Source organism: Coregonus clupeaformis, unplaced genomic scaffold (genome assembly GCF_020615455.1).
Source record: "Coregonus clupeaformis isolate EN_2021a unplaced genomic scaffold, ASM2061545v1 scaf0038, whole genome shotgun sequence".
Lineage (NCBI taxonomy): Eukaryota > Metazoa > Chordata > Actinopteri > Salmoniformes > Salmonidae > Coregonus > Coregonus clupeaformis.
The window spans coordinates 425,918-498,006 of record NW_025533493.1 but is presented as its reverse complement, the minus strand read 5'-3'; the positions used below and the strand labels follow the sequence as shown (position 1 = coordinate 498,006).

The 72,089-nt window shown below is 46.0% G+C and overlaps 1 protein-coding gene across 1 annotated transcript; it reads right to left on the bottom strand.

Moving 5' to 3' along the window:
* Positions 1-13,714: 13,714 nt before the first annotated feature.
* Positions 13,715-39,606, bottom strand: LOC121576890 (protein fantom-like). Its single transcript, XM_041890439.2, has 26 exons — positions 39,492-39,606; positions 38,958-39,053; positions 38,705-38,849; positions 38,322-38,448; positions 37,896-38,082; positions 37,608-37,713; positions 28,190-28,333; positions 27,839-27,944; positions 27,395-27,541; positions 27,057-27,130; positions 26,808-26,947; positions 26,616-26,722; positions 26,459-26,509; positions 23,932-24,111; positions 23,618-23,735; positions 23,025-23,477; positions 22,761-22,903; positions 21,235-21,598; positions 20,677-20,984; positions 20,341-20,517; positions 19,937-20,102; positions 17,165-17,268; positions 15,981-16,167; positions 15,391-15,475; positions 14,864-15,000; positions 13,715-14,680 (listed from the first exon to the last, which is right to left on the bottom strand). Exons 2-26 carry the CDS (start codon positions 39,043-39,045, stop codon positions 14,538-14,540), a joined length of 3,987 nt encoding a protein of 1,328 aa, XP_041746373.1. The 5' UTR covers positions 39,046-39,053; positions 39,492-39,606; the 3' UTR covers positions 13,715-14,537.
* Between the last annotated feature and the right edge of the window lie 32,483 nt (positions 39,607-72,089).

Here is a 72,089-nt window from a genome sequence, read left to right as displayed (position 1 = left end):
GAACCACAGAGGACATTGCGCGTTCACGCGTGACGCGAATAGGTCCACCTCGGCTCTCCCGAATTGTTCCCAAATCTGGAGAACAATGTCTGGATGCAGACACCACTCGTCGTCTCGAGGACCCCCTCTTGACATGAGGTCTGCTCCTACGTTCAAGTAGCCCGGAATGTGTGCTGCTCTCAATGAGCGAAGGTGCTCGTGAGCCCACAGCCACAATTCCTCTGCCGCCCGATGGAGAGCAGGAGACCTGACTCCTCCCTGGCGATTTATGTGGGCTACTGTGGTCCGTTGTCTGACCAGACCAGCACATCGCGACCCCGAAGGGTAGACGCAAAGTGGGTCAGAACCAGTCGAACCGTTTCCAACTCCAGGAGGTTGATGTGACGACCTGATTGAGGCCACACACCTCCTATCGCTTGTGTCTGACATGTCCCTCCCCATCCCGTCAGGGACGCATCCGTGAATACTGGGATGTGAGAGGACACCTTTCCTATCGGGACTCCGTGCGTGAGAACGCGCGAGTTTCTCCAATAGTTTAGGTCTGCACTGAGCGAGAGGGGAACCACCACCAACCGATGACGTTGACGCAATGGGTCTAGTCTTAGTTGGCCGAACCATCGCTGCATCCTGCGCATATGCAGGAGTCCCAGCGGAACCACAGAGTGGGCTGACGACATGAGACCCAAAAGTGACATGATCGACAGCGCCGTCACCGTGTGATTCGGACGACACTTCCTTAGGGCTAGCAACAAGGCTACCCCTTCGGGGTCCGAAATTCGAGCCCTCATCCTCACAGTGTCTAGCTGTATCCCCAGGTAGACAATCTGATGAGTGGGCCAGGGCGCGCTCTTTTTCCAATTCACAGCAAACCCCAGACTTGTGAGATGCATCACTGTCTGTGTTGTGTGAGTGATCGCCAGCTCTGCTGACAGGGCGAGAACCAGTAGGTCGTCCAGGTAGGCTAGTAGCCGTATTCCCTGACGACGCAACGGTTCCAATGCCGCCTCCACACACTTGGAAAATGTGCGAGGTGCCAGGGCGTACCCAAATGGCATCCTTGTGTATTCGTGCGCCACCCCTTGAAAGGCGAACCGCAGAAACTTCCTGTGACGCGGCTGAACCGGCACATGAAAGTACGCGTCCTTTAGGTCTATGCTCGTACAAAATCCCCTCTCTGGACACATTCCAGCAGACGTTTTGTCGTTAGCATTCGGAAGGGCCGTTTGGTTATGCTCTCGTTGAGAATGCGTAAATCCAAAATCGGCCTCACTCCCCCCGTCTTTTTGGGCACTAGGAAATAAGGCGAATATAGCCCTTTGTTCCTTTGCTCCCGGGGAACTACTGTCACCGCCTCCTTCGCCAAAAGTTCCGTAATCTCTGTCATCAGAGCGGCCACTTTGTCTGCCGTTTTCATCACCGTCCCCACCACTCCCCTGAACGGGGGTGGGGTCCGGTGGAATTGGAGAGCATAACCCTTCTGCAACGTCTGTTCTAGCCAGCGTGAGAGGGTGCAGCTTCTTCGCCACTGCCAGCAATGCAGAGAAAGCGGCTGGGCCCGAAGCTGTGGTGCATCCAGTAGGAAGGACCTGTATTCCTCTATGGCCCTTACCACCACTGTTCCCCAACATCGAAGTGGTGGAACAGTCCAAGGTGGGCCTCCCGTGAAAGGGAGAGGAACCATCAATGCGTTCTGAGATAGAAAGAGGAGCAGGGACGTCGGTTAAACTCGTAACCGTCGTATTCCTGCCCTCCTTGAACGCATCGCGGGTCTGAATTGCGCTGACCGAGGTCACAGCCTGCGGCAGGGCACCATCCCCAGCAAGCGATTGCGTCATCTTAGGTGACTGCAATTCACTATCAGAGCCCTTCACTACAGTACTCCTAGAAGTCTGTAGTATGAGGTCTCTATGAGGTAAAACAAGGCAGCGCCTTGATACCTTCTTAACTTTCACCTTCTGTGTGTGTTCAACTCTGCACCCCTGGTGGGTTGATTCACACTCAGTGTGGTGAGTACTAGCTCGTTCTGTCAGGGGAGCCGATACGTTGGTTATACCCATAACCTTAGTAATACGCCCCTCCGTGAACGTAGCATGGGTCTGAATCGCATTAACCGAGGCCTTGGTCTGCGATAATGCGCCGTCCCCAGATAGCTGCTGTGTTACAATGCCTGGGGGCGCCGATACTCTGGACACCTTCGTGACCGCGGTAATCGGGCCCTCCGTGAACGCAGCATGGGTCTGGCTCGTACTAGCGGAGACCTTAGTCTGTGCTAGTGCGCCATCCCCAACAAGCGGCTGCGTCCTCATGTCAGAATCTGACCGGGACTGCTGCCTGCTATGTAAAACACTTCTTATACGTGAAGTGTGATGTGACGACCTGATTGAGGTCTTATGGATACCTACTCTATGTGCCTGTTCAGCAACGCACCCTCGGTGGGCTGAACGGCTCTTAGAGTGGTAAGGAAGAGAGGGTGAGATTTGAACGCTCTCGGACATATTATGGAAAAGGAGCTCTTTTTTGACAAAGTCAGGTGGAGCCAACTCTTTATTAAATACATCAACAAAGGCATTTACATCAACACCCATCACTTCAACCGAAGGGTGGGGGGGAACAGTGGGCGCTTTCGACACCATCGATGCGTCCTCCATCCACTCCCCCGCGTCCAGTCACGTACGCCTCCTCTTGCCTCCCTTGGAGGGCCAGGTCGACGTCCTCGTCACCTCCCTCGCCGGCTGTAGTGGGGCTACCGTAGCTGCTGGAAGGGCGGGGCCCGTTCCCTTGCTGCTCGTGACCGCCGGATGACGCCGATTACGCCGCCTCGCCGTAGACCCCGGTCTACTTGGAGGGGCGGAGGTAGATGGCCTTTGGGATGGAGCGGGGCCGAGTCGTCCTGCCAACGGCAGGTGCTTGGCCAGCTGTTTCTTCTCCTCCTCCAGCTTAGAAAAACGCTCCGTCGCCTCTTTGACTGCGACCCCAGGGGGGCGTTCAAAAGAGACGTCCTGTCTGCCTCTTTCATGGATGTCAAGGACAACCAGAGGTGTCGTTCCCCGACCACCGAAGTGGCCATGGACCTCCCCACGTAGACTGCGGACGCCTGTGTCAGGTGGAGTATGGCGCCAGAAATTCTGGACGCCTCCTCCACCTCCTCCGGTGCCAGCTCTGTCTTGCCCGTGGTTAAACGGGACAGAGAGGCCGCCAAGAGGGCAATGTTGTTAGCTGCTGCTACAGCTTGGGCTCCCAACCCAAAGGACTTCTCTAACAGCGACGCTGTGAGTCGGTCCTTGTGGGATGGCAACGTGGCCTTCTTGGAAGAGGGCCAAGGGCTCGAACCCGGTACGAGATACGCCGCCATGGCGCTCTCTAACCTGGGGATTCCCTGACCCTGGAACCTTCCTTCCACTCTCGTGAATGGGAGATACGCTTTTACAGGCGAACGCGCCGCTAAAGGTGCCTCCCACGAGCCCTCAACGTATCTAGCCAGAGAAGGCATGGCAGGAGCCACTGGCTCTGCCGCCTTCCTTGGCCTGGAATAAGGACCGCCCTCCATCATATCAACCTCCGGTGCGGCGGGAAGAGGGGGCAGCCTTATCACCAGCCGTTGAGCAGCTCTCTCAATGAGACCCGGAAAATCCGATCTCAGAGAGGCTGCGGCGAAAGAGAGAGCTTCTGATCTCTCAGAGCTCGTATCCCCTTCGCTATAAGGACTACAAGCCCTCTCGCTCTCCAAAGGAAAGGGGGGCTTGAAAATATGAGGGATGGGGTCCGACTGTTCCATTGGAATGCCAGACTCCTCCTCAAAGTCCTTATCCTCCCCCGAGTCTGTGCCGTCGGACGACGCCTCTGAAGCAGAGGCTAGTATCGACAGCACGTCCTCAAGGGGGATGTCCTCCCTGAAAAACGCCCAACGCTGCTTCCTCTCCTTTAAAGAAAGGAGGGCGCAGGAGGCGCAATTCGGGGGACTGCAGACGCCTTCCTTGGCATGCTGGGATCCCAAACACACGAAACACAGGTCGTGGTGGTCACCGGCCGCCATGGAAGTGCATCTGCACTGAGCTCTGAAAAGAGCTTTTTGGGGTGGAAAAACTCCCGGTGTGCTCATTTAGACGACGTTGATGACTGGAATATCAACAGCGTTTTTCTCGTCCTGAGTCTTGTGCTTCGTCTCTTCTTGACTCTTCAGTCTAGTCATCCAGTCGCTGAAGAAAAAGGGAGGCTGATTGAGGGGAGGCATCCCCTCTTATAGGGACACCTGTACTCCTATTGGCTGTAGGTGTGTGCATAATTTTGTCTCAGGCTGATGCTGCCTTAGGGCAGAGGGTAAACCAATAGGAGCAGAGCTCACCTATGGGGCGGAGCTCCACGATATAGAACTGGAAGGAATGGCGGCCAAAGGAGGTGTTGGCTTTGGGGATGACCAGTGTGATGGAGCGCAGACTACGGGTGGGTGTTGCTATGGTGACCAATGATCTAAGATAAGACGGGGATTTGCCTAGCAGTGATTTATAGATGACCTGGAGCCAGTGGGTTTTGGCGACGAATAAGTAGTGAGGACCAGCCAACAAGAGCGTACAGGTCACAGTGGTGGGTAGTATATGGGGCTTTGGTGACAAAACGGATGGCACTGTGATAGACTACATCCAATTTGCTGAGTAGAGTGTTGGAGGCTATTTTGTAAATGACATCACCGAAGTCAAGAATCGGTAGGATAGTCAGTTTTACGAGGGTATGTTTGGCAGCATGAGTGAAGGCGGCTTTGTTGCGAAATAGGAAGCCGATTCTAGATCTAACTTTTGATTGGAGATGCTTAATGTGAGTCTGGAAGGAGAGTTTACAGTCTAACCAGACACCTAGGTATTTGTAGTTGTCCACATACTCTAGGTCAGACCCGCCGAGAGTAGTGATTCTAGTCGGGTGGGCGGGTGCAAGCAGCGTTCGGTTGAAGAGCATGCATTTAGTTTTACTAGTGTTTAAGAGCAGTTGGAGGCTACGGAAGGAGTGTTGTATGGCGTTGAAGCTCGTTTGGAGATTTTTCAGCTCTTTCAGAACATCAGCTGTCTGAATTTGTGTGAAGGAGAAGCAGGGGGGGCATGAGCAAGTTGCAGCGGAGGGTGCAGAGCTTGTGGCCGGGGTAGTGGTAGCCAGGTGTAAAGCATGGCCAGCCGTAGCAAAATGCTTGTTGAAATTCTCGATTATTGTAGATTTATCGGTGGTGACAGTGTTTCTTAGCCTCAGTGCAGTGGGCAGTTGGGAGGAGGTGCTCTTATTTTCCATGGACTTTACAGTGTCCCAAAACTTTTTGGAGTTAGTGCTACAGGATGCAAATTTCTGTTTGAAAAAGCTAGCCTTTGCTTTCCTAACTGATTGTGTATATTGGTTCCTGACTTCCCTGAAAAGTTGCATATCGCGGGGGCTGTTCGATGCTAATGCAGTACGCCACAGGATGTTTTTGTGCTGGTCAAGGGCAGTCAAGTCTGAGGAGAACCAGGGGCTATATCTGTTCTTAGTTCTGAATTTTTTGAATGGGGCATGCTTATTTAAGATTGAGAGGAAAGCACTTTTAAAGAACAACCAGGCATCCTCTACTCATGGAATGATGTCAATATCCATCCAGGATACCCGGACCAGGTCAATTAGAAAGGCCTGCTCGCTAAAGTGTTTTAGGGAGCGTTTGACAGTGATGAGGGGTGGTTGTTTGACCTCAGACCCATTATGGACGCAGGCAATAAGGCAGTGATCGCTGAGATCCTGGTTGAAGACAGCGGAGGTGTATTTAGAGGGTAAATTTGTCAGGATGATATCTATGAGGGTGCCCATGTTTACAGATTTAGGGTTGTACCTGGTAGGTTCGTTGATCATTTGTGTGAGATTGAGGGCATCTAGTTTAGATTGTAGGTTGGCCGGAGTGTTAAGCATATCCCAGTTTAGGTCACCAAGCAGTACGAACTCTGAGGATAGATGGGGGGCAATCAGTTCACATATGGTGTCCAGGGCACAGCTCGGGGCTGAGGGGGGTCTGTAGCAAGCGGCAACAGTGAGAGACTTATTTCTGGAAAGGTGGATTTTTAGAAGTAGAAGCTTAAACCCAGACTTGGGACCACACAGCCACTCCACTGAATAGCAAGCTAGTGATTAGCCACTGATTCCTTCCAAACCACTCATTGTTGAATTAGACATTTCCAACTTGTTGTGTAATGTTTATGTCCAATGGCCGATGAGCACCGATACATTGTATCTATAATTTCTCTTCATTATTTATCTTTATATGACAAGGATTAAAAAGGATTTGCCAGTAGATTGTCGATTTGATTCATGATGATGACTTCTTGTCTAGCTTGCTAGCTAAGATTTTGAAAGTATGATGTTGACATGATCAGTCCAATCAAACCTACTGTCGATATAACGTGATTTGACATCATTTTATCTGTGGTCAATGACCATGAGCCTTCCTGGATGGGCACTTCGAATGTAACTCAATGGCAGCACCTAAGGGGCTTGAATCTTCGAGCTCTACCCTTAGATTTGGCAGTGATGTAGTGTCCCCATGAGTGACAGAACACTGAGCCAATCACGGCGCAACTAGAGAACATTACCAACCCCTACCCTCCATATTTTCCGCTGGCTGCCCCACCACCACAGAAAGCACTGAGCTAGGCTGAAACACCTGCATTTTAGAACTGCCTTACTCAAAAAAGCAAAAAAGACACCTTGTTTGTATGCGGCTTTATTAACTCTATGATTTTTTATTCAATTTTTTTTACATTGTTTTCCCCACCTGCCCTGAATGACGGGTTGCCACTGCGTAAAATATACATCCGATAACTTTGGTACTTTCTGGTCTAGCTAGATCATGTTTTGCATGCAAACCTCCCAATTCTTCTTCCCAATAAAGCTGATTGGGTGTTACTTTGTAGCAACTACCACCACGTGCCAGTCAACACATTGTAACAGCATGCAGCTAGGCAGATTGAAATGGTACGTTGTAAAAAGAGACAATGAATCCTCTTGTAGAGATACGTGTTTCTTTTGTTGCTCAGCATTGCCTCAAATTTAACCTACATTGTTTAAATGGCAGCTTATTTATTTGGCAACTCCTTGTTGAAAAACATGCCACTGCACACAGGACTGCCCCCTAGATTAGATACCTACAGTGCCTTGCAAAAGTATTCATCCCCCTTGGCGTTTTTCCTATTTTGTTGCATTACAACCTGTTATTTAAATTGATTTTTATTTGGATTTCATGTAATGGACATACACAAAATAGTCCAAATTGGTGAAGTGAAATGAAAAAAAATTACTTGTTTCAAAAAATTCTTCAAAAATAGATAACGGAAAAGTGGTGCGTGCATATGTATTCACCCCCTTTGCTATGAAGCCCCTAAATAAAGATCTGATGCAACCAATTACCTTCAGAAGTCACACAATTAGTTAAATAAAGTCCACCTGTGTGCAATCTAAGTGTCACATGATCTGTCACATGATCTCAGTATATATACACACCAGTTCTGCAAGGCCCCAGAGTCTGCAACACCACTAAGCATGGGGCACCACCAAGCAAGAGCCACCATGAAGACCAAGGAGCTCTCCAAACAGGTCAGGGACAAAGTTGTGGAGAAGTACAGATCAGGGTTGGGTTATAAAAAAGATCCTAAACTTTGAACATCCCACGGAGCACCATTAAATCCGTTATTTAAAAAATGGAAAGAATATGGCACCACAATAAACCTGGCCATCCACCAAAACTCACAGACCAGGCAAGGAGGGCATTAATCAGAGAGGCAACAAAGAGACCAAAGGTAACCCTGAAGGAGCTGCAAAGCTCCACAGCGGATATTGGAGAATCTGTCCATAGGGCCACTTTAAGCCGTACACTCCACAGAGCTGGGTTTACGGAAGAGTGGCCAGAAAAAAGCCATTGCTTAAAGAAAACAATAAGCAAACACGTTTGGTGTTTGCCAAAAGGCATGTGGGAGACTCCCCAAACATATGGAAGAAGGTACTCTGGTCAGATGAGACTAAAATTGAGCTTTTTGGCCATCAAGGAAAACGCTATGTCTGGCACAAACCCAACACCTCTCATTAACCCGAGAACACCATCCCCACAGTGAAGCATGGTAGTGGCAGCATCATGCTGTGGGGATGTTTTTCATCGGCAGGGACTGGGAAGCTGGTCAGAATTGAAGGAATGATGGATGGCGCTAAATACAGGGACATTCTTGAGGGAAACCTGATTCAGTCTTCCAGAGATTTGAGACTGGGACGGAGGTTCACCATCCAGCAGGACAAGGACCCTAAGCATACTGCAATACTTGAGTAGTTTAAGGGAAAACAATTAAATGTCTTGGAATGGCCTAGTCAAAGCACAGACCTCAATCCAATTGAGAATCTGTGGTATGACCTTAAAGATTGCTGTACACCAGCAGAACCCATCCAACTTGAAGGAGCTGGAGCAGTTTTGCCTTGAAGAATGGACAGAAATCCCAGTGGCTAGATGTGCCAAGCTTATTGAGACATACCCCAAGAGACTTGCAGCTGTAATTGCTGCAAAAGGTGGCTCTACAAAGTATTGACTACGTCTACCTTTGACTCATTTCTCTCTGCCTCCTTCTTTCCACTCCTCTCCTCTTTTGACCTCACCCTCTCACCGTCTCCCCCTGCTCACAAGGCAGGCAATACGCTTGACCATCATTACTCAATGCTGTTCTTCTACTAATCTCATTGCAACTCCCCTCCAAGTCTCCAACCACTACTTTGTATCCTTTTCTCTCTCGCTCTCCTCCAACACTACTCACTCTGCCCCTACTCAGATGGTAATGCGCCGTCGCGACCTTCGCTCTCTCTCTCCCGCTACTCTCTCCTCTTCCATCCTATCATCTCTTCCCTCTGCTCAATCCCTCTCCCTCCAATCTCCTGATTCTGCCTCCTCAACCCTCCTCTCCTCCCTTTCTGCATCTTTTGACTCTCTATGTCCCCTATCCTTCCGGCCGGCTCGGTCCTCCACTCCTGCTCCGTGGCTTGACGACTCATTGCGAGCTCACAGAACAGGGCTCCGGGCAGCCGAGCGGAAATGGAGGAAAACTAGACTCCCTGCGGACCTGTCATCTTTTCACTCCCTCCTCTCTACATTTTCTTCTTCTGTTTCTGCTGCTAAAGCCACTTTCTACCACTCTAAATTTCAAGCCTCTGCCTCTAACCCTAGGAAGCTCTTTGCCACCTCCTCCTCCCCCTCCCTCTCTGTGGATGACTTCGTCAACCATTTTGAAAAGAAGATTGACGACATCCGATCCTCATTTATTAAGTCAAATGACACCGCTGGTCCTGCTCACACTGCCCAACCCTATGCTTTGACTTCTTTCTCCCCTCTCTCTCCAGATGAAATCTTGCGACTTGTGATGGCCGGCCACCCAACAACCTGCCCGCTTGACCCTATCCCCTCCTCTCTTCTCCAGACCATTTCCGGAGATCTTCTCCTTTACTTCACCTCGCTCATCAACTCATCCTTGACCACTGGCTATGTCCCTTCCGTCTTCAAGAGAGCGAGAGTTGCAACCCTCCTCAAAAAACCTACACTCGATCCCTCCGATGTCAACAACTACAGACCGGTATCCCTTTTTTATTTTCTCTCCAAAACTCTTGAGCGTGCCGTCTTTAGCCAACTCTCTTGCTATCTCTCTCAGAATGACCTTCTTGATCCAAACCAGTCAGGTTTCAAGACTGGCCATTCAACTGAGACTGCTCTTCTCTGTGTCACGGAGGCTCTCCGCACTGCTAAATCTAACTCTCTCTCCTCTGCTCTCATCCTTCTAGACCTATCTGCTGCCTTTGATACTGTGAACCATCAGATCCTCCTCTCCACCCTCTCCGAGTTGGGCATCTCCGGCGCGGCTCACTCTTGGATTGCGTCCTACCTCACAGGTCGCTCCTACCAGGTGGCGTGGCGAGAATCTGTCTCCGCACCACGTGCTCTCACCACTGGTGTCCCCCAGGGCTCAGTTCTAGGCCCTCTCCTATTCTCTCTATACACCAAATAACTTGGCTCTGTCATATCCTCACATGGTCTCTCCTATCATTGCTACGCAGACGACACACAATTAATCTTCTCCTTTCCCCCTTCTGATAACCAGGTGGCGAATCGCATCTCTGCATGTCTGGCAGACATATCAGTGTGGATGACGGATCACCACCTCAAGCTGAACCTCGGCAAGACAGAGCTGCTCTTCCTCCCGGGGAAGGACTGCCCGCTCCATGATCTCGCCTTCACGGTTGACAACTCCGTTGTGTCCTCCTCCCAGAGTGCAAAGAGCCTTGGCGTGATCCTGGACAACACCCTGTCGTTCTCCGCTAACATCAAAGCGGTGACCCGATCCTGTAGGTTCATGCTCTACAACATTCGCAGAGTACGACCCTACCTTACACAGGAAGCGGCACAGGTCCTAATCCAGGCACTTGTCATCTCCCGTCTGGATTACTGCAACTCGCTGTTGGCTGGGCTCCCTGCCTGTGCCATTAAACCCCTACAACTCATCCAGAATGCTGCAGCCCGTCTGGTGTTCAACCTTCCCAAGTTCTCTCACGTCACCCCGCTCCTCCGCACACTCCACTGGCTTCCAGTTGAAGCCCGCATCTGCTACAAGACCATGGTGCTTGCCTACAGAGCTGTGAGGGGATTGGCACCTCCGTACCTTCAGGCTCTGATCAGTCCCTACACCCAAACGAGGGCATTGTGTTCATCCACCTCTGGCCTGCTGGCCCCTCTACCTCTGCGGAAGCACAGTTCCCGCTCAGCCCAGTCAAAACTGTTCGCTGCTCTAGCACCCCAATGGTGGAACAAGCTCCCTCACGACGCCAGGACAGCGGAGTCACTCACCACCTTCCGGAGACACTTGAAACCCCACCTCTTTAAGGAATACCTGGGATAGGATAAAAGTAATCCTTCTACCCTCCCCCTACCCCCACCAAAAAAAATAAAAAAATATATATATATACATACATATATATATACATACATACATACATACATACATACATACATACATACATACATACATACATACATACATACATACATACAGTGGGGAGAACAAGTATTTGATTTTGCAGGTTTTCCTACTTACAAAGCATGTAGAGGTCTGTATTTGTTTTATCATAGGTACACTTCAACTGTGAGAGACGGAATCTATAACAAAAATCCAGAAAATCACATTGTATAATTTTTAAGTAATTAATTTGCATTTTATTGCATGACATAAGTATTTGATACATCAGAAAAGCAGAACTTAATATTTGGTACAGAAACCTTTGTTTGCAATTACAGAGATCATACGTTTCCTGTAGGTCTTGACTAGGTTTGCACACACTGCAGCAGGGATTTTGGCCCACTCCATACAGACCTTCTCCAGATCCTTCAGGTTTCGGGGCTGTCGCTGGGCAATACAGACTTTCAGCTCCCTACAAATATTTTCTATTGGGTTCAGGTCTGGAGACTGGCTAGGCCACTCCAGGACCTTGAGATGCTTCTTACGGAGCCACTCCTTAGTTGCCCTGGCTGTGTGTTTCGGGTCGTTGTCATGCTGGAAGACCCAGCCACGACCCATCTTCAATGCTCTTACTGAGGGAAGGAGGTTGTTGGCCAAGATCTCGCGATACATGGCCCCATCCATCCTCCCCTCAATACGGTGCAGTTGTCCTGTCCCCTTTGCAGAAAAGCATCCCCAAAGAATGATGTTTCCACCTCCATGCTTCACGGTTGGGATGGTGTTCTTGGGGTTGTACTCATCCTTCTTCTTCCTCCAAACACGGCGAGTGGAGTTTAGACCAAAAAGCTCTATTTTTGTCTCATCAGACCACATGACCTTCTCCCATTCCTCCTCTGGATCATCCAGATGGTCATTGGCAAACTTCAGACGGGCCTGGACATGCGCTGGCTTGAGCATGGGGACCTTGCATGCGCTGTAGGATTTTAATCCATGACAGCGAAGTGTGTTACTAATGGTTTTCTTTAAGACTGTGGTCCCAGCTCTCTTCAGGTCATTGACCAGGTCCTGCCGTGTAGTTCTGGGCTGATCCCTCACCTTCCTCATGATCATTGATGCCCCACGAGGTGAGATCTTGCATGGAGCCCCAGACCGAGGGTGATTGACCGTCATCTTGAACTTCTTCCATTTTCTAATACTTGCGCCAACAGTTGTTGCTTTCTCACCAAGCTGCTTGCCTATTGTCCTGTAGCCCATCCCAGCCTTGTGCAGGTCTACAATTGTATCCCTGATGTCCTTACACAGCTCTCTGGTCTTGGCCATTGTGGAGAGGTTGGAGTCTGTTTGATTGAGTGTGTGGACAGGTGTCTTTTATACAGGTAACGAGTTCAAACAGGTGCAATTAATACAGGTAATGAGTGGAGAACAGGAGGGCTTCTTAAAGAAAAACTAACAGGTCTGTGAGAGCCGGAATTCTTACTGGTTGGTAGGTGATCAAATACTTATGTCATGCAATAAAATGCAAATTAATTACTTAAAAATCATACAATGTGATTTTCTGGATTTTTATTTTAGATTCCGTCTCTCACAGTTGAAGTGTACCTATGATAAAAATGACAGATCTCTACATGCTTTGTAAGTAGGAAAACCTGCAAAATCGGCAGTGTATCAAATACTTGTTCTCCCCACTGTATATTGTAAAGTGGTTGTCCCACTGGCTATCATAAGGTGAATGCACCAATTTGTAAGTCGCTCTGGATAAGAGCGTCTGCTAAATGACAAATGTAAATAGTTATGTACGCTCAAGGTCTTTTTTTTTTTGGTCTTATTTCTTGTTTGTTTCACATTTTTTTTTGCATCTTCAAAGTGGTAGGCATGTTGTGTAAATCAAATGATACAAACCCCCCAAAAAATCAATTTTAATTCCAGGTTGTAAGGCAACAAAATAGGAAAAATGCCAAGGGGGGTGAATACTTTTGCAAGCCACTGTATGGAATCAGTGGCATTTTCTACACAGTAGATGCATATTTTTACTTTTTAAAATATTGTCTCAGATGAGATGCATCAAATCAACACTAGATGGTACTGTAGTGTAAGTCAACATCCCTTTCATGACCACAACATACTTCTATGGTGTAATCAACACTTAATTCCCTTATAACCACAAGCCTTGAGAAGAATGTGAGGATTTCGCTTATAGGACTATGATCCTCTTTTCAAAGGGCTTTATAACACACAAATGAGTGGACACCCAATTGCCTTGACCTCTGGGGCAGATATTTAATATGTCACAAGAAGCGGCGCAGTGGTCTAAGGCACTGCATCGCAGTGCTAACTGTGCCACTAGAGATCCTGGTTCGAATCCAGGCTCTGTCGCAGCCGGCCGCGACCGGGAGACTCATGGGCGGCGCACAATCGGCCCAGCGTCGTCCAGGGTAGGGGAGGGAATGGCCGGCAGGGATGTAGCTCAGTTGATAGAGCATGGCGTTTGCAACGCCAGGGTTGTGGGTTCGATTCCCACGGGGGGCCAGTATAAAAATATATGTATTCACTAACTGTAAGTCGCTCTGGATAAGAGCGTCTGCTAAATGACTAAAATGTAATGTAAATGTAAAATGTAAGAAATTGAGCACGTTTCAGAGCCAGTGAACCCTGCAATATTAAATCCTGCCAAGGAGGTTGTTCTGGCAATCATTAAAACGAAACAAATAAAGGATAGGAATCAATACAAAAAAATAAGGAAATGTAGAAACTAAACTCTTTATTACTCTCTTAAAAATAAGATATTCGTCAATGCTTTGGACATTCTATAACTCTACTGAACAGCCTCATTTCAGATATAAACATAATCTAAAATATGGTTGAGGTACACATTTTCACAGTCCGTACATTACTCCTGGTTTGTGCTAATGTGCTAATTATCCAATTATAACCAGAGCCAATGTTACAAGGCCCTATAAAATATACTGTTTTTTACTAACACAATTTCACACATCACGCCATTGACATGGAGTGCCATACTGCCTCATAATATAATCCCTTTCAACTATAAAAATATATAAATAAAATATATAATCTAAATACAGTATAATTTTCTAATTACTAATTTGCATACGCAACAGTATCAGAACATAGAAAAATGTGTCCATAGACCATTTTTTCCATTACACATTCCATGTTTTACTTCTTGTAGCTCCCAGAATAAATAAGTGAAGTGATGAATACTTGTGTAAACAGCAGTAAAATGTATTTCAAGCAGTCGGCTAGTGGGAGGAGCTATAGGAGGACAGGCTAATTGTAGATGCTGGAATGGAATGAATGGAACGGTATCAAATATATGGAAACCACAAGTTTGACTCCGTCCATCCCATCCATTACAATGAGCCCGTCCTCCTATAGCGCCTCCCACCAGCCTCCACTGATTTCTAGTGTTACAGCGGTGATTTGGTGAACCATATTTATGTGATAGGTAACCTTGTCTGAGACCAGAAGACTTGTGTCTTGTGGCGTGCAGGAGCCCCGGCTCCACACCCCAGTCATTCACACTAGTAACATGTTTGTTGTGAGTTAACCCTCTGCCTTTTGTTCCAGTGAGGAGAGGGGCGTGTAGTCATGGTCTGGGTCCTCCATGATAGACTGTAGTGCCTCCAGTCCCTCTACAGACACACACAGACTGCCCACCACCACACTGCTGTCCTGCACATCCACAACTACACACTCAGAAAGAGAGACAAAGAGTGGGAGAGGGAGAAGAAAGAGAGAGAGCGATAGAGAGAGACGCACAAAGAAAAACAGAGGGATGGGGTGAGAGAAAACAAAAAGGTTTTACTTCCTGTTGCACAAGTTGACATAAAGACCCAGTTTTCTACACAATATACATACACAATACTCACTGTTCAGGCTGGTCTCAATCAGGTCCTGCTGTTGCTCCAGGATGTCAGGGATCCTGAAGAAGGCCACGCCCACGTCTTCACACTCTTTTTCCTGCTCCTCCTCCTCCGGTGGCTCGCTCACCACCGTGAACCTGATACTGGCCAATCACAACACACCAGAGGTTAGACAGGACCAATCACAGCAGGTCAGTGGTCAGGCAAGGTTAATACGTAATCTCTAGAACGGTCTGTAAATTTCTAGATCTACAGTCTGTCATTTCTAGAACAGTTCAGTCTAGAACAGTGCTGTCCTCGGTCTCGCCTTCTTGTCTTCCATGACCAGCAATGCCATAGAGAAGCACATAACTCATCACTATCTGGTCTATTCATTTAGGCTATTTTCTACCTGACAGTAATGTTGCGTAATGTTACTTTCAGTTTTGCAAGGGAAATCTCAGCTATGCCTCCTTTTTTACTACCAGAATGCATGCGCATGCACGCACACGCAATGTACAAACAAACACACACACTCTTAACCTTTTTCTTACTTTTCCATTTGTGGGTTGCGTCCTTCTAGTACCCCTCTTAGAATCTCCCGTCTGGTCTTGTTATTCTCTATGTCCACATGAATCACTGTCAGGAGAAACAAGGCATGGCTTACTGAATCATATCTGACACTCCAAGTACACACACATACAGAGTCAATGGAGGAAACATTTCAGAGTTGCTCCATCAAGCCTGTCAGTTGCTCTTTAGCTACTTTATCTGTAGCTGAAATTCTACACTGGCAAGGGCTCAGTAAGAATGACAGAGTGTACATTGTATGAGTATTTGTTTGTTTGTGTGTGTGTGTGTGTGTGTGTGTGTGTGTGTGTGTGTGTGTGTGCTTGAGAGAGTATATGTGTGTGTCAGTGGAGGCTGCTGAGGGGAGGACGGCTCATAAAAATGGCTGGAATGGCATCAAACACATAGAAACCATGTGTTTGATATATTTAATACCGTTCCACCTATTCCGCTCCAGCCATTACCACGAGCCCACCCTCCCCAATTAAGGTGCCACCAACCTCCTGTGGTGTGTGTGTGTTCAGCATATATGTGAGTGTATTAGTGTATGTAGGCTCTCTCTGGTATCCCTTACCATTGCTGTAGTTGTAGTGGCTGGTCTTGCCCGGTGAGGGTTTGGACAGGGACAGTGGCGTCTCTTCAGAGGGCATGTCCAACAGGGAATACTCTACAAACAGCCTGACCACACTACTGTCTGCTGCTGCCCGCGACTCAGGCCTCAGGCTCAGAGACACTATCTCCACACGCACACGCGCAGAAGGCTGCAGAGACAAACAGGACGCTGTAATGTAATAAGACTCGGTAATAGAACTCCACTGGAATAAACAAGGGTTGATCATCATTTAGGCTTTACCTGTGGTGGGATTTTGGAAAGTCTATTGGTTAATATTGATGCTGCGGATCCCATTTACTAGGCTGATGTGTCTATAAGAACACTCTGTAGAATCTTAACCTATCAGGGCAGTAATGACTGAAGAATTCCAGATAGTCATATACTGGAGATGATTCCTTATTTCTTATACCTCCTAATATGTTTGGAAGGATCAGACATAATTGTACTGAAATATAAACTACTAAAATAATGAGAGTAATCTAAAATAGCAAAATAAATTGTAAATATACTGTAAAATAACATTCTAAGCAGATGTGAAAGGAATATACAAGTAACTCACTTGCAGAACAATCGCTCCACCTCCTTCCAGATAGATGATCAGTGAGAAATCTTTTTTCTATCCATCTTTCTAAGCTTTTCTATCCATCAACAATAATACTGCAGCTAATATTGAACTGGATATATCTGTACAGTTCAAATCCACACCATTAATGATGAATGAATACTTGTGTTTTGTTTTGTGCTTTGAATAAAGAATCAATAATCCCATTTGACAAACTGGTTAAAGGTGATCAGTAGAAAACCTTGGCACAGTAAATATACCTACAGCACTAGAGGTTTGTCCAAACATTGGGGGTTGGTAACATAAACAAAAATAACTTAAAGCAAACTAGACTTGTTGAGTAAAACTTTTTTCCCCAAAGCTGATCATCAGCTTTCACCTGGATGCTGGTGTTATATTCCCGTGATACATGGCCCTTACACTGTGTACATTGAAGAACCAACGGCCTTGATATAAACACAACAAGCCCAACAACCTTGATACAGTACTTCCTATCCAACTGTACTTTACTCCTATCCTCAATGGACTCTGAGAGTACAAGGTAAACAGGCTGGGTTCTATCCTCTATCCTTGGTCCACCCACCTTCTGTCCCATGGAGGACTGGCCAGGAACAATGCAGTCATCACTGTCTGAGAGGATAGATTCACTCTGTTCCTCGTACTCCACCACTGGGGCCTCCTCCACATCTGGGGGAGGGGGGAGAGAGGGAAAAATAGGGGGGGGGGGGAATAGAGATTCAGTCATAACCAACGAGAGCATTTCAGGCTTGATGTGTTGCAGAAGGAAGCAAGTGAGGGGGGGTAATACTGAGTGATTAAGTAGGACAAGATTCATAAGTGTTGCTGTGAGCGTGTGTGTGTGTACACTGCATGCGTGTTTCGAAAGGAACTGGGGAGAATGAGAACAGTTGACATGACATGACCTATTCTTATTGGCATTGACAGTGAGTTTCATTGATGCAGGCTGAGTGATACAGTTGAAGTCAGAAGTTTACATACACCTAGGTTGGAGTCATTAAAACTTGTTTTTCAACCACTCCCAAATTTCTTGTTAAACTATAGTTTTGGCAAGTCGGTTTGGACATCTACTTTGTGCATGACACAAGTAATTTTTCCAACAATTGTTTACAGACAGATTATTTCACTTACAATTCACTGTATCACAATTCCAGTGGGTCAGAAGTTTACATACACTAAGTTGACTGTGCCTTTAAACAGCTTGGAAAATTCCAGAAAATGATGTCATGGCTTTAGAAGCTTCTGATAGGCTAATTGACATCATTTGTACCTGTGGATGTATTTCAAGGCCTACCTTCAAACTCAGTGCCTCTTTGCTTGACATCATAAGAAAATCAAAATAAATCAGCCAAGACCTCAGGAATTTTTTTTTAGACCTCCACAAGTCTGGTTCATCCTTTGGAGCAATTTCCAAACGCCTGAAGGTACCACATTCATCTGTACAAACAATAGTACGCAAGTATAAACACCATGGGACCATGCAGCCGTCATACCGCTCAGGAAGGAGACGCGTTCTGTCTCCTAGAGATGAACGTACTTTGCTGCGAAAAGTGCAAATCAATCCCAGAACAACAGCAAAGGACCTTGTGAAGATGCTGGAGGAAACAGGTACAAAAGTATCTATATCCACAGTAAAACGAGTCCTATATCGACATAACCTGAAAGGCCACTCAGCAAGGAAGAAGCCACTGCTCTAAAACCACCATAAAAAAGCCAGACTACGGTTTGCAACTGCACATGGGGACAAATATCGTACTTTTGAGAGAAATGTCCTCTGGTCTGATGAAACAAAAATAGAAATGTTTGTCCATAATGACCATCGTTATGTTTGGAGGAAAAAGGGGAAGGCTTGCAAGCCGAAGAACACCATCCCAACCGTGAAGCACGGGGGTGGCAGCATCATGCTGTGGGGGTGCTTTGCTGCAGGAGGGACTGGTGCACTTCACAAAATAGATGGCATCATGAGGAAGGAAGATTATGTGGATATATTGAAGCAACATCTCAAGACATCAGTCAGGAAGTTAAAGCTTGGTCGCACATGGGTCTTCCAAATGGACAATGACCCCAAGCATACTTCCAAAGTTGTGTCAAAATGGCTTAAGGACAACAAAGTCAAGGTATTGGAGTGGCCATCACAAAGCCCTGACCTCAATCCTATAGAAAATTTGTGGGCAGAACTGAAAAAGCGTGTGCGAGCAAGGAGGCCTACAAACCTGACTCAGTTACACTAGCTCTGTCAGGAGGAATGGGCCAAAATTCACCCAACTTATTGTGGGAAGCTTGTGGAAGGCTACCCGAAAAGTTTGACCCAAGTTAAACAATTTAAAGGCAATGCAACCAAATACTAATTGAGTGTATGTAAACTTCTGACCCACTGGGAATGTGATGAAATAAATAAAAGCTGAAATAAATCATTCTCTCTACTATTATTCTGACATTTCACATTCTTAAAATAAAGTGGTGATCCTAACTGACCTAAGACAGTGCATTTCTAATAGGATAAAATGTCAGGAATTGTGAAAAACTGAGTTTAAATGTATTTGGCTAAGGTGTACGTAAACATCCGACTTCAACTCTATGTACCACTGCTGAACTTTGAAGGGGGTGTCTGTCCTGTACTACTCAAGGTCAGCATTAACATTGATGGGCTCAGCTATCCCCAGCCTGAAGACTATTGGCAGCAGAATTAAATATTTATGGACTTTCTGGTGAAGAAACATGCCAGCAAACAATAACATGGACAGTTTGCACTTAAAAGAGAATACAATAGTGAGTATTTGTTTCCTAAGGATCCATAGGGGATTTGGTCCCGTGGAGCTCAGTTGGTAGAGCATGGCGCTTGCAATGCCAGGGGTTGTGGGTTCGATCCCCATGGGGGACCAGTTCAAAAATGCATGCACTTACTACTGTAAATCGCTCTGGATTAGAGCGTCTGCTAAATGACTAAAATGTAAATGTAAATGTGGGTGTAAGGCTGAAGAGCCAGAGCTGACCTGCAGCCCTAACCCTATCCTAACTCAGTGTTAGACTAAAAAGCAGGTACTGTACACTAAAGTCATACTTAAGAGAGTTACAGTACAGGTTTGGGTTTTGTTTGTAAATCAGGCCTTGCTGGAAAATGATTAAGATTGATGCAAGAAGTAGAAAAATTGCAGCTGCACTCCAAAACACAAGACAGGGAGAGCAGGGAAAACAAACATATCCTTGCCAATTCCGATAGGACCTTGATACAAATTATTAGCGTTATCGTTGGACAAAGGAAAAAAGAAAACTGGTTGTTATTATTGTTACATGTTTCTGTTAGGGTTGTTGTTGTTGATATCAGTGAGATGCTTACCTTCCATCTGTTCGAGAATCTCCTCGGAAATGTCTGATTCGTCTGAGGTTGACTGAGAGCTGGCTGCGATCACCTGTCCCTCAGAGAAGTAAGACTCTTCCTCATCATCCTCTTCCTCTGTGGTGCTTTGAGGAGGAACTGGTGCTACCTCTGACCCTGTGACCACCTGTGGAGCACATCACCGTTCTATGCATGTAACCCTTGCATAATCTCACAGTAGACAGTAACTCTAAATAAAGCTTAATCATCACATTGAATTGCCTCATTACAGTTCCAGTGTATATACACACACAAGCTAACATTACAACTATAACATGAAGTAAAATAATCCCATCTTCACCAAACCTCAGGAAAGGTATGTGTTTAATATAACGTATAACTCCGAGACGAGAGACATAATGTACCTTTGTTATGGGTGGTAGCTTTGAGACTTCCCTTTTCTCTGTTCCAGGCAAAATAGAGGGATATGAAACATTTTCAGTTTCTTGATTTTCAGGGGCTGTGACATCCATGAATGAGACCTTTTTGCTTGCCGTTTTGTCTTTCACCAAGGTCCGTAGTCTAGGTTTTGGTAACGGTATCTTGGGAGACAAGAATCAAACACAATTTCATGACAAATCAAAAACCAAAAGGTAACTGAAATCAATCTTTTCCCATCAAATGGCATTTCAAAAGGTACATCGTAGTAAATACTATTTCTGTACTGGAAGCCACCTCAAAATCCATCAAACCATCCTTACCTCAGATACAGTGGAAGTAGTAGGAAGAGGAAGAAGAGCTTTGGCCCTTTTCTCTTCCTTCACCACCATCCTCAACTCCTCTTTCTTTCCCTCCCTCTTTTCCTCCTCTTCCCTCTTCTCCTCCACTTCCACCTTCTTCTCCTCTACCTTTCGTGTTGTTAGCTTCACTGGTCTCTCTTTGGGTACAAACTTGGCCTGTTCAACTGTCATGGTAGAGCCAGGAGGAGGGAGGTAGGTGAACTTCCACTTTAGCATCACATCAATATGGCCACTGGGGAGGCCGGACGGGTCAGTCAGCTCAAATGTACCTGAAATTAGGACACACAGAGGGGATGTCAATGGTTGGAGTGGCCCAACTGGTCCCACTCAAACAAAAACGAGTCGTTTGTGTGACTAAGATTCAATAAAATAGGCAAAACATGGAAGTAACGTATGCAGTTTGAAGACACGGACAGATAAAAGTACTAACCAAACCTCCACACATACAAACACACTCAAAGTCAATAATTACCAGTGTAGTTGCTCTAACTAACCACCCTGATTAACTACCAAACTAACCAGTGATGGCCTTGTCGTGGGCCAGAGACAGGAGGGGCACCCTGGCCTTGCCCAGGTACATCTCACTCTGGGTATCGTGGTCATCGAACACGTAGAGCAGCAGAGCCCCTGCTTTCAGGTAGCTGTCCAGCTCTGCCTCCATGGCCACTGGGAAGGACATGTGGTCCTCAAACTGAGGCTCGCTGCAGTCGCCCATGATGCAGGTGTCGTGGTCAGGGAAGTCATAGAACTGGTAGACCACGTAGGGGCTGGGTGGGTGGGCCTGGCGGGATGTCAGGTTGCTGCAGCATCGGACGGTGACGTTGAGCTCATTCAGGTTCAGGCCTTCGTTGGCTGATACTGACTGGAGGGTTGAGGTTGACGGCTTAGGGATTATAGAAAAACAGAGTGGGGTTAGTAAGGATTTATGGGCCAAGTAGGAAATAAGTATTTTAACTAAAGTTTTGTGCAATTGAACCAGCAACATTGAACCACCAAAATAGGGTGGACATTACATTTGGCTAGTTCTGTGTTGTGGCCTGGTTATAAATCTTGTTTAACCCAGAACTAAAATCTCACAGAATTTGGTCAGATTAAGTTCTGGGTTCAAGCACCAGAACTACTGCTGCTTGTTATGTGGACACCTACTTGTCGAACATCTCATTCCAAAATCATGGGCATTAATATGAAGTTGGTCCCCCCTTTCCTGCTATAACAGCCTCCACTCTTCTGGGAAGATTTTCCACTAGATATTGGAACATTGCTGCGGGGACTTCCTTCCATTAATTCACAAGAGCATTAGTGAGGTCGGGCACTGATGTTGGGCGATTAGGCCTGGCTCGCAGTCGGCGTTCCAATTCATCCCAAAGGTGTTCGATGGGGTTGAGTTAAGGGCTCTGTGCAGGCCAGTCAAGTTCTTCCACACCGATCTCGACAAACTATTTCTGTATGGACCTCGCTTTGTGCACGGGGGCATTGTCATGCTGAAACAGGAAAGGGCCTTCCCCAAACTGTTGCCATAAAGTTGGAAGCACAGAATCGTCTAGAATGTCATCGTATGTTGTAGCGTTAAAGATTTCCCTTCACTGGAATTAAGGGGCTTAGCCCTGAACCATGAAAAACAGCCCCAGACCATTATTTCTCCTCCTCCAAACTTTACAGTTGGCACTATGCATTGGGGCAGGTAGCGTTCTCCTGGCATTCGCTAAACCCAGATTTGTCCATCAGACTGCCAGATGGTGAAGCGTGATTCATCACTCCAGAGAACGCATTTCCACTGCTCCAGAGTCCAATGGCAGCGAGGTTTACACCACTCCAGAATCCTATGACGGTGCCACATTGATAGTCACGGAGCTCTTCAGTAAGGCCATTCTACTGCCAATGTTTGTCTATGGAGATTGCATGGCTGTGTGCTCGATTTTATACACCTGTCAGCAACAGGTGTGGCTGAAATAGCCAAATCCACTAATTTGAAGGGGTGTCCACATACTATTTTTTACGTAGTCTGTCCAAGAGAGATTAGTTTGGTTACAATTTCCACTAGCTACCTGCTGTTCCTCATTAAAAGCAGAGCTGAGGTAGCCCAGGGCTTTCATTCTCTCCTTATACAGCCGGATGGCCTGCTCCATGGGCACCCGCAGCCTCACCCAGTACTCCACAGAGCCAAACGACTGCACCTCGCCAGCCACACCTGAGGAGCAGAGAATTGAGAGCAGAGTTACTGTAGGTACTGGATATACAGTAGATAGCTGAGAATCTGAGTTACATACCCTGATAGAAAGAAGACCATATTAAAATCCCTTTTCCCTCACCAACCAGCTGTACGGTCCCATGGGCTTTGCTGTCGTTCTCCAGGAGCTGCGTTAGCCTGAGCTGCCCCACAGCCACTGTCGTAAAGTCCATGCCCCGGGCCAGCTGGAGCTCCAGTGTCACCGAACCCGTGTGAAGGTACTGCAGCAATAGGTCGTCCACCCTCACCACATACTGCGACGTGAAGCCGTACGCTGGCCGGGCGCCCCTGACTACAGGTGTAGCCTGCAGCTCAAAATCGTAGAAGGCGTAGGTGCAGAAGGTGGAGGGCTCACGGTCGCTCAGTGTCTCCAAGGCGACTGAGGAGAGGGTCGCCGTGCCGATGTGGATTTCCAGAAGGTTCTCTCCACGCTCCAGGTGTACGGTCTCGTCGAACTCGTCGGCCACGTCGTCGTCTGTAACCTCGGGTTTGAAAACGTGTGTTTTGGTGCCGTAGGCAATGTCTTTCAGTTGGGCTGTGGGGTGAATGGAGAGAGTACAGTACAACAAGGAAATCAGTTTATATTACAATAAAGACAAAACCAAACAACACAAAACTAGACAAAACAATAAAATCACCACAACCCACAACAATCATGTCAGAATAAATACACACCCTCTAGTTTCTTGATCTTGGCAGCCCTCGTGTCCAGCAGCTGGGCAAGATGTTCCAACTTCAGCTCGTACTCCAGTTTGGAATTATCCATCTTACGTGTCACCGCTTCAACTTCCGCCTGAGACACAAGAATACGGTTAAACTTTTTTTTTAAGTATGTCACCTTATCAAGAGAAATACTACAAATAAAGATAATTTATAAAGTATGTGTAATGTAAGACACCATTAAATTGTCCTTGTTGCAAATGTTATGGAATATCTAGCTACTTTCCTAAGTGTAGAGTAAGTGATTCATGCTGTGCATAACCATGTACCTGGTAGTCCTTGTTGATCTTGTGCTGGACGATGAGCATGTTCCTGGTCTTCTCCAGCTCCTGGATGGTCTCAGTGTGCATGGCCTGCAGCTCCCTCGTGGAGTTCTCCGTGTCGCTACGCACCTCCTCCTCCACCTGCTCCAGGAAGCCTAGCTCACCACTCCTGTGGGACTTACGCACCTGAGGGAGAGAAGAATGGTCGTCAGTAGTTACCATAGCAACAAAGTCAGAATTCTGGCTAAACCCCACCTATTTTTACAATTTATCTTCTTAAAATCTGATTCTAAACCTAACCATAACCTGCTCCCTAACCTTAACCACACTGCTAACCTTAAATGAAAACCAAAAAGCAATTTTTTGTTTTCATATATTTTTACAATATAGCCAATTTTGACTTTGTTGCTGTGGTAAACTAGTGATAACCGGGAAGGGGGTTCGTTTCAGTGCAAACTGTAATACTAATGCCCACTTGTGGATGGGAGTGGTAGCATATGGTGATGCTGTATACATTTACATTTGAGTCATTTAGCAGATGCTCTTATCCAGATCGACTTACAGTTAGTGAGTGCATACATGTTTGTTTTTTCTTTTCTTTTTTCTTCATACAGTTGGGGAAAAAAAGTATTTAGTCAGCCACCAATTGTGCAAGTTCTCCCACTTAAAAAGATGAGAGAGGCCTGTAATTTTCATCATAGGTACACGTCAACTATGACAGACAAAATGAGAAAGAAAAATCCAGAAAATCACATTGTAGGATTTTTAATGAATTTATTTGCAAATTATGGTGGAAAATAAGTATTTGGTCAATAACAAAAGTTTCTCAATACTTTGTTATATACCCTTTGTTGGCAATGACACAGGTCAAACGTTTTCTGTAAGTCTTCACAAGGTTTTCACACACTGTTGCTGGTATTTTGGCCCATTCCTCCATGCAGATCTCCTCTAGAGCAGTGATGTTTTGGGGCTGTCGCTGGGCAACACGGACTTTCAACTCCCTCCAAAGATTTTCTATGGGGTTGAGATCTGGAGACTGGCTATGCCACTCCAGGACCTTGAAATGCTTCTTACGAAGCCACTCCTTCGTTGCCCGGGCGGTGTGTTTGGGATCATTGTCATGCTGAAAGACCCAGCCACGTTTCATCTTCAATGCCCTTGCTGATGGAAGGAGGTTTTCACTCAAAATCTCACGATACATGGCCCCATTCATTCTTTCCTTTACACGGATCAGTCGTCCTGGTCCCTTTGCAGAAAAACAGCCCCAAAGCATGATGTTTCCACCACCATGCGTCACAGTAGGTATGGTGTTCTTTGGATGCAACTCAGCATTCTTTGTCCTCCAAACACGACGAGTTGAGTTTTTACCAAAAAGTTATATTTTGGTTTCATCTGACCATATGACATTCTCCCAATCCTCTTCTGGATCATCCAAATGCACTCTAGCAAACTTCAGACGGGCCTGGACATGTACTGGCTTAAGCATGGGGACACGTCTGGCACTGCAGGATTTGAGTCCCTGGCGGCGTAGTGTGTTACTGATGGTAGGCTTTGTTACTTTGGTCCCAGCTCTCTGCAGGTCATTCACTAGGTCCCCCCGTGTGGTTCTGGGATTTTTGCTCACCGTTCTCTTGTGATCATTTTGACCCCACGGGGTGAGATCTTGCGTGGAGCCCCAGATCGAGGGAGATTATCAGTGGTCTTGTATGTCTTCCATTTCCTAATAATTGCTCACACAGTTGATTTCTTCAAACCAAGCTGCTTACCTATTGCAGATTCAGTCTTCCCAGCCTGGTGCAGGTCTACAATTTTGTTTCTGGTGTCCTTTGACAGCTCTTTGGTCTTCGCCATAGTGGAGTTTGGAGTGTGACTGTTTGAGGTTGTGGACAGGTGTCTTTTATACTGATAACAAGTTCAAACAGGTGCCATTAATACAGGTAACGAGTGGAGGACAGAGGAGCCTCTTAAATAAGAAGTTACAGGTCTGTGAGAGCCAGAAATCTTGCTTGTTTGTAGGTGACCAAATACTTATTTTCCGCCATAATTTGCAAATAAATTCATGAAAAATCCTACAATGTGATTTTCTGGATTTTTTTTCTCAATTTGTCTGTCATAGTTGACGTGTACCTATGATGAAAATTACAGGCCTCTCATCTTTTTAAGTGGGAGAACTTGCACAATTGGTGGCTGACTAAATACTTTTTTCCCCCACTATATGGTCTAAGTGGACATTACAGTATGACTTCAGGTAGAGATGAGAGACTGATCTGGCCTAAATGGCCATGTACTCTTATAATCGCCACACGGCACAGCCAGAAGAGGACTGGCCACCTCTCAGAGCCTGGTTCCGCTCTAGGTTTCTTCCTAGGTTCCTGCCTTTCTAGGGAGTTTTTCTTAGCCACCGTGCTTCTACATCTGCATTGCTTGTTGTTTGGGGTTTTAGGCTGGGTTTCTGTATAAGTACTTTGTGACATCTGCTGATGTAAAAAGGGCTTTATAAATACATTTGAATTGAGATAAAATGACCAATTACCTTGATTAGCATCAGTGCCTCACTGAGTTCTGCCACATCGATCTCACTCTCCTGGAAGAGAAAGAAACATGAATGCACATCTATAACCATGTTGGTTGAGGAATACGCATTCAAAAACACATTCATTTTTATATGGAGTGAGAAATGGCTCCTGTACCTTGGTGTAAAACTTTATTCGCTCCTTTATTTCATCTAACTGCTGCTTTTGCTCCAGGAACCGAAGCTGAATCTCTTCATTTTCTTGACTAAATTTTTCATTCATATCTAAAATAATAATACAATTAAAACATTTAAAATGTAAAATGTTTCTGAATGTGAATGCACACAAAAGGTTCTGGTCGACAGTTACCTCTTTCAACCTTAATCTTGTCCAGAATCTCGTTTTTGTCTGTCAGGTCCGACTTCAGTGCCAACTCTAGCTGGGCTATCTGTAGTTTCAGCTGCTGCTCTCGCATCCTAAATTTCTGATCCTGGCTTACATCGAAAGCACTGCGAACACAAAACCATATGTCATCCACAAAATGATCATACAGAAAAGTTTTCAATATAGGATTTCAACATGCACAGCAACGTACAAACGTGGCGTCCAATCCCTCACCTGTTCACCAGTTTATCACAGTTGTCCTTCAGCAGCACTCTCTCCTTCTCCAGGTCATAGATTTGCTCCTGCAACTGTGTTTCATTAAAAAGAGGATAGTTTATTAGCCAAGGGTTTCCCTACAATGTTATGAGATTGCTTCAGTCTCATCAAATTGCTTTGGATAAAAGAGCCTGCTAAATGACTAAACCATAAGGGCCATTTTCCCCAGACAAAGATTAAGCTTAGTCCAGGACTATAAAGCATGCTCAATGGAGAATATTGAAAGTGCTTTTTTAGTCGAGGACTTGGCTTAATCTGGGTCTGGGAAACCAGCCCCAAATGTATTGTAAGGTTACCTCCTCTGTCCTTCTCTGTGAGAATGAGTTGGCCTGTAGTTTGCTCTCCAGGCCCAGACTCCTCAATCGCTCGTCTTTCAGCTGGCCCGTTAACTCATCCACCTTGGCCATCACAGCTTCATGACTGGCCTTCAAGGTCCTCTGACTCTGCAATCACAACATGGTGGTCATTACCATGGTGACTGGGTTTGAATAGTATGTGTTCTTTCAAACACTTTGAAAGAACAAGATATTTGAAGTTTCCATGTCGATTGATGAGAATGTGCTGTGGAGACCAAAACTTCTTCTGAATGCCATTTATTTCTATCAGCTCAAATATTTTTCTTAAAACCTCCATCTGCTGCAATACTAATGCAACCTGCATTTCACAAATAATCCACACCATACATTGCTAGAGCATTGCTAATAAACTAGTGTCTCCTGGAACATGCAGTTGTATTTTACCTCTTGGAGTTGTAGGAATCTGCCCTCGAGCACAGTGAACGCGTTGCCCTTCTCAACAAGATGCTTCTGCAACCTGATCATCTCCACGTTGTCCTTGATAGTAGATCTGGAGACACCACAACACAGAGGCATGCTTTCGATCACTATTCCCCATATAGTGTGTGTGTGCGTTATGTGTGTGTGTGTGTGTGTGTGCGCGCGTTGTACGCCGTTACTGAAAAGCAACTGGAGATGCACAGGTACGTGACTAGTACCCCTTATTGTGGATGTGAATCTCCCCCCCCCAAAATGTAGTTGATTGAGGAGTGTGTTGTTAAGATGCAGAGTAGCTACTTCTGTATGGTATGTTACTTTTGCCCAGTGGTCTGCTGCTCTCTCAGGTGAAGGAGCGTCTCCTCAAATTGTCTCTCCTTCCTCCTCAGCTGGTCCCTCAGCAGCTCTGCAGCTCTGTCCATCTCCTCTATGTGAGACCGTTGAGTCTCGATCACATTCTCACTGACAGACAAAGATTCAGATTAGTTTTATTAGCATGAATGACAAGGTCAATGTTGCTAAAGCAAAGTGAGAAAAAAATATATAATTTTAATAGTGATTAGAGAAAGGGTAAAATATACAGGTAACTGCCAAAATAATGGAACCAACTGAGTAAATGAGTCATACAAGGTATATTGAAAGCAGGTGCTTCCACACAGGTGTGGTTCCTAAGTTAATTAAGCAATTAACATCCCATCATTCTCAGGGTTATGTATAAAATCGCTGGGCAGGCCATTATTTTGGCTACCAAGGCTATGAACCCATAGGATGACAATGACCATATCCACAGGGCACGAGTAGTCACTGAATTGTTTGATGAGCATGAAAACGATGTCAACCATATGCCATGATCTCAACCCAATTGTCAACCATATGCCGCGACCAGATCTCAACCCAATTAAACACTTATGGGAGATTCTGGAGCCGCGCCTGAGACAGCGTTTTCCACCACCATCAACAATACACCAAATTATGACATTTCTCATGAAAGAATGGTGTCGCACTCCTCCAATAGAGTTCCAGACACTTGTAGAATCTATGCCAAGGTGCATTGAATCGGTTCAGGTTCGTGGTGGCCCAACAACCTATTAAGACACTATTTTAATGTTTCCTTTATTTTGGCAGTTACCTGCCTCCTGGGCTTTTCATGCACGACAGTGTCTAGGATTTACCGAGAATGGTAAGACAAACAAAAACAACATCCAGTCAGCGGCAGTCTTGTGGGCGAAAACAGCTTGTTGATGAGAGGTTGAAGGAGAATGGCAAGAATCATGCAAGCTAACAGGCGGGCCACAAGCAGGCAAATAACGGAGCAGTACAACAGTGGTGTGGAAAACGGTCTTGTTAGGTCCCGTGATACCAACTGAGCAAAGTTTCCATGCCCCGATGAATTCAGGCTGTTCTGGAGGCAAAGTTGGGTCCGACCCGGTACTAGATGGGTGTACCTAATACATTTGCCACTGACTGTTTATATGCACACACACACACACAATCTATCTATCTATCTACCTACCTATCTATACAGTGCATTCGGAAAGTTTTCAAACACCTTGACATTTTCTACAATTTGTTACGTTACAGCCTTATTCTAAAATTGATTAAATTGTTTTTTTCCCTCATCAATATCATATAATGATAAAGGAAAAACAGTTTTCTTTTAAAAACTTTGCAAATGTATACAAAATAAACTAAAATATCATATTTACATAAGTATTCAGACCCTTTACGCAGTACTTTGTTGAAGCACCTTTGGCAACGATTACAGCCAGTCTTCTTGGGTATGATGCTACAAGCTTAGCACACCTGTATGTGGGGACTTTCTCCCATTCTTCTCTGCAGATCCTCTCAAGCTCTGTCAGGTTGGATGGGGAGCGCTGCTGCACAGCTATTTTCAGGTCTCTCCAGAGATGTTAGATCGGGTTCAAGTCCGGGCTCTGGCTGGTCCACTCAAGGACATTCAGAGACTTGTCCCGAAGCCATTCCTGTGTTGTCATGGCTGTGTGCTTAGGGTCGTTGTTCTGTTGGAAGGTGAACCTTCGCCCCAGACTGAGGTCCTGAGCACTCTGGAGCAGGTTTTCATCTCTCTGTACTTTGCGCCGTTCATCTTTCCCTCGATCCTGACTAGTCTCCCAGTCCTTGCCACTGAAAAACATCCCCACAGCATGATGCTGCCACCACCATGCTTCACCGTAGGGATGGTGCCAGGTTTCCTCCAGACGTGATGCTTAGCATTCAGGGCAAAGACTTCAATCTTGGTTTCATCAGACCAGAGAATCTTGTTTCTCATGGTCTGAGAGTCCTTTAGGTGCCTTTTGGCAAACTCCAAGCGGGATGTCCTGTGCCTTTTACTCGGGAGTGGCTTCCGTCTGGCCACTCTACCATAAAGACCCTGATTGGTGGAGTGCTGCAGAGACAGTTGTCCTTCTGGAATGTTCTCCCATCTCCACAGAGGAACTCTGGAGCTCTGTCAGAGTGACCATCGGGTTCTTGGTAACCTCTCTGAACAAGGCCCTTCTCCCCCGATTGCTCAGTTTGGCCGGGTGGCCACCTCTAGGAAGAGTATTGGTGGTTCCAAACGTATTTAATTGAAGAATGATGTAGGCCACTGTTTTCCTGGGGACCTTCAATGCTGCAGACATTTTTTGGTACCTTTCCCCAGATCTGTGCCTCGACACAATCCTCTCGGAGCTCTACAGACAATTCCTTCGACCTCATGGCTTAGTTTTTGCTCTGACATGCACTGTCAACTGTGGGACCTTATATAGACAGGTGTGTGCCTTTCCAAATAATCTTTAATCAATTGAATTTACCACAGGTGGACTCCAATCAAGTTGTAAAAACATCAAGGATGATCAATGGAAAAAGGATGCACCTGAGCTCAATTGAGTCTCATAGCAAAGGGTCTGTATACTTATGTAAATAAGGTATTTCCGTATTTTGTTTTTTTATACGTTCGCAAAAATGTCTACCAACCTGTTTTCGCTTTGTCATTATGGGGTATTTTGTGTAGATTGAGGAGAAAAAAAATGAATTTAGTCAATTTTAGAATAAGGCTGCAACGTAACAAAATGTGGAAAAAGTCAAGGGGTCTGAATACTTTCCGAATGCACTGTGTATATATATAGCATACTTCCAAAGTTGTGGCAAAATGGCTTAAGGACAACAAAGTCAAGGTATTGGAGTGGCCATCACAAAGCCCTGACCTCAATCCTATAGAAAATGTGTGGGCAGAACTGAAAAAGCTTGTGCGAGCAAGGAGGCCTACAAACCTGATCCTAACTGACCTAAGACAGGGCATTTTTACTAGGATTAAATGTCAGGAATTGTGAAAAACTGAGTTTAAATGTATTTGGCTAAGGTGTATGTAAACTTCCAACTTCAACTGTATATATATATATATATATATATATATATATATATAAATAATAATAATACAGTTGAAGTCGGAAGTTTATATACACCTTAACCAAATTAGGTCAGTTAGGATCACCACTTTATTTTAAGAATTTGAAATGTCAGAATAATAGTAGAGAGAATTATTTCTGCTTTTATTTATTTCATCACATTCCCAGTGGGTCAGAAGTTTACATACACTCAATTAGTATTTGGTAGCATTGCCTTTAAATTGTTTAACTTGGGTCAAACGTTTCGGGTAGCCTTCCACAAGCTTCCCACAATAAGTTCGGTGAATTTTGGCCCATTCCTCCTGACAGAGCTGGTGAAACTGAGTCAGGTTTGTAGGCCTCCTTGCTCGCACACGCTTTTTCAGTTCTGCCCACAAATGTTCTATAGGATTGAGGTCAGGGCTTTGTGATGGCAACTCCAATACCTTGACTTTGTTGTCCTTAAGCCATTTTGCCACAACTTTGGAAGTATGCTTGGGGTCATTGTCCATTTGCAACCAAGCTTTAACTTCCTGACTGATGTCTTGAGATGTTGCTTCAATATATCCACATAATTTTCCTTCCTCATGATGCCATCTATTTTGTGAAGTGCACCAGTCCCTCCTGCAGCAAAGCACCCCCACAGCATGATGCTGCCACCCCTGTGCTTCACGGTTGGGATGGTGTTCTTCAGCTTGCAAGTCCCCCTCTTTTTCTTCCAAACATAACGATGGTCATTGTGGCCAAACAGTTCTATTTTTGTTTCATCAGACCAGAGGACATTTTTCCAAAAAGTACGATCTTTGTCCCCATGTGCAGTTGCAAACCGTAGTGGCGGTTTTGGAGCAGTGGCTTCTTCCTTGCTGAGCGGCCTTTCAGGTTATGTCGATATAGGACTCGTTTTACTGTGGATATAGATACTTTTGTACCTGTTTCCTCCAGCATCTTCACAAGGTCCTTTGCTGTTGTTCTGTGATTGATTTGCACTTTTCGCACCAAAGTACGTTCATCTCTAGGAGACAGAACGCGTCTGCTTCCTGAGCGGTATGACGGCTGTATGTTCCCATGGTGTTTATACTTGTGTACAATTGTTTGTACAGATGAATGTGGTACCTTCAGGCGTTTGGAAATTGCTCCCATGGATGAACCAGACTTGTGGAGGTCTACAATTTTTGGCTGATTTCTTTCGATTTTCCCATGATGTCAAGCAAAGAGACACTGAGTTTGAAGGTAGGCCTTGAAATACATCCACAGGTACACCTCCAATTTACTCAAATGATGTAAATTAGCCTTTCAGAAGCTTCTAAAGCCATGACATCATTTTCTGGAATTTTCCAAGCTGTTTAAAGGCACAGTCAACTTAGTGTATGTAAACTTCTGACCCACTGGAATTGTGATACAGTTAATTATTAAGTGAAATAATCTGTCTGTAAACAATTGTAGATGTCCTAACCGACTTGCCAAAACTATAGTTTGTTAACAAGAAATCTGTGGAGTGTATGTAAACTTCCGACTTCAACTGTAAGTATATATATTCTTATATATGTATATACAGTGCTGTGAAAAAGTATTTGCCCCCTTTCTAATTTTCTCTACTTTTGCATATTTGTGATACTGAATGTTATCAGATCTTCAACCAAAACCTAATATTAGATAAAGGGAACATAAGTGAACAAATAACACAACAATTACATATTTATTTCATAAACAAAGTTATGCAACACCCATTTCCCCTGTGTGAAAAAGTAATTGCCCCCTTACACTCAATAACTGGTTGTACCACCTTTAGCTGCAATGACTCCAACCAAATGCTTCCTGTAGTTGTTGATCAGTCTCTCACGTCGCTGTGGAGGAATTTTGGCCCACTCTTCCATGCAGAACTGCTTTAACTCAGTGACGTGTGGGTTTTCAAGCATGAACTGCTCGTTTCAAGTCCTGCCACAACATCTCAATTGGGATTAGGTCTGGACTTTGACTAGGCCATTCCAAAACTTCCAATTTGTTGCTTTTTAGCAATTTTCATGTAGACTTCATTGTGTGTTTTGGATCATTGTCTTGCTGCATGACCCAGCTGCGCTTCAGCTCACAGACGGATGGTCTGACATTCTCCTGTATAATTCTCTGATACAGAGCAGAATTCATGGTTCCTTCTATTAAGGCAAGTCGTCCAGGTCCTGAGGCAGCAAAGCATCCCCAAACCATCACACCACCACCACCATGCTTTACCTTTGGTATGATGTTCTTACTGTGGAATGCAGAGTTTGGTTTTCACCAGGCATTACTGGAACCATGTCGTCCAAAAAGTTATACTTTTGAATCATCTGTCCATAGAACATTCTTCCAAGAGTCTTGATGATCATCCAGGTGCTTTTTGGCAAACTTGAGTCAACTTTTTGGACGTGATGGGTCCTATTATGCCTGGCGAAAACCAAACCAAATATGCAAAAGTAGAGAAAATTAGAAAGGGGGCAAATACTTTTTCATAGCACTGTAGATGATTTACAGCTTATTATGGATCTTGAAATTATCCTATAAATGTTATACTTTTAAACTAATAGCCTTTCAGTTTATATTCCCCTGTCTATTTTATTCTGTAGTCGTCTGTCAATGTTGTGCAATGTTATATCTATAGTTAACGTTTATGAATTAATGATTTGCCATTTATAACGGTTGGAATCCAACCACTGGATCAATAAATGATTGTAGGCCTATGCTGCAAATGAGTGCAAACTAAACCATAATGGTGCATTGCATCTGACTTGACTATTGAATGTATCAATGTTTTCAATAAATACATTGTTTTAATGTATTTATTCATTTGTTAGGGACAGATACAATTATTCAATGTTTTAATTGTATATTTCCCTAACAGATTGGGCTATTAGTATTATTATTATCATCTACTTATCTATTATTAACTCTACTGCCTAAAACTCTTATAAACCATCTAATAATAACAAGTCAGAGTCGTAACAGTTTTACACTGAACCAAAATATTGAACGCAACATGCAACAATTTCAAAGATTTTACTGAGTTACAGTTCATTTAAGGAAATCAGTCAATTTAAATAAATTCATTTGGCCCTAATCTATGGATTTCACATGACTGGGAATACAGATACGCATCTGTTGGTCACAGATACCTTAAAAAATGGTAGGGGTGTGCATCAGGAAACCAATCAGTATCTGGTGTGACCACTATTTGCCTCATGCAGTGACACATCTCCTTTGCATAGAGTTGATCAGTTGATTGTGGCCTGTCGAATGTTGTCCCTCTCCTTTTCAATGGCTGTGTGAAGTTGCTGGATATTGGCGGGAACTGGAACACGCTGTCGTACACGTTGATCCAGAGCATCCCAAACATGCTCAATGGGTGACATGTCTGGTGAGTATGCAGGCAATGGAAGAACTGGGAAATGTTCAGCTTCCAGGAATTGTGTACAGATCCTTGCGACATGGGGCCGTGCATTATCATGCTGAAACATGAGGTGATGGCGGCGGATGAATGGCATGACAATGGGCCTCAGAATCTCATCACGGTATCTCTGTGCATTCAAATTGCCATCGATAAAATGCAATTGTGTTCGTTTTCCGTAGCTTATGGCTGCCCATACCATAACTCCACCGCCACCATGGGGCACTCTGTTCACAACGTTGACATCAGCAAACCGCTCGCCCACATGACGCCATACACACCGTCTGCCATCTGCCCGGTACAGTTGAAACCGGGATTCATCCGTGAAGAGCACACTTCTTCAGCGTGCTAGTGGCCATCGAAGGTGAGCATTTGCCCACTCAAGTCGGTTACGACATCAAACTGCAGTCAGGTCAAGATCCTAGTGAGGACGATGAGTAAGCAGATGAGCTTCCCTGAGACAGTCTCTGACAGTTTGTGCAGAAATTCTTCGGTTGTGCCAACCCACAGATTCATCAACTGTCCGGGTGGCTGGTCTCAAACGATCCGGCAGGTGAAGAATCCGGATGTGGAGCTCCTGGGCTGGTGTGGTTACACCAGTTGGAAGTACTGACAAATTCTCTAAAATGACATTGGAGGCAGTTTATGGTGGAGAAATTAACATTAAATTATCTGACAACAGCTCTGCTGGACATTCCTGCAGTCAGCATGCCAATTGCGTGCTCCCATAAAACATGAGACATCTGTGGCATTGTGTTGTGTGACAAAACTCAGTAACAGGAAAGTAAACAAATTTGTGCACAAAATCTGAGAGAAATAAGCTTTTTGTGAGTATGGAACATTTCTGGGATCTTTTATTCAGCTCATTAAAACATGGGACCAACACTTTACATGTTGCGTTTATATTTTTGTTCAGTGTAGTTAAAAGCCCTCTTTTACTTAAGCAGACTAACATTTCTACACTACCAGGGGTCTGTCGGGAGGGAGAAACGGGAGGGGGCGGTTCAGTCAGGTAGGTTACCCAGCCGGTCTAACGCCTGCGGCCTGTCTGGTGCTGTGTTGCCTGCGGACAGGGCGGCTAGTCTGTGATTGATAGATAAGACTATGAATGACTTTTAGATGGGCCGGGGGTCTCTTTTCTAGGGCTGGAGGGGGGCGGAGTGACGTCATCATGGGTTAAATGATGATGCAATAATTATTCATGACAGTATGCATTTTGAAAAGTAAAATAGCAGTATTGGAAGGATGACAAAATATATATATATATTTTGTTTTTGCTTATGTTTTTTAGTGTTCTGTTTTTTTGGACAACCGAATGAATCTTTGTAGAAATAATCAAATCAGGGCTTTATTTAATGGTCATTTGGAATGTCAATTCAATTAGCATTATGGGTAAATAATACAAAACACAGCAGTGGCCAGCCGGATGTAAGAGGCTAAAATGAAGAAAATCGGCGCAAAATTATAGGAGATCCTCCTGCAGTTTAGAATACTTAGTGTATAGATTACCACAGTATGAGTCATAATACCCATAAAACCTAGCAGTCAAACAGGGAAATGGTTCCAATCGTTTTTCCACCATTCATTTTTCCCATAGGGGATTTTAGAAACACTTAAAATAAGGGCTGTGTTTCGTGTAGGCTTACCCTGGCGTGACGTTTTGATAACCGTGTAAATCTCTCTAGGACAAGGCGACTTTTATCAAATGGTGGAAAAACTATTGGAACCATTGTCCTGATTGACCGCTAGGTTTTATGACACCTCCACTGTGGGGCTCTATTATAATTTATACAACGGGTTGGTCTATTCCAGCCGGTGTCTATTCCACCGGCTAAATCTGACGTTAAAATGCCTATTTACTCTGTTCCATCTGACTGCGCAATCCACTGTCTCATCAGCCCAGCCAAGCAATTTATAAACTTAATATCCACTATAAAAAGCATCTAGACATTATCTCACATTTCTTTTAGACTAACATTTAGTTTTTAACAGCAGAGATTTGTATAAACCTTGCTGTCTGTCTCTCCAACATTTGCAACATTGTTTCAATATTCAAATTCGATCTCCTGCTGTCCCATAGTAATTAACGTGTCGAGAGTCGGGACGAGACAGACAGAAAGGCAGACAGTGTTTCTCAGCCAGTCGAAATCATGAATCAGCTGGCATCATTTTTATGGATATATACAAAGAAATGTAAATTGAAAAAAGGTAAAACGAAGTGCAGCTAGTTTGCAGTCTTCCAGCTTCAGTTTGAAGTGATTGTGTTAGCTGTGTTGTTGGCTGGCTCCTCTGAACAACAGTGTCCTGACGAGAGAGCACATTTTCTATGCCAGGCAAAATCGCGCCTCATTAGCTCATTGTTATGAATGTCTCCAAATAAATGCCACTAGAAAACAGCTTAAACAAATGCAAATGCAGCTACTGTTGTTATTCTGGCTGCACTGTTTGACGTGACTGTAAATTAGCCGTAGTTGGCTAGCTAGCAAGCAAGGGATAAGAACGTTGCCAGCCAGTATGGCAATGGAACATTTAGAACGTCTATAGATACAGAACAAAAAGACTGAACGACTGGGTCGCATCTCTGGCCACTGAACTGATAGAACGAACGATCAGCCGGCTTGGGTAGCAACCCTAGACTTGTGTCGGGACTATATCTTGTGGAAGGATGAAATAGTAGGAATAAATTCATCAAAATATTTTTTTTAAATGAAAATACGTCAATCATTATTTGAATATGTTGGTAACCTGTATAATATATATATTAAAAAATGAGACCAATGAGAGGGAAGGGGAGAGGGAGATGGAGAGATAAACAGATAGAGAGGGAGGATAGGGAGAGAAAGAGAGAGAGCATTCCAGTCATGGAGGGGATGTTGCTAATATGGGGCAAAAAGTACCGTCCCATACAGTCTAGCTAGCTGATAAGAACAGTACATACAGGTTGCGGATCTCAGCTCTGGCGTCGTCCAGCAAACTGTGTCCGTATCTGGGCAGCAGTCCCTGGGGGGCCCTGCCACTCATCTCCACCTCCACACTTCTGGGGCCTGGGAGACACAAACAGACACAAACGTTAAGGCTAACAGAAAAACTCCCTCCAAAATTCTAACATGAGGTTGACGCCATATTGCTTTCCTATCCAATCTATGCCTAGGGAGTAGAGACTAGGAGTTAATTTGGGATTCAGTGTCAGAGTATCAAAGAGCTACAGTAAAAGGTCAAAGGTCACCTCTGGGGGCAGCAGGGGGTAGCTGAGCCAGGGTGAATGTGTCCTCCTTCAGCCTCCGCAGGCCTGTATTGACTCGTGATTGGACATGGCCGTAGGGGTTGGGCCGTTTGCTCTGCGTCTGCAGCTGCTGTTTAGCGGCCAACAGGCGCTGCTTCAGGCCCTCATTCTGCATCTGCAGCTCCTGGACCTAGAATTGAATTACACTCGATTTTGGGTTGCAAATAAACAAAACGTACATCGACAAGATGCACATTTGATATCCCAGAGGATAACACATGAAAGCATTCATGAAAACACTGCCTGTGTCCCAAATGGCACCCTATTCCCTGCACTACTTTTGACCAGAGCCCTAGTAAAAACTAGTGCACTATATAGGGAATAAGGGTGCAATTTTGGACGCATACACTTATTTCCAAAGTGGTCCACCTTCTCCTGCAGCTCTTCCATCATCTCCTCCAGCTCCACGTCCCGGCCCCCTGGACGCACCCCGCCTGCAGCCACCTGTTCCACACGCCGACGGTCCTTCACCAAGCGCACCAGCTTGGTGGCCATCCTGTGAAAAGCCAAGGTCAGGAAAAACAAGTTAGAAGTTCAATAGAATGGGAGCAGAGGAAAGGGTCAGAAATCCATATGAAGAGTTGTTGAACTCTAAGGTTTGATACTGTAGGGGTATGCATTGGGGTTGAAACCTTTGTTAAATATGTGTGTGCATGTGTGTACGTGTGTGTGTGTGTGTGTGTGTGTGTGTGTGTGTGTGTGTGTGTTGCGTGTGTTGCATGTGTGTGCATGCATCCAGGTGCAGTTCCCACCTCTTGATTTTGTCCTCCTGTTTGTGTGCGTGTTGTTTAAGGAGCAGGTTTTCCTCATGGAGGCGTAGGAACCTGTCCTCCAGCTCCTCCCTGCTCACCCGCAAGATCGCCTGCCTCGCCCGGGCATTCTGGGCTACCAGCGACTCTGCAAACAGAACCAGGAAGTTACCACCAGTTTAGACACAAAAAGTTAAGGTGCATAGGGTAGAGTAAAGTAAACTACAGTAAAGTAGTAGGCAATGGCATTAATAACCTGATAATCCCACTCCGACCTTAGTGAGGTTAAGGTTGATGTCTTTAACGGGCACATCTGCTGCAGTCTCGTCAGCAAACGTAGACATGGTTCAATCTGGAAATAAAAGGTCGAGCATTATAGCTACAACCCATCAATGAAAGACAACTAACAGGACACAGCCTCTTCTTGGACACAGCCTCCTGTGGCTTGTTGTAGCTAGGAAGGTCAGATAAAAACCATGCAACTAACAGTACTAACTAGCTGCTATCAATGTCTAGAATAGGTGTACATCTTATTCTTGTCCTACTAACTTAGCTACATTTCTCGTTCAAAAGACTGCGCTGAGCTCACAAATAGGCTAGCTAAACTAGGTGGGGTTGGCTACCTACAAAACAAGCGGCTCGTCTGAAGTCAAGTCTCAATTAGCTAGCTAGTTTTAGAGTGGATAAGCAAGCTAACAAGTTAGCTATCGTCCATTTCAAACGTGTCTATCCAATGGTAAAGCATGCATAATTTTGACAGTTAACTATTCATTTCTTACACATTTCTTACCGTTTCACAATTAACATTTCACTCCTCGGCGACTGTTGCTAGCAAACAACCTCCTTCCTGTTTCCATGGCGCATGCGTTTCCAAAGAATCATGGGATACGTAGTTTCAGGAGAAGAGTAGTACAGTCAGAAAGGAACAGGCGAGTGAGTATATTCCAAAATATGATGTATAGTGAGTCAGTCTCTAAAAGGTATTTAGTACAGTAGCCTACTTTGTAATGCTGATAGGCGTTCATATCATATCACATCAAAGTAATAATAATCGCGCAAATTCAAAATATACACTTACTGTACACTGTAAACTGTTTAAGGGCTCCGGAGTGGCGCAGCGGTCTAAGGCACTGCATCTCAGTGCTAGAGGTGTCACTGTAGACCCTGGTTTGATCCCGGGCTGTATATCAACTGATCGGGAGTCCCATAGGGCGGCGCACAATTGGCACAGCATAGTCCGAGTTAGGGGAGGCCGGGGTAGGTCATCATTGTAAATAAGAATTTGTTCTTAACTGACTTGCCTAGTTAAATTAAGGATAAATACAAATGTTAACCGGCTTTATCACACTGTTGCAGCCCACAGTATTTTTCAGTGACAAAACGTTTCTGGCGGCCTTCTTCCAGGGGGTGGGTCCAGCTGCGACATAATCTCTCAGATCGCAGTCATCCCTCAGGGTCTCTATGCTGTCACCTACTGCTATGTCATCTTGCAGGAAAAGTGGGGTTTCGAAAGGAGTGGACTTCTTCTTCTTCTTCTTCAGTGGGGTTTATCGGCGGTTGGCATCCAACGTTATGGTGCATTACCGCCACCTATTGTACTAGAGTGTGGGCCAGAGACAGGGAGAAACTAAATCCTACCTGCCAACCCAGTTTCTCTTTAAAAAGATAACAAAATATTTGAGACTATATCTAATGACGTTCTACTCAATATACTCTTTAAACTAATTTCCTGTATCCCCTTCTCCCTCATACTAGATCTCATCCTCTCTCTTTCCCTCTGATACAGCCCACACTGTAGCAATACAATAACATTTACATTTTAGTCATTTAGCAGACGCTCTTATCCAGAGCAACTTACAGTTAGTGAGTGCATACATTACATGTTCCACAGTCTCTATTTCCTGACAATAATAACACTTTCCTGATGGATGCTTTCCTATTACATTTAATGTCTTATTCAACTGGCTGTGTCCCACCCTTAATCTTGTAAAAAATAGCCTCCTCTCTTCTGTCCCTTCCTGCCGTCCTCCCCTCCCCGACTTTCCTCTGTACATGAAATAAATGCCTTCCCTTATTATCTCTATTCCACTGCTCCTGCCATCTCTGCACCATCACTGTATATATCAGTATTTTTGCCTCTGCCTTGCTCATTGAAACTTCAACATCAACATTCCCACTACTAAGTGCTTGTTTAACCTGTTCATCTACTGCCTCGTTCCCCTCCACCCCTACATGGGCTGGGACCCAAGTAAATCTTATCTGAATACCCATCTGTTTAATCCTGCCATGGGTTTGTAGCACCTCATAAAGCAGGTCTTGTCTGCTACATGAGCTAAAGGACTGGAGACTCATTAACACTGCACATGAATCAGAGCAAATAATTACTCTGTCTTGTTTGACTTCCTCCACCCACTGCAAGGCCAACACTATGGCCATCAGCTCCGCCGTATATACCGCCAGATGATCTGTAATACGTTTCCTGACTTCTACCCCACATTCCTGCACTACAAATGCTGACCCAGTATGTCCTGTCCTTGGATCTTTTGAACCATCTGTGTAAATGGCCACAAAATTCTGATACACAGTTTCCAGACATCTCTTAAAGAAATCAACTGGATCAACACCCTCCCTATCTTTCTGTAGTCTCTCCAACACTTCTAGATCAACTACTGGAGGCGGGAGTAGCCATGGTGGATTTACAGGAATAACTACCGTTGGACTAAACTCCCTTCCATACAGTCCCATCTCCTTCGCCTGGGTATTACCCACCCAGCCAAAGCTCGTGTTCTGTCTTTCCTAATGTTCCCAGCATGCCTGTAAAATCCCTTTCGCAGGATGAGACACCCCATGTCATTGTAGGTTGACCCAATAATTAATTGCCAGCTGCTGTCTCCTAATCTGCAATGGCATATCCCCCACCTGTAATGCAGCCACTGGGGACGTCCGAAACGCCCCACTACATATTCTGAGTCCTTGCCCCTGTATGACATCTAGCCTTTCCAGTGAGGTTCGGGCTGCCGAACCATATGCAATACTGCCATAGTCTATTACAGATCAGATCAATGCAACATACATGGTCTTCAATAAGGAACGCCCAGCCCCCCACTCCTTCCCCGTCAGCTCCTTCCCCGTCAGACAGCGCATCACATTTAGCACCTTCTTACACTTTCCCACTACGCTCTCAATGTGTTCTGCGCAGGTCAGTCTTGTGTCAAAGTATACCCCAAGGAACCTGAAGGCCACCACCCTCTCCAAGTTTCTCCCATATAACCTCAAGCATACCTCATCTCCCACCTTCCTCCTGGTAAAGAACACTGTTTGAGTTTTCTCTACAGAGAACCTGAATCCCCACATTAATGCCCACTGCTCTACCTCATCAATTACTTCCTGTACCTTCCTGACTATGTATGGCACATTTCTTCCCCTCTTCCATAAGGCCCCATCATCTGCAAATAACGACTTCCCTATACCCGACTGTACCTGAGAGTAAACATAATTGATCATGATTGAGAACAACAGAGGACTAATCACGCTCCCCTGTGGTGTACCGTTATCCACCAAGTAGCTGCCAGATAAAGACTTCCACACCCTCATCTGGATAGACCTTCCAAACAGGAAATCCTTTATCCAGTTGTACGTTCTTCCTCCTACCCCCATAATATCAAGCTTGATTAACAACCCCTCCTTCCACATCATATCATACGCCTTCTCCACATCAAAAAAGACAGCTACAACAGTCTCCTTGTTCACCTGAGCCTTCCTAACCTCTGCTTCTAAGCAGAGCACTGGATCCATAGTTCCCCTACCCTTCCAGAACCCACTCTGATGTGGCAATACTACCCCTCTTGTCAAAGCTGGCGTAGGGGTGGTGTGGGAATCAGATGCAGGATGCAGAAGTAGTCCAAAATACTTTGATAAAGTCCACAGAATGAACGGCTACAAACAGAGCCGGAGGCACAAGAAAAATAACGCACTCAGCGTAATAAACAAAACACGCACAATGGTGCGGACTCTCTACAGAAATAGAGCACAAACTTGACATGGAAACACCTGCTGACAATGAATAACTACACACAACCACAAGACAGAAACAACGAGAACTTAAAGGACACATAATCAAGACAAAATGAGAAACAGGTGTACCAAAACAGACCAAACCAAACGAACACAGAAACAACGAACGGTGGCAGCTAGTACTCCGGGGACGACGACCGCCGAAGCCTGCCCGAACAAGGAGAAGGAGCAGCCTCGGCAGAAACCGTGACAGTGCCCCCCCTTTGACGCGCGGCTCCAGCCGTGCGCCAACCCCGGCCTCGGGGACGACCAGGAGGACGCGGAGCAGGGCGCGTGGGATGACCACGATGGAACTCAGTCAGAAGGGACGGGTCTAAGATATCTCTCCTCGGCACCCAGCACCGCTCCTCCGGACCGTACCCCTCCCACTCCACGAGATATTGGAGACCCCCCATCCGGCGTCTCGAATCCAGGATTGACCGAACTGTGTACGCCGGAGCCCCCTCGATGTCCAGCGGGGGCGGAGGAGTCTCTGCTATCTCACAGTCCTGGAGTGGACCAGCTACCACCGGCCTGAGGAGAGACACATGGAACGAGGGGTTAATATTCTTATAATCAATAGGAAGTTGTAATCTGTAACACACCTCGTTCAACCTCCTCAGGACTTTAAAAGGCCCCACAAACCGCCGACCCAGCTTCCGGCAGGGCAGGCGGAGGGGCAGGTTTCTGGTCGAGAGCCAGACTCGATCTCCCGGTGCGTACACCGGTCCCTCACTGCGGTGGAGATCGGCGCTCGCCTTGTGTCGACGGATGGCCCGCTGCAGATGTACGTGAGCAGCGTTCCATGTCTCCTCCGAGCGCCGCACCCACTCATCCACCGCAGGAGCCTCGATCTGGCTCTGATGCCAAGGTGCCAGAGCCGGCTGGTACCCTAGTACACATTGGAAAGGAGTGAGTCTGGTGGAGGAGTGGCGAAGGGAGTTCTGGGCCATCTCGGCCCAGGGAACATACCTCGCCCACTCCTCCGGCCGGCCCTGGCAATACGACCGCAGAAACCTACCCACATCCTGGTTTACCCGTTCAACCTGCCCATTGCTCTCCGGGTGGTACCCCGAGGTAAGGCTCACCGAGACCCCCAAGCGCTCCATGAACGCTCTCCAGACTCGAGAGGTAAACTGGGGGCCTCGATCAGACACTATATCCTCGGGTACCCCGTAATGCCGGAAGACGTGAGTGAATAGTGCCTCAGCGGTCTGTAGGGCAGCGGGGAGACCCGGCATGGGAAGGAGACGACAGGCCTTCAAGAACCGATCCACAACGACCAGGATGGTGGTATTTCCCTGGGAGGGGGGAAGGTCAGTAACAAAATCCACCGAGAGGTGAGACCAGGGTCGTTGTGGAACGGGCAGGGGTTGTAGCTTTCCCCGGGGCAGGTGTCTGGGTGCCTTACACTGGGCACACACCGAGCAGGAGGAAACATAAACCCTCACATCCCTGGCTAACGTTGGCCACCAGTACTTAGTGCTAAGGCAGTGCACCGTCCGGCCAATCCCTGGATGTCCAGAGGAGGGTGACGTGTGAGCCCAATATATAAGTCGATCCCGAACCTCGAGCAGAACGTACGTCCGACCCACAGGACACTGTGGAGGGCTAGGATCGGTACGCAACGCCCGCTCGATTTCGGAATCGACCTCCCACACCACCGGTGCCACCAGGCAAGACGGCGGGAGTATGGGCGTGGGCTCAACGAACCTCTCCTCCGTGTCATACCGCCGGGACAGGGAATCTGCCTTACCGTTCTGGGACCCAGGGATGTACGTGATCTTAAAAACGTACCGGGCCAGAAACATGTTCCACCTAGCCTGGCGAGGGTTCAGTCTCCTAGCTGCCCGGATGTACTCCAGGTTTCGGTGGTCAGTCAAAATGAGGAAAGGGTGTTGAGCCCCCTCAAGCCAATGCCTCCACACCTTTAGGGCCTGGACCACGGCTACCAGCTCCCTGTCCCCACGTCATAATTTCGCTCCGCCGGACTGAGCTTTTTAGAGTAAAAGGCACAGGGGCGGAGTTTCAGGGGCGTGCCAGACCGTTGCAGAGCACGGCCCCTATACCGGCTTCTGACGCGTCTACCTCGACCTGGAATGGTAGCGCGGGATCCGGATGCGCCAGCACCGGCGCCGAGGTAAACAGGTCCTTCAGTCTCCCAAAAGCCCTATCAGCCTCAGCAGACCACTGCAAGCGCACCGGACCTCCCTTTAGAAGAGACGTTATGGGAGCTGCCACCTGTCCAAAACCCCGGATAAACCTCCTGTAGTAATTCGCAAAGCCCAAGAACCGCTGCACCTCTTTAACAGTGGTTGGAGTTTGCCAATTACGCACGGCCGACACACGGTCAACCTCCATCTTTACCCCTGACACAGACAACTGATAACCCAAAAAGGAGACAGACTCCTGGAAAAACAGACATTTCTCTGCCTTGACATATAGGTCATGCTCCAACAATCTCCTCAACACTCGGCGCTCCAGGGCTACATGCTCGGCTCGGGTAGAAGAATACACCAGAATGTCGTCAATGTACACGACCACTCCTTGCCCCTGCATATCCCGGAAGATCTCATCTACGAAGGATTGGAAGACTGAAGGAGCATTCATTAACCCGTATGGCATGACGAGATACTCGTAATGACCCGAGGTGGTACTAAATGCTGTCTTCCATTCGTCTCCCTCCCTAATATTTTGTGAAGAACCGCGCCCCGTGTAAAGACTCCGTCATAGTCACAATCAGAGGGAGTGGATAACTGTATTTCACAGTAATCTGATTGAGACTGCGGTAATCAATACACGGGCGCAAACCTCCATCCTTTTTCTTCACAAAAAAGAAACTCGAGGACGCAGGGGAAGTGGTGGGCCGTATGTATCCCTGTCTCAGAGACTCGGCTATGTAAGTCTCCATAGCTCTCTTCTCCTCTTGAGACAAAGGATACACATGGCTCCGCGGAAGCGCAGCTCCTATCTGGAGGTCTATCGCACAATCCCCCTGTCTATGTGGTGGCAATTGCGTCGCCTTCGCCTTACTAAACACAAGTGCTAAATCCTCATACTCGGGGGGAATGTGCAATGCGGGCACTTGGTTTGGACTCTCCACCGAGGTCGCCCCTACGGAAACGCCCAGACATCGCCCTACACACTGGGCAGACCACTCCTTAAGAGCCCTCTGTTGCCACGAAATAGAGGGATTATGGGTAATCAACCAGGGAAGCCCCAGCACCACCGGATACGCAGGAGAGTCAATAAGATATAGCTGTATAGTCTCCTCATGACCCTCATGCGTCCCCATCCTAAGTGGAGCTGTGACCTCCCTAATCAACCCCGATCCCAACGGACGGCTATCTAGAGCATGTACAGGGAAATGTTTGTTGACAGGAAGGAGGGGAATCCCTAACTCTGCACAAAATCTCCGATCTATAAAATTCCCAGCTGCGCCTGAATCTACTAGCGCCTTATGCTGGGAACGAGGTGCAACCTGTGGGAAGCAAACAGGTATGGTTAGGTGCACAACAGAGAGCTCTGGGTAAGTGGGGCGCCTACTCACCTGGAAGGACTCCCCAGTGTGTGGCCTGCCGTCTCGTCCCCTAGGAGACCCCCCCCCAGCACCTGGCCGCAGTGTGTCCTCCACGGCCACAGTTGGTACAGGGGTTGGTCCCCCTGGGGCTCCTTCTCCTCTCCTCTCTAGCGCCAGCACCCCCGAGCTCCATAGGACTAGGCTCGGAGGTGCTGGAGGGTGGAATGGACGACCCCCACTCAGGACGTCCGCGGGTGGCCAGCAGGGTGTCTAGGCGAATGGCCATGTCCACCAACTGGTCAAACGTGAGGGTGGTGTCCCTGCAGGCCAACTCACGATGGACGTCCTCCCGTAGGCTGCAGCAGAAGTGGTCTATGAGGGCCCGCTCATTCCACCCTGCGTCTGCCGCTAGAGTCCGGAACTCCAGTGCAAACTCCTGGGCGCTCCTCTTCCCCTGTCGGAGGTAGAATAGACGTTCTCCCGCCGCCTTCCCCTCAGGTGGATGGTCGAATACAGCCCTGAAGCGACGGGAGAACTCCGCATAGGTGATCGTCGCGGGGTCTATTCTCCTCCATTCGGCGTTGGCCCACTCCAACGCCTTGCCGGTGAGACAGGAGATGAGGGCGGAAACGCTCTCGTGTCCCGAGGGCACCGGGTGTACGGTGGCGAGGTAGAGTTAAACTTGTAGGAGGAAACCTTGACACCCGGCAGCGGTACCATCATACGCCCTCGGGAGCGAGAGCCGAATCCCACTGGGTTCCGGAGCGTGGACAAAGGGACTGACCGGTGCTGGTGGTAATGTGGGAGGAGGCGTGGGTGCCCAACTGGTCTCCAGGCGATGCAGGGTATTCATTACTCCCTGCAGAGCGTTGGTGATTTGAGCTATCCTGTCATCCTGTCCGCGGACGCGCTCCTCCCATGACTCGGTTGCTGCTGCTGCTCCTGCTGATTCCATGAGTGGTGTGTAGTTCTGTCAAAGCTGGCGTAGGGGTGGTGTGGGAATCAGATGCAGGATGCAGAAGTAGTCCAAAATACTTTAATAAAGTCCACAGAATGAACGGCTACAAACAGAGCCGGAGGCACAAGAAAAATAACGCACTCAGCGTAATAAACAAAACACGCACAATAGTGCGGACTCTCTACAGAAATAGAGCACAAACTTGACATGGAAACACCTGCTGACAATGAACAACTACACACAACCACAAGACAGAAACAACGAGAACTTAAAGGACACATAATCAAGACAAAATGAGAAACAGGTGTACCAAAACAGACCAAACCAAACGAACACAGAAACAACGAACGGTGGCAGCTAGTACTCCGGGGACGACGACCGCCGACGCCTGCCCGAACAAGGAGAAGGAGCAGCCTCGGCAGAAACCGTGACACCTCTGCTCTCCAGGAAGTAAGTTAGCCTCTCCGTAATCATACGTTACATAATCTTACATACATGTGATGTTAAAGCTATTGGCCGATAGCTTGTTGGCTTCGTTGGATCCTTCCCGGGCTTCCGGATTGGTACCACTACTGCCTCCTTCCAACTGCCTGTTAGTTTCCCCTCCTCCCACACTCTGTTGTACAACACCAATACCTTATCCAGTGCCTCATCACAAAGATGGGCCAACATAACATAGCACACCTCACCTTTCCCAGTTGCAGTTAACCCAGCCTTACCTATTGCTCTTTTTACCTCTGCCCTGGTAAATGGTGCATTCAACGCATCATTTACATCCTCCCTCCTTTCCAACACTCCAGGATGCTCCTCTCTCTTGTGTTCTCTCTCCCCCTCTGCCCCTCCTCTGACAGATTTGCGGAGCTATGCACTTGGACAAATGCTTTGGCCATCATCTCTGCTTTCTCCTCATCTGTTACTGCCACATCCTCCTCACTCATCAACGCTGGATAATCCCACTCCCTTCTGATCCCACTCATCCTCTTAATCATCCCCCACACTTCTCCCACAGGTGTCGCCCTTCCAATGGTGTCACAGAACCGAGAAAGGAGTGGACGTTTCAAAAGCAACCATATAAGGAGAAGTGGGGGTTTCGACACGTTTCACTCAATAAATTGTTTGGGTTATCGGACGTTAGTCATGGTCTGCAGAGATGACAGTTAGGAATTTCCGTTACATTTTAGTAATTTAGCAGACTTACAGTAGTGAGTGCATACATTTTAATACTTTTTTCGTACTAGTCCCCCGTGGGAATCGAACCCACAACCCTGGCGCCATGCTCTACCAACTGAGCTACACGGGACCAGCTATCTTAACTTATTTTTAAAAATGCATAATTGTTTGTTGTTGTATGAATGTATTATTTATTATTTGAAAGTCATGGCGGTGCTAGTAGTTATAGAATTCCAGCGCATCTAGTGTTAAAAGACAACTTTCGAAATCCCCACTTCTCCTTATATGGTTCCTTTCTAAACGCTCATTCCTATCGACACCCCCACTTTTCCTGAGAGCTGCACTGCACTGAGAGATGACATATCAGTAGGTGGCAGCATAGAGGCCCTGAGGAATGACTGCTCTAAGAGATGACGTCACAGCTGGACGCTATTGGGGCTTCCATTACACACAGGTGTTCGAAGCATGCTAGATAGCTAATGGCGAAAGTGCATAAAGATGGCGGCCCCCATGTACTTAACACAAATGCTTCGTTTGCGAAGTTCACCGTATTGTACATTGCTCTCAGTGACTATTTTTCTTGTATCGGCGTTAGCGCAGTATACATCATCCCAATTCTAGCTCCAAGACGGCGGCAATTTGAAAAACTAAAAAGTAGATTGTGCTGATTTACTGTCACATTGAACCATGTTGTTTGCTTGCCGTAGTTTAAGAACTCTGTGGGTATTGCTAAAAACAATTACATAATATCGGAATTCCTCCATCTTTAAGCACCTTCGCCGTTAGCACAGGGGCCACCCTCTGTCTTACGTCTGTCTTCCGTAAACACGCACTGGAACATGGAGATATGGCCGTGTGGGAACACTAACCCTATAAAGGTGTGTATCAATTTAACCTTTTGCTTTTTAGAAAATTATTATATGAAAGATAAGGTCCTTATGCTTCCAAAACCGTACCTCAAGCGATGTGTGTTAATGTTCAGACCGAGTGTCAGGGCTCATAACCAAACTCCCCTGTACAGAAGGCACCTTCGCACAATGACTTATGTGTAATTTAAAGGAACTGACGAGTGGCGCAGTGGTCTAAGGCACTGCATCGCAGTGCTAGCTGTGCCACTAGAGATCCTGGTTCGAATCCAGGCTCTGTCGTAGCCGGCCGCGACTGGGAGACCCATGGGGCGGCACATAATTGGCCCTGCGTCGTCCAGGGTAGGGGAGGGGAGGGAATGGCCAGCAGGGAGGTAGCTCAGTTGGTAGAGCATGGCGTTTGCAACGCCAGGGTTGTGGCTTCAATTCCCACGGGGGGCCAGTATGAAAAATAAAATAATGTATGCACTCACTAACTGTAAGTCGCTCTGGATAAGAGCGTCTGCTAAAAAAAATACTAAAAAATGACAAAAAAACTGAGAGTCATGATCCAGGGCTAGCCTTTACCATGATACCTGCAATGCCAAATCAAATGAAAGTGTATTGGTCGTGTACACAGTTTAGCAGATATATAGATATGTATTTATAGCGGGTGCACCGAAATGCTTGAGGAACTAGCTCCTAACAATGAAGTAAAATGTCAAACAAGAAATGTCCGAAAGAATCCAATTAACAACCCAAATAACACTATCAGTAATCCAAATGCAATCTATGCATATGATACTGTATGTACAGCAGTATATATATTAGCTATGTCAAGAATCCAGTGTGTAAATACGCGGGGTGTATAAACAGTGTAACAAAAAATGCAATTTACAGTAGTAGATATAACAATTAGCTATGCCGAGAATACAGTATATAAATACACAGTGTGAGAAACAGTATAAAATAAATGGAAAGTGTCCAGTGTTTAATGTCTCTATATAAATTATATGGGACAGCAGCATTGGCTGTGTGTGTGTTGTGAGTATGGGTATATGCGTGTGTGTGAGTGTATATGTGAGTGCAGGAGTCTGCGTGTGTATGAGCTTGTGTGTGTGTTTTGTGTGAGTGAGAGTGTGTGTGTGGGAGTATGTGTGCAAGAAAGTCTCTAAGGTGCAGGACAGAGTAACGGGAAGGTAGCCGGCTAGTGATGGCTGTTCAACAATCTAATGGCCTGGCCAGTTTTTCTAAAGTTATCTATCTGTATTTCGTCTATCAGATAGGGTTAATGCATAGAAATAGAATGAATAGAACGGACGAATCATTGACTTGAATGGGGACACCTGTTCTATTCATTCTATTTCTATGCATGCCCGACACAGCTCTGAGAGGCTACACCGAACATTAACACGCAGCCAGGCCGGTGCGTAGCAAGGAACAGCCGGCGACCTGCCACTGCCAACCGACCCAGCCATCACCCGCCCCCCTGCACTTCTCTCTCGCTCTTCACATTCAACGAGAGACAGACAACAACACAGTTGTGCGAGGCGCTGGTGAGGGTGTCCGCGGCCATGCAGGGAGCATCTAAGGCCCCGGCGGTGCGGGGAAATGTTTGTTCCCTTGAACTGTCGGCATTCAGCAGTGAAAACTCATTTGAATCTGCTGGGGATTCGCGTGCTATGAAGTGTATAATCTGCGACATGTTTGTAGTTGTCATGGGGAAAGTTCCGATGGATACCTTCATTTGTGAAAAATTTATTGAACTTGACGCAGCTAAAGAAATGATTATTACTCTTCATGAAGAAATAAACAATTGAACTGAATAAGGATTCCATGATACTATCGGCATCTTTAAATGCTTCCCATCAAAACATCCATGAGGATCATAATGGGACCTTCCTGGACTATGATACATTTCCGCCTCTGCACCCCTCTACTAGCTTGAACCAGAAAATGGCTGCTCGGGCCTCCCAAGTGGCACATCGGTCTAAGGCACTGCATCGCAGTGCTAGAGGCGTCACTACAGATCCGGGTTCGATCCCGGGCTGTGTCGCAGCCGGCCGTGACCGGGAGACCAATTAGGCGGCGCACAATTGGCCCAGCATCGTCTGGGTTAGGGGAGGGTTTGGCCGGCTGGGATGTCCTTGTCCTATCGCGCTCTAGCAACTCCTGTGGCGGACCGGGCGCATACACGCTTACACGGTTGCCAGTTGGACAGTGTTTCCTCCAACACATTGGTGCGGCTGGCTTCCGGGTTAAGCGAGCAGTGTGTCGACCTTCGAGTCCGTACGAGAGTTGCAGCAATGGGACAAGACTGTAACTACCAATTGGATATCACGAAATTGGGGAGAAATTTTAGCAAATTTAAAATACAAACTGAAATATCACATTTACATAAGTATTCAGTCCCTTTACTCAGTACTTTGTTGAAGCACCTTTGGTAGGGATTACAGCCTTGAGTCTTCTTGGTTATGATGCTACAAGCTTGGCACATCTGTATTTGGGGTGTTTCTCTCATTCTTCTCTGCAGATCCTCTCAAGCTCTGTCAGGTTGGATGGGGAGCTTCGCTGCACAGCTATTTTCAGGTCTCTCCAGAGATGTTCGATCGGTTTAAAGTCTGGGCTCTGGCTGGGCCACTCAAAAACATTCAGAGACTTGTCCCAAAGCCACTCCTGCGTTGTCTTGGCTGTGTGCTTAGGGTCGTTGGAAGGTGAACCTTCGCCCCAGACTGAGGTCCTGAGCACTCTGGAGCATATTTTCATCAGGGATCGCTCTGTACATTGCTCTGTTCATCTTTCCCTCGATCCTGACTAGTTTCCCAGTCCCTGCCGCTGAAAAACATCTCCACAGCATGATGCTGCCACCACCATGCTTCACCGTAGGGATGGTGCCAGGTTTCCTCCAGATGTGACGCTTGGCATTCAGGCCAAAGTGTTCAATGTTGGTTTCATCAGACCAGATAATCTTGAGTCCTTTTGGTGCCTTTTGGCAAACTCCAAGTAGGCTGTCATGTGCCTTTTGTCTCGGAGCTCTACGGACAAGTCCTTCGACCTCATGGCTTGGTTTTTGCTCTGACATACACTGTCAACTGTGGGACCTTATATAGACAGGTGTGTGCCTTTCCAAATCATGTCCAATAAATTGAATTTACCACAGGTGGAATCAAGTTGTAGAAACATCTCAAGGATGATCAATGGAAAAAGGATGCACCTGAGTTCAATTTCGAGTCTCATAGCAAAGGGTCTGAATACTTATGTAAATAAGCTATTTCTGATTAAAATGTTTAGTGAATTTGCAAAAATGTTTAAAAACCTGTTTTCACTTCGTCATTATGGGGTATTGTGTGTAGATTGTTGAGGGACATTTTTTATTTAATCCATTTTAGAATAAGGCTGTAACGTAACAAAATGTGGAAAAAGTCAAGGGTTCTGAATACTTTCCGAAGGCACTGTATCTGTACCTGGGCAAAGATATCACCAGATTGCTTATACTGTCATGGGCTTATACTGTCATGGTTCATGTGGGATCGAATGACATTATGAATGGCAGCTCAGAACAGCTGAAGATGGATTTTAAAGAACTGATTGGGTCACTACTTGACACCAACAAACGCCCCATAATATCTGGCCCTCTGCCCTCCCTAAATTGTGGCATTGAACGGTTCAGCATACTTTTGGCCTTCCATAACTGGCTACGAGATTATTGCAGCTCTGTATGTGTAACATTTATTGACAATTTTGATACCTTCTGAAAACAAAGCTCGTACTATAAGGAGGATGGGATCCACCCAAATCATTTGGGTTCCTGGATCCTTTCACAGCATTATAAGGCTGCGTTGAGACAATGAATTATCAAGCCCAGCTAATTTAATCCCTACCATTGTGTCGCGGAGTTGTCATAATGCTTCAACAAATGTACATCATCCCAAGGGTGTTGGAAGACACAATGTAAGTAACCTAATTTATGTCCATCTTACTGCCCTGAATGCTTCTATTGATCCTACAGCTATTGTATGCAGTAAGCGTATGACTATGAACCAGAGATATACTGTTAGCGCTGAGGTGGTGTACCCTAGCAGGAAGTCCACCATGTGCAGCTCACCCTGCACTAACATAAATAACTTGAGCATGTCTGCTAAACATCTCAGTAAAGCAAGAAAAACAATCCAATAATCCCAGAAAAGTGTTAAAATTAGCCCACGTTAACATATGTAGCTTAAGAAACAAGGTTAATGAAATCAATAATTTGCTAGTAACGGATGACATTCATATTCTGACTATCTCTGAAACTCACTTAGATAATACCTTTGATGATACAGTGGTAGCATTACATGGTTATAAGATCTACAGAAAATACAGAAATGCCAACGGTGGAGATTTGGCTGTTTATATTCAGAACCACATTCCTGTAAAACTTAGAAAGGATCTCATGTTAAATTCTGTTGAAGTAATATGGCTACAGGTTCATCTGCCTCACCTAAAGCCCATTCTGATGGGAAGCTGCTATAGACCACCAAGTGTTAACAGTCAGTATCTGGATAACATTTGTGAAATGCTTGATAATGTATGTGATATCAATAAAGAGGTATATTTTCTGGGTGATTTAAATATTGACTGGCTTTCATCAGGCTGCCCACTCAAGAGAAAGCTTGGAAACTTCTTCCATTTAAGAATGATGGAGGCCATTGTGTTCTTGGGGAACTTCAATGCTGCAGAAATGTTTCGGTACCCTTCCCCAGATCTGTGCCTTTACATAATCCTGTCTCGGAGCTCTACGGACAATTCCTTCGACCTCATGACTTGGTTTTTGCTCTGACATGCACTGTCAACTGTGGGACCTTATGTAGATAGGTGTGTGCCTTTCCAAATCATGTCCAATAAATTGAATTTGCCTGCAACCTGGCTATTTTACTGTAAACAAATTTACAACAGACTTTCAGCACGCTTAAAGGGAAGGACATTCAACAAGCACAGCACTTACACAAATGACTGATAATTGGCTGAGAGAAATTGATGATAAAAAGATTGTGGTGGCTGTTTTTTTAGACTTCAGTGCGGCTTTTGACAATCTATCATAGTCTATCACCCCCTGCTTTATTGTGGATAAAGAGTTACCTGTCTAATAGAACACAGAGGGTGTTCTTTAATGGAAGCCTCTCCAATATAATCCAGGTAGAATCAGGAATTCCCCAGGACAGCTGTCTAGGCCCCTTACTTTTTTCAATCTTTACTAACGACATGCCACTGGCTTTGAGTAAAGCCAGTGTGTCTATGTATGCGGATGACTCAACACTATACACGTCAGCTACTACAGTGATTGAAATGACTGCAACACTTAACAAAGAGCTGCAGTTAGTTTCAGAATGGGTGGCAAGGAATAAGTCAGTCCTAAATATTTCAAAACTAAAAGCATTGTATTTGGGACAAATCATTCACTAAACCCTAAACCTCAACTAAATCTTGTAATGAATAATGTGGTAATTGAGCAAGTTGAGGAGACTAAACTGCTTGGAGTAACCCTGGATTGTAAACTGTCATGGTCAAAACATATTGATATAACAGTAGCTAGGATGGGGAGAAGTCTGTCCATAATAAAGTGTTGTTCTGCCTTCTTAACAGCACTATCAACAAGGCAGGTCCTACAGGCCCTAGTTTTGTCGCACCTGGACTATTTTTCAGTCTTGTGGTCAGGTGCCACAAAGAGGGATTTAGGAAAATTGCAATTGGCTCAGAACAGGGCAGCACAGCTTTCCCTTTGACATACAAAGAGCGCTAACATTAATAATATGCATGTCAATCTCTCCTGGCTCAAAGTGGAGGAGAGATTGACTTCATCACTACTTGTATTTGTGAGCGGTATTGACATGTTGAATGTACTGAGTTGTCTGTTTGAACTACTTGCACACAGCTCGGACACCCATGCATACCCCACAAAACATACCACCAGAGGTCTCTTCACAGCCCCAAGTCCAGAACAGACTATGGGAGGCACACAGTAATACATAGAGCCATGACTATATGGAACTCTATTCCACATCAAGTAACTCATGCTAGCAGTAAAATTAGATTTAAAAAACAGATACAAATACACCTTATGGAACAGTGGGGACTGTGAAGTAACACAAACATAGGCACAGACGCATGCATACAAACACACATAAACATGGATAATAATATAAAAATAGAAATCCTATATGATAGCCGAAATAGATAATCCGGATTTTTTTTTTACTGGGCCCTGGTAATAGAAGCTGTTTCTCAGTCTCTCAGTCCAGGCTCTGATGCACCTGTCTGCTATATGGTAGCACAGTGAACAGACTGTGGCCCGGGTGGCTGAAGTCCTTAATGAGGGCAGGCAGCGATCCCCCGATGGTGCGTTGGGCTAATGGAACTACCCTCTGAAGAGCCAGGCGGTGATTCCGACAGAATGTAGAAGTTTGTGAGTGTCTTAGGGGCCATGCCGAATTTCTTCAGCTTTCTATGGTTGAAGAGGCACTGTTGTGCCTTCTTCACCACGGTGTGAATGTGAAGGGACCATTTCAGGTCCTCAGTGATGTGCACGCCGAGGAACTTGAATCTTTTGACCCTCCCCACTGTGTTCCCGTCGATGTGGATGGGGGAGTTATCCCTCTTCTGTCTCCTGTAGTCAACGATCAGCTCCTTGGTTTTATTGACGTTGAGGGATAGGTTCAAGGGAGAGATGGGTAGGAGCATCTAGACCGGGTATTACGGGGCAGGTGGGCAGCGATATGGTATACATAACGTTAGCATTAACGTTAGGTAGTTAGTAGCTACTGTACTCGAAATGTAGCTAGCTTGTTGCTACCTGGATAGCTAACTAAACAATAGCTGGAATGACCTAGCTGTAATGTTTGGAGACGCTTTCTCTCCGTTGGGACAGACGCGAACCGGCTAAATTGATTCAGTAGCTAGCTTTACACTTAACTAGCTAACAGTAGCAACTAAGGGTAAGTTATAACCTACATTTATTTTAATTTTATTTTTTACATACTGGTAACCAGAGTCGTTCAAAAGGAATTCAAGACATGGGTGACTAGTTAACTTTAGCTTGGCTCTCTCTGTGTGTTTCATACCGTGGGGTTGGTTCGTTGACAGAGAGCAATGGCTAGCTAATATGCTAACTATTCTAGCTAGCTAACTAACTGGCTGAATAAGTTGACGACGTACTCACTCAAACTGTCAAAACCAATCCAAAACTTTACACAACGTTAGACACAGACACGAATGATCTGTTTAGCGTGTTAACACACTATTGGTAGTTTGTTGTAACCGAGTATTGGTGCTAAACCGTGTTATTGGAAGCTAGCATGCTAGTTAGCTATGGCGTCATAGGATACGGTGCCCTGGGCGGTTTTCACGGAACTTGGCTCTGTCATATCCTCACATGGTCTCTCCTATCATTGCTACGCAGACGACACACAGACATACAGTGGGGAAAAAAAGTATTTAGTCAGCCACCAATTGTGCAAGTTCTCCCACTTAAAAAGATGAGAGAGGCCTGTAATTTTCATCATAGGTACAAGTCAACTAGGACAGACAAAATGAGGAAAAAAAATCCAGAAAATCACATTGTAGGATTTTTAATGAATTTATTTGCAAATTATGGTGGAAAATAAGTATTTGGTCAATAACAAAAGTTTCTCAATACTTTGTTATATACCCTTTGTTGGCAATGACACAGGTCAAACGTTTTCTGTAAGTCTTCACAAGGTTGTCACACACTGTTGCTGGTATTTTGGCCCATTCCTCCATGCAGATCTCCTCTAGAGCAGTGATGTTTTGGGGCTGTCGCTGGGCAACACAGACTTTCAACTCCCTCCAAAGATTTTCTATGGGGTTGAGATCTGGAGACTGGCTAGGCCACTCCAGGACCTTGAAATGCTTCGTACGAAGCCACTCCTTCGTTGCCCGGGCGGTGTGTTTGGGATCATTGTCATGCTGAAAGTGTTAGGCTATGGTTCAACCCAGCACTCAGAGAAACAAACACGACAAAGGGAGTGGAAGAAACAAAAATATTTAATAAAAGTTAAAATTGTCTTAGTCCAAAAACAACTGAAGTAAAGGAACAGAGTGGGCTAGTCGGCTCCGGAGGAAGGAGAGGCTGAGGCAGGCAGGCAGGCAGGCAGGCAGGCAGGCCGACAGGCAGGAAGGCAGGCAGGTTGGGAGGTATGTCCGAAACTAAAGACAAAACAAATGACAGGTTAAGGAGAGTGGAGAGCCAGGCTGAAGACAAAGACAAAATAACTTTACTGGTGAGCCAAGTTACCGCTCTGGTAAGAACAACGATCTGGCGCCGGTGGAGAGCCATGCCCCGGAATTAGTAGTGCAGGTTGATTAGAGAATAGGATGCAGCTGCGTAGGCAGGAATCACTGGAAACAACCCGCAGCTGCACAGGAGAGGCAGATCCTGAGCACGCCCCCTGATCCACTCCAGACACACCCACATAAAGGGGACAAACACACATACAGATACAACAGACACAGAGGGGACAAAACAAGGAGGAAGGGAAACAGAAAAGGGAGAGACAAGCTGCCCACATAACAGTACCCCCTCAATGGTCGCCACCTGGCGACCCACCAGGCCTGTCAGGGTTGTCGTGATGGAAGTCCGTGATCAACTGAGGATCCAACACAAAACGCTTAGGGACCCAAGACCTCTCCTCTGGTCCATAACCTTCCCAATCGACTAGGTATTGGAGACCCCTACCCCGCCTCCGAGAGTCCAGTAGCCTACTGACGGTGTAGGCCGGATGGTCGTCAATGAGACGAACAGGTGGAGGTGGAACAGCCGGCGGACACAAAAGGCTGGAGGACACAGGTTTCAGTTGGGAGACGTGGAAAGTAGGGTGTATCTTCATGGCTGAAGGCAACTTCAAACGAACCGCAGCGGGGTTAATGATGGACTCCACCACAAACGGACCCAGGTACCGAGGAGACAGCTTGCGTGATTTGGTACGAAGAGGTACGTTCTTAGACGACAGCCAAACCTCTTGACCAGGATGAAACACAGGTGCGGGAGTCCTGCTCCTATCCGCTGTCATCTTGTTCCTGTCGGTGGTCCGAAGCAACGCTTCCCGAGCGTCGCGCCACACTCTCTGGCAGCGGCGGAGGTTCTCCTGAACCGAAGGAACAGCCAATTCCTTCTCCTGAGCAGGAAACAGAGGGGGTTGATAACCCATGGTAACTTCGAAGGGTGAAAGACCAGTGGCAGAGGTGGTGAGGGAGTTGTGGGCGTACTCTATCCAAGGCAGATGTTTGGCCCAGGATGATGGATGTTGAGCAGCCACACAACGAAGGGGTTGCTTCGAGGTCTTGATTGGCTCTTTCTGTTTGACCGTTGGTCTGGGGATGAAACCCTGAGGACAGACTAATGGAAGCACCCAAAGCAGAACAGAAAACCTTCCAAACACGGGAAGTAAACTGTGGGCCTCTATCAGATACGATGTCCACAGGTATTCCATGGGGACGGAATACATGTTGGACTAGGAGGTCCGCTGTCTCACTGGCAGACGGTAATTTTGGTAATGCTATATAGTGAACAGATTTAGAGAATCTGTCCACAATGGTAAGTATAGTATCATTACCTTCAGACTTGGGTAGGCCGGTGACAAAATCCATGGCTATGTGGGACCAGGGACGGCTGGGAACTGGGAGGGGTAGCAGCAGCCCGAAGGGGACTGATGGGAGGCTTTGCCCCGAGCACAGGTTGAACAGGCTGCCACAAAAGCCCGAACGTCAGTTTCCATTGAAGGCCACCAAAAATGTCTCCTAAGCAGCGTCAACGTGCGTCTCATCCCAGGGTGACCAGCAAAAGCGGGAGGTGTGAATCCACTGCAACACCTGAGACCGGACCGTCTCGGGAACAAAGAGTAGGTTGGGAGGTCCATCACCCGGTCCCGGGTCCGTGGCAAGTGCAGTCTTCACAAGAGACTCGATCTCCCACTGAACAGCCGCCACGACGCATGAGGAAGGCAGGACTGCCTCAGGCTCGCTGGTCTCCGAAGGGTCAGCAAACTGGCGGGACAAAGCATCTGGTTTAACATTTCTTGACCCCGGTCTGTATGTAAGAATAAAGTTAAACCTACTAAAAACAGGGCCCATCTGGCTTGGCGTGAGTTGAGTCTCTTAGTGGCTTGGATGTAAGCCAAGTTCTTGTGGTCTGTCCAGACCACAAACGGCAGTTCAGCTCCATCCAGCCAGTGCCGCCATTCTTCCAGTGCTAGCTTGACCGCCAGCAGTTCTCGGTTTCCAACGTCGTAATTCCGTTCTGTGGGTGACAATTTTTTGGAGAAAAAAAGCACAGGGGTGAAGCTTTTGGTCAGTGGGGGAGCGCTGGGAGAGGACGGCTCCCACACCTGAGTCCGACGCGTCCACCTCCACAACAAACTGCAGAGAGGTATTGGGGTGTATCAACACAGGGAGGTGGAAAACAGTTCCTTCAAAACCCCTACCGCCTGCTCCGCCTCAGGGGACCACAGAAAAGGGACTTTTGGGGATGTGAGTCTAGTAAGGGGTGCCACCACTTTACTAAAACCCTTAATGAACCTACGGTAGAAGTTAGCAAAGCCCAAAAATCGTTGAAGTTGCTTACGGGTGGTGGGTATGGGCCATTCCGTCACTGCCCGGATCTTCTCGGGGTCCGCCTTCACCTGCCCGCTCTCAATGATGAAACCAAGGAACGATGTAGACTGTTTGTGGAACTCACACTTCTCTGCTTTGACATACAGCTTGTTTTCCAAGAGCCGTTGAAGGACTTGACGGACGTGTGACTCATGCTCCTCGGGTGACTTGGAAAAAACAAGAATATCATCCAGGTATACAAAGACAAAACGGTTCAAAAAATCCCTAAGAACATCGTTCACCATGGCTTGGAAAACAGCAGGGGCGTTTGAGAGCCCAAAGGGCATGACCAAATACTCAAAATGTCCCAGTGGAGTGTTGAAAGCGGTTTTCCACTCATCTCCCTTACGGATCCGGACAAGGTGATAAGCGTTCCTGAGGTCGAGCTTGGAGAAAACTGTGGCGCCATGCAGAGGTTCAAAAGCAGAGTTGATGAGTGGAAGGGGATACTTGTTTTTAACAGTTATGTTGTTTAAACCCCTGAAATCGATACAGGGGCGTAACGACTTGTCCTTCTTTTCCACGAAAAAGAAACCTGCACCCAAAGGAGACGACGAGGACGGATTATGCCCGAGACCAGAGAATCACCAATGTACTGCTCCATTGCCTCTCTTTCCGGTCGGGACAGATTGTATAAGCGACTAGAGGGCAAGGGAGCACCAGGAAGCAGTTCAATAGGGCAATCATAAGGCCTATGTGGTGGTAGAGACAGAGCCTTGTCCTTACTGAAAACCTCCGCTAAGTCATGGTATTCTTTGGGGACAGATGACAGATCAAGAGGAGCTGAGGGATGAGTTGGGTTACACTTAGTGGGGGGAACCGCTGACCTAAGGCACTCTGAATGGCAGTTAGTGCTCCAACTGAGAATGGTGTGACGTGTCCAATCAATTTGTGGGTTGTGAAGAGCCAACCAGGGGAAGCCAAGGATTAGGGAGGTAGCTGAGCCAGACATAACTCTTAGCTGAATGCTTTCACAATGATTGCCAGAAATCACTAGGGAAACGGGGGTGGTTTGATGAGTTATCTCCGCGAGGAGGCGCCCATCAAGGGCTGTGACCCGAATGGGGGTAGGTAGTGGCTCCATGGGGATACGAGCTTGTGTAACGAACTGGTGGCTAATAAAGTTGTCTTCTGCACCTGAGTCTATGAGAGCTGAGAGTGGCAGGGAATGACTCTGGAAACGTAAGGTTACAGGTACTTGTAATCAGGGAATGATGGGTTCAGGATCTAACTCTGGGCTCGCAAGTAGACCCACCGTTACGGCGAGCCTTGTCTTTTGGCCGCTTAGGGCATGTAGCCAGAATGTGTGTGGCGTCTCCACAGTACAGGCACTCACCCGCCTGGAGGCGCCGTTGCCGTTCTGCTGGAGGTAGTCGAGCTCGACCCACTTGCATAGGTTCCTCCTCTGTGCTCGGGATGGAATCAGGAATAAGAAGCTGCCGGCTCCGGGAGGCGAGACTCGAGTGGTTGAAGGCTGGGGAACTCGTCCTCCCTAGATGCGGCCGACCGCCTCTCTCCCGACGCCTCTCCCGCAACCGGTTGTCTAGCTTAATGGACAGGGAAACGAGAGAATGTAAATCATGTGGCTCGTCACGAGCAGCCAGTTCATCCTTAATGGCTTCATTCAAACCGTTTAGAAATGCTCCTTGAAGTGCCACATTGTTCCACTTGGAGTCCGCTGCCAAAGTCCAGAACTCAATAGAGTACTCAGCCACACTGTTAGAACCCTGCCTCAAATTAAAAAGTATCTTGGAGGAATTACCCACATGGTCAGGATGGTCAAAAACAGTCTTCAATTTAGCAGAAAAATCAGCGAAAGTCAATCCAGTCAAAGTTTGATTTGAGCACACAGCCTCAGCCCAAACCAGAGCTCTCCCTCTTAACAGCCCCAGAACATAATGTACCTTAGAGGAATCAGTAGAAAATGACAGTGGTCTCTGCCGAAAAATCAAGTCACACTGAAGCAAAAATCCCCGGCACTTGTCCAATTCTCCATTGAACGGTTCAGGCGACGTGACAGGGGGTTCCCGATGGAACGAAGCCTGCATCATGTCCGAGGAACCAACTTGGGGTGCATCAAACTGGGGGTCAGAGAGAGATGGAGAACTGATAACAGACAATTTAGAGACTTGTGTAGTTAACTGAGTCACCTGGTTCAGCAGTTGATGATTATTTTCCAAAAGAGTCCGAATCAGTTGGTCATGCTGTCCTAGCAACGTTCCTTGAGCCTGGATAGCTTGTTGGAAGCTGTCTTCGTTTGCCCCGTGCTGTCTCTCTGTTGGGTCCAGGGCCAGATCGTTCTGTTAGGCTATGGTTCAACCCAGCACTCAGAGAAACAAACACGACAAAGGGAGTGGAAGAAACAAAAATATTTAATAAAAGTTAAAATTGTCTTAGTCCAAAAACAACTGAAGTAAAGGAACAGAGTGGGCTAGTCGGCTCCGGAGGAAGGAGAGGCTGAGGCAGGCAGGCAGGCAGGCAGGCAGGCAGGCCGACAGGCAGGAAGGCAGGCAGGTTGGGAGGTATGTCCGAAACTAAAGACAAAACAAATGACAGGTTAAGGAGAGTGGAGAGCCAGGCTGAAGACAAAGACAAAATAACTTTACTGGTGAGCCAAGTTACCGCTCTGGTAAGAACAACGATCTGGCGCCGGTGGAGAGCCATGCCCCGAATTAGTAGTGCAGGTTGATTAGAGAATAGGATGCAGCTGCGTAGGCAGGAATCACTGGAAACAACCCGCAGCTGCACAGGAGAGGCAGATCCTGAGCACGCCCCCTGATCCACTCCAGACACACCCACATAAAGGGGACAAACACACATACAGATACAACAGACACAGAGGGGACAAAACAAGGAGGAAGGGAAACAGAAAAGGGAGAGACAAGCTGCCCACATAACAGAAAGACCCAGCCACGTTTCATCTTCAATGCCCTTGCTGACGGAAGGAGGTTTTCACTCAAAATCTCACGATACATGGCCCCATTCATTCTTTCCTTTACACGGATCAGTCGTCCTGGTCCCTTTGTAGAAAAACAGCCCCAAAGCATGATGTTTCCACCCCCATGCTTCACAGTAGGTATGGTGTTCTTTGGATGCAACTCAGCATTCTTTGTCCTCCAAACACGACGAGTTGAGTTTTTACCAAAAAGTTATATTTTGGTTTCATATGACATTCTCCCAATCCTCTTCTGGTTCATCCAAATGCACTCTAGCAAACTTCAGACGGGCCTGGACATGTACTGGCTTAAGCAGGGGGACACGTCTTGCACTGCAGGATTTGAGTCCCTGGCGGCGTAGTGTGTTACTGATGGTAGGCTTTGTTACTTTGGTCCCAGCTCTCTGCAGGTCATTCACTAGGTCCCCCCGTGTGGTTCTGGGATTTTTGCTCACCGTTCTTGTGATCATTTTGACTCCCACGGGGTGAGATCTTGCGTGGAGCCCCAGATCGAGGGAGATTATCAGTGGTCTTGTATGTCTTCCATTTCCTAATAATTGCTCCCACAGTTGATTTCTTCAAACCAAGCTGCTTACCTATTGCAGATTCAGTCTTCCCAGCCTGGTGCAGGTCTACAATTTTGTTTCTGGTGTCCTTTGACAGCTCTTTGGTCTTCGCCATAGTGGAGTTTGGAGTGTGACTGTTTGAGGTTGTGAACAGGTGTCTTTTATACTGATAACAAGTTCAAACAGGTGCCATTAATACAGGTAACAAGTGGAGGACAGAGGAGCCTCTTAAAGAAGAAGTTACAGGTCTGTGAGAGCCAGAAATCTTGCTTGTTTGTAGGTGACCAAATACTTATTTTCCACCATAATTTGCAAATAAATTCATAAAAAATCCTACAATGTGATTTTCTGGATTTTTTTTTCTCAATTTGTCTGTCATAGTTGACGTGTACCTATGATGAAAATTACAGGCCTCTCTCATCTTTTTAAGTGGGAGAACTTGCACAATTGGTGGCTGACTAAATACTTTTTTCCCCCACTGTATCAGTGTGGATGTCGGATCACCACCTCATGCTGAACCTCGGCAAGACAGAGCTGCTCTTCCTCCCAGGTAAGGACTGCCTGCTCCATGATCTCGCCATCACGGTTGACAACTCCATTGTGTCCTCCTCCCAGAGTGCAAAGAACCTTGGCGTGACCCTGGACAACACCCTGTCGTTCTCCGCTAACATCAAAGCGGGGACCCGATCCTGCAGGTTCATGCTCTACAACATTTGCAGAGTACGACCCTACCTTACACAGAAAGTGGCACAGGTCCTAATCCAGGCACTTGTCATCTCCCGTCTGGATTACTGCAACTCGCTGTTGGCTGGGCTCCCTGCCTGTGCCATTAAACCCCTACAACTTAACCAGAATGCTGCAGCCCATCTGGTGTTCAACCTTCCCAAGTTCTCTCATGTCACCCCGCTCCTCCGCACACTCCACTGGCTTCCAGTTGAGGCTCGCATCTACTACAAGACCATGGTGCTTGCCTACTGATCTGTGAGGGGATTGGCACCTCCGTACCTTCAGGCTCTGATCAGTCCCTACACCCAAACGAGGGCATTGTGTTCATCCACTTCTGGCCTGCTGGCCCCCCTACCTCTGCGGAAGCACAGTTCCCGCTCAGCCCAGTCAAAGCTATTCGCTGCTCTGGCACCCCAATGGTGGAACAAGCTCCCCCACGTCGCCAAGACAGCGGAGTCACTGACCACCTTCCGGAGACACTTGAAACCCTACCTCTTTAAGGAATACCTGGAATAGTAGAAAAGTAATCCTTCTACGCCCCCCTCCCCCACCCCCCCATAAAAAAAATAATAATAATAATTAAAAAAGTGGTTGTCCCACTGGCTATCATAAGTTGAATGCAGCAATTTGTAAGTCGCTCTGGATACGAGCGTCTGCTAAATGACGTAAATGTAAATAATGTAAATGGTTATTGACCTGGCACCACTCTGCCAGGGCTCTATCCTCCCCCCTGTCGGCTGTCTCGTCATTGTTGATGATCAGTCCTACCACTGTCGTGTCGTCAGCAAACTTGATGATTGAGTTTGAGTCATGCATGGCCGTGCAGTCAAGGGTGAACAGGGGACTACAGGAGGGGGCTAAGCACACACCCCTGGGAGGCCCCTATGTTGCGGATCAGCGTGGCGGAGTTGTTGTTGCCTACCCTCACCACTTGGGGTCGGCCCGACAGGAAATCCAGGAACCAGTTGCACAGGGATGAGTTCAGACCCAGGGCCCTGAGCTTAGTGATGAGCTTGTGGGGCACTATGCTGTTGAAAGCTGAGCTGTAGTCGATGAACAGCATTCTCACATAGGTATTCCTCTTATCCAGGTGGGATAGGACAATGTGTAGTGCAATGGGGATTGTGCAAAATCAGTCGTGTTGTAGCCTACATGTGTAGGATATTTTACAATTAAGTTAATGAATGTCCCAATGTTTTATACAATCTTTTCTATGCTTCTTCATGTTTATCGTTCGTTTAACTTTTTTATCTGAAGTGGAACCATTTATTTCCCTCAGACCATCCTCTGTGAAGGGAAGCAGCAGGGCTATCAATCAGGTCCTGTTCTATGCATAATCCCAAACTTTGCATGTAGGCCTAGTTGTGATCTTAGATGGAAAAAGAGCTCTGGTTTACAGTCCGGGATTTGACAGGCAAGCTGTCAGCTCTCTGCCTTTCATGAATTGGCAATGGAACTAATTTAGAATGCTGAGATGAGAGCCGGACTGGACAGAATGAGTTCACTCTGCATGCTCCGCTCCTGGGCTGCCACGCAGAGAGTGCTGGGGCATGACAGTCTCCTCTCATGGTTGCCTCCTTAAATCCTAACCTTTGACCCCCCCTTCCCCCCTCCGCCCCCCATCTCTTTATCTGAGGGTTGGAGTGGGTCAGGGTGCTTTTTCGTTTTGGCGGTGGAGCGAAGGCAAGGCGTGTCTGTCTGTCTGTCAGGTCAGGGTTCGTTTGACTGTCAGAGCTCGCCTGTCATTGAGTTCCATGATGCTTTTCTAACTTTTGTTCAACAAGCCGTACTCCCTCCACTGCAGAACAGAACTGTCAAGCACATGATCAGATGAGCATGGAAAGGGCACTTTGTTCACGCCTCCTTTCCCCTACCTCCCTCCCCCATTGTAATATGAGGAGATTTCCCCCCCAATGTCTCCTAGCGGTCTGGTTTTATTCAATTTATTCAGATTAGTTTCCCCAGCTAACAATTCTAGGAAGAGAGAACGTTTTTGTAATGTTACCCGTAATGTTCCCCTAATGTTTGCGTGTCCAGTTTTCTGTTAGTTAGGGGAACATTATATCCATGATAGCAAAAACTTTCTGAGAATCTTTTTTGCATGTTTTGGTGTTAAAGTTAGGAGAACATTCCCTTAATGTCAACCAGAACTTATCTAGAACGTGGTTACAATGTTCTCAGAATATACTGTAGAACATTAATGTTCTAGACACATTTCATGGGACATTGCAAGAACATTCCTGTGTCCAGTTTTCTGAGGGTTAGGAGAATATTCCATTAACGTCCCACCAAACATTCACAGAACATGGCTCGATGTTCTAGACACGTTTCATGGGAACATTGCAAGAACATTTCTGTGTATCAGTTGTCAGGATGTCGCCAGATGGTCCCAAAGAAATGTTTTGTTTCATCACACATCACGCCCTGTTACTGTTGCCAAACCCATCAAGGCCCTAATTGGTGAACCACTGATCCATTCACAGCTCTTTTTGTCTGTTGGCAAGGTTAGGGATACTCACACATACAGCGCTTTTAACATAGTGTTTTCAACTTACATATTTGACACACATGATTACATTGTGCATGTTCATTTATACAGTAATTATTATTCAACATTTACTCACAACCTCTTGGTTCACGGCATTCAGAGCTTCCTGCGACTTGTACATGTCTGATAATTTGAGAGGTAGTGGAAATGTGGTCATAATTCGTGCTCAAGGGGTAATACTAGAGATTCTCATCTTTCAATGAGAAACAGATTTTAATTAGATCAGATAGGTGTGTCGTAACTGTTGCCAAATAATGACGTTAACATATATTGCTAAGAATGTGAGAGTAGGGTGACTCCCCTCGTGGGTCTCGAACCCAGGCCACCAGCACCAATGATGAACACCCTAACCACTGTCCCAATAAAGGATATCTCTAGCTGTCACCAACCGGTCAATCTTCTAGGCATTCCTAGTCTATCACCAAACATTTCTGTAGAAAAGCCAACGTTAAAGACTTGCGCTCTATTATTATTATTATTATTGACTTTGCGCTTTTGGCAGAAACCCTGCGCGCCGGGGTTGCAAAGTTTTCCCATTTTGAACAAAGGAGGACCAGGAGAGCTATAGCTAAATCAAGTGGGCCTACTGTGCTGGCCAAACGGATAGCGCAAATCACCGTGTCTAGTGCAGCTTCCACGACCCTACAGCAAAGTTTGATACCAGCCAACGTGAGATTCCCTGACATTTAAAACCATGACCAGAGAGAAACAGTCAAAGAGCTGTATGTTTAAGTTTTTATTCAGCACTGTCAACACTGTTTTTATAAAACATAAAACGCGCTTCTCCCGACTCTCGCGCTGCAGCTGCACTGAATTAGTAGCCAAGTGTATCGATAGGCCTGCGTTGTTATTATTAGGAGTTCGTAATGTCTATTTCATTCCTACAGACTGTATTTAGTCCATAGGCTTAAAATGTTCATGTTTTTTTGTGAAAACCTGAGCGGTAAATCTCCGCTTGCTTTTTGACTGCGAAAGTGATCTTGACTCAGAAAAGGTTGGTGACAACTGCTCTAGGGCATGTGCTTATAGGCCCTGTCCAGAAGAAAACCCTAACCCCTCCTCCCTAGGCACTTGTGTCGATCTGAAACCACTTGATAGATGTAAGCAATAGGGTGAATGCACTTTGAAGTAAATCTCAGCTCTGTTAAAAGTACACTCAAGAAAAACTTTTATTGATCATAGCGATTCAGGAGTATCATTAAAACAGGTAAATATGCCACACCAACATTAGACAACTATACAGAAAGCCCTTAAATTGTTGAAATAAGTAAATCAAATCAATGATGAGAGAATTGTCATATTATCTGATACCTGATTTGGACATAGTGGCATAGCAGGACGATTGGAGTACTGTGAACCAAGAGGTTGTGAGTTCAAATCCCAGGTGAGGACATGTTGAATAATAATGTCTGATTAATTGAACATGACAATGTAATCATGTATGTCAAATATTTAAGTTGAAAACACTATCTTAAAAGCACTGTGTGTGATTAGCCCTAACCTTGCCAACAAACAAAGAGCTATGAATGGATCAGTGGTTCACCAATCAGGGCCTTGATTGGCTCTGCAACAGTACCAAGACTTGATGTGTAATGATTATTTTTTGGGACATGTTTTTGCAACGTTCCAAATAAACGTGTCTAGAACATTAATATCTTATGTTCTGAGAACATGGCAACAATGTTCTGTGTATGTTTGGTGGGACGTTGATGGAAAATTCTCCAAACCCATAGAAAATGACACAATGTTTTAGCCACGTTCTCATGAAACGTGTCTAGAACATTAATATCTTAAGTTCTGCGAACATGGTAACAACGTTCTGGGTAAGTTCTATTTGACGTTAAGGGAATGGTCTCTTGGAAACATTCCTTGCACATCACAGGAACGTTTCTATGAAAACATTAGTTAATGACCTAATGAGACTCTAAAGGGACATTTCAAAATGTTTCAACTTCATACCTCCAGCACCACCCCAAAATCAACATATGTGAAAATGGCGTGTTTCTATGTTTTGTAGTAAAAAATATAGAAGTGTTTCCAATGACATCATCAACCAATTAGCAGGCAATTAGTAGGCATGCCTACTCATAAGTGGTTAAAACCACAAGATGCACACCGATGATGTCATTGGAAACACATCTTCCTCTATCTTTTTTTACTACAAAACATAGAAATGTGCAATTTTCACATATGTTGATGTTGGGGTGGTGCTGGAGATTATGAATATGAAGTAGAATGATTTTTAAAATGTCCCTTTAAGGGAACGTTCTCTAAAGTTGTGGGAATGTTTGTTGTTAGGTAGGTCACCACTATGGGCGGCAGGTAGCTTAGTGGGTAAGAGCGTTGTGCCGGTAACCGAAAGGTAGCTGGTTCTAATCCCCGAGCCGATTAGGTGTAAAATCTGTCTGTGCCCTTGAGCAAGGCACTTAACCCTAATTGCTCCTGTAAGTCGCTCTGGATAAGAGCGTCTGCTAAATGACTAATTATTATTATTAATTATTTATTATATTAATAATTATTACTAGGGTCAGATCCTGTTGCCCAAAATGAATGATCAAGGTTAGAGGAAAGAGTGAACACTTGACCCAGCTAAACCATTTGGTTCATTGGAAGTTGTGGGAACGTACGTTTTTGTTTTCCCATTGGTTCTGGGTGCGAAGCCATATGTTTCTTGACCGGTAAAACTGATTTTTTTTTTTTACATTCTAAGAATAAAAGTGAACATTTTGCCTGTTCTGGAAACATTGAGTTTTAGGTTGCAGGGAGGTTCTGAGAATGTTTTCCTAGGAGGTTTTATTAAGGTTCTGAGAATGCAAAATATTGGTTATTTTTAGGTTTTTAATAACTTCTTTAACTTTCTCTGAATGTTTCAATAAGATTTCTATTAACACTGCTAGCTTATTTTGGGTAAACCTTTTTTGGACTCCAAGCACAGATACATGGAAATGTGTTTCCTTAGGCATTAACCATGCAAATACATGTATTTTTTATTGTCACACTGCATCAGTGAGATTCAGACCTATAATCTTCTGTTTTCTATCCATGGAATTAGTCCCTTGAACCAACTGGATGGAGCTAGCATGACCTATTTTTTGTTACGCATACAAAGCTGTTAATTTTTGTCTATTGAAATGGACCCCATTTCAATGGAAACAAGCACTCATTAAGATCAGGAGGTGTGGCCAATGAGTGAGCGTGGCCAACACAGCTGGCCAACACAGCTGAACACACTTAAGATAGAGGCTAGAATTTTGTTAATGCTGAGAACGGAATGTATAGGTTTTTAAATAACATTCTTAGAATACTCTCTGAACGTTACTAAAGATTATTGTGTTTAATATGGTACGTTTTCAGAACAATTTGAGAACATTACTTTAAATAGAACCATGAGAAAACCTGTATGGTGAAGTGCTGAAATTCCCACAGTAGAACGTTGTTTCGTAACATTATTGGAACAATGAGAACATGACTTTAAATTTAACCAATAGAAAACCTGTAGGAAATGTTATGCTTAAGTACTGAAATTCCCACAGAATAACTTATTCTTGATGTTCTTGGAACAATTTGAGGACATTCCCAATGTCAAACCAGTTGGAGAACGTTCCTAGAACATTACCAAAATTGAAATTAAATGTAACCATGTTTGAACTTGTAGAAAACGTTCTGTTAAAGTAATGAAGTACCAAGAAAAGTATGTTTTTTTTGGTCAAATTCCTTAAATGTGCTGAGAATGTTCCAAAGCCAAGCAATTATCCTGCACCATTCCCAGAAAGTTGTGGGAAGGTTGTATGCAAAATAACCATAGGACAACCACACTCTCACAAATCTCTAAGAAACATATGGTTCTCAAAACGTTATGCGCCAGCTGGGGACATACTTCATATACTTAATCTCTTTATTGCAGATGTATCATTATGCCACATCGATACTGTAGGCCTACATACACATACATCAACCATTTTATAGTTTATGGTAGGCTATAGACCTATAATACCAAATAACTTAATAAATATATTTTGTGTCTGGAGGAACAGCGTCAGAGGAGCAGAGCAGAGCTAGATACAACATGGCTTGTTACAGTAACAGCAGGGAAGACAACTAGGCCTACACACATTAAGGCAGGTTGACTATTCTGAATGCACTGGGTGAAGTAGAAACTGATACAGGTGCAGGGTGTCCTAGTTAAAGGCACTGCATGGTCAATCCGAAATCTGCATTGGCTGTGCAGCATTTTTTGTGGGTCGCGGAGCAGCGCAGAGCTGTTGTGAAGGAAGTGAGTTTGTGTTTATACAGGACCTCCCGCCCCCACCTACCTGTTATATCTAGCCTAGCTGTAGAAGAACGGACATCTGCACAGTTTCACATTGTACATCACTCTGTCGTTTAATGACATGTGCCACACATTCTGACAACCCATTCATCCGTAAAGCAGCACACTGTCGTAAACCATAACAACGTACAGTACGACGTACAGCACGTCGTACCATACATAACATTTCCCCCCCCTTTCCAAAACCAGGGACTGGTACCATATGTAAAATGTCCATAGGGCAAGAACCTAGAGTGATACCTGTAAGAAATAATGAACCCTTAAACGGATGGACTCTCCAAACTAGCCAGTTCAGTCCATTAACCTGGAGGTTGACTAAGACACCTAACAGAGCCTAAGAATGAAAAGAGGTTAAGTAGTCCCCCAGATAAGCAGGGCGAGTTCGTGCCCGCATAGGCCTTTCTTCAACCGCCACCGCTTGTGGCTCTGGCCCTTGGGGAGCCCACAGAGGCTGGGGCTCGGGTGGTAGTGGTGGAGGAGGTCCATCCGGTGGCGTCTCTGGCCTGCATGTCTGTTTTGTGTGCCTTCGTGTTCCTTGAGGGGCAGGGACTTTTCTGAGGCGGCTGGCGTGCCAGCGTGATCCATTGCTCATCATGAATGTGGCGGGCCCCAGTTGTCGATTGACCTGCAAGGGGTCCGACCAGAATGAGGCCATTTTGTTGCACCGCTGAGGCCGTCGGACTCGGACCCAGTCTGACACTTGGATGATCGACTTCTTCACCCTGTGTGCCTTGTCAAAACGCTGTTTCATTGCTCTTTGGTGTCTGGTCACTGCCTGCTGTTCTTGGGTGCGCCTAGTCGCCGGTTCTGCTACTCTCTGTGTTCTGAGTCTGTCCAGTGGCAGTTCCATCTCACGACCTAGCATGAGGGATGCCGGGGAGACCTGTGTTGTTGTGTGTTTGCTTGCTCTGTAGTGCATTAGCGTTTGATTCAAAGCAGTTTGGAACGTGCACCCCTGGACCAGGTGCGCTCTGATGCCGTTCTTCAGCGTTTGGTTGAAGCGTTCCCACCCCTCCGTTAGCTTGTGGGTTGTAGTAGGCCGTGCGGATGTGTTTGATTCCCTTGTTGCTGAGATATGAGGAGAACTCGGCAG

What these genes read in the sequence shown, in the direction of transcription:
- LOC121576890 (XM_041890439.2), bottom strand. Translation starts at nt 39,045, where the DNA reads ATGTCTACGTTTGCTGACGAGACTGCAGCAGATGTGCCCGTTAAAGAC. An exon ending in CAGGAGGACAAAATCAAGAG is followed by an intron (nt 38,449 to 38,704) that starts GTGGGAACTGCA and finishes GGCTTTTCACAG; the next exon opens with GATGGCCACCAAGCTGGTGC. An exon ending in CAAGATCAAGAAACTAGAGG is followed by an intron (nt 23,478 to 23,617) that starts GTGTGTATTTAT and finishes TTCACCCCACAG; the next exon opens with CCCAACTGAAAGACATTGCC.